The sequence below is a fragment of the Colius striatus genome, chromosome 4 (assembly GCF_028858725.1).
Source record: "Colius striatus isolate bColStr4 chromosome 4, bColStr4.1.hap1, whole genome shotgun sequence".
Taxonomy (NCBI): Eukaryota; Metazoa; Chordata; class Aves; order Coliiformes; family Coliidae; genus Colius; species Colius striatus.
Genome location: NC_084762.1, coordinates 64,834,073 through 64,906,161, shown reverse-complemented (window position 1 = coordinate 64,906,161; position 72,089 = coordinate 64,834,073). Strand labels below are relative to the sequence as shown.

At 37.6% G+C, this 72,089-nt stretch overlaps 1 protein-coding gene across 1 annotated transcript; it reads right to left on the bottom strand.

Moving 5' to 3' along the window:
* Positions 1-33,589: 33,589 nt before the first annotated feature.
* PI15 (peptidase inhibitor 15) lies at positions 33,590-54,914 on the bottom strand. Its single transcript, XM_010210287.2, has 5 exons — positions 54,642-54,914; positions 37,409-37,527; positions 36,979-37,111; positions 36,704-36,819; positions 33,590-33,725 (listed from the first exon to the last, which is right to left on the bottom strand). Exons 1-5 carry the CDS (start codon positions 54,912-54,914, stop codon positions 33,590-33,592), a joined length of 777 nt encoding a protein of 258 aa, XP_010208589.1.
* Positions 54,915-72,089: the final 17,175 nt, after the last annotated feature.

Genomic DNA, 72,089 nt, shown 5'->3' with positions numbered 1-72,089 from the left:
GCAATCCTGACTTGTGTTCTTGACTTATTAACATCCTAGTTTCAGGTCTAAGGTTTTTACTTGCATTTCCTACAAGATGTGAGGCTTTTTCCCTTGCTTTGTAGACAGTTCATCTTCTCTCATTACTTAAGTTAGTACAGAAACATCAAGTTGAAGCTGCTTTGCTCATTAAATTATTAAAAAATACACTTTATGCCCAATAGATGGCAGTGAAACATTGAAAATCCAGTAATTTTGTTTATGTTTTATTTTTAAATGTCTTCTGCAGTGAAGTAACTATCTACTGTCCAATGTTTCCTCTTAACAGCAGGTGACTTTACATTTGACTCTGAGTTGCTGTTTCATAGGAATTTGATATTTTCACATAATATAATATAATCTCTGTTTTCTGGTATTTTTAGATTACTATTTTCTCTGCTTTTGCTTCCCCTTTCTTAACTCTTGACACACATAAAAGTATGTGCCTTTCTTTTCATTAGATGTCAACCACTGTTGATAAAGTAATAAGTAATTCCTTTCAATGCTTTTCACTTTGTCAGACATAACCTTTTCAGTGTCTTCAGGATGGTGATCTACTGACCTGTTGAGTATATACAGAGTAGAAGTTTTTCCTGCATTACTTGATGTGGTTTTTGGTATCAACTGCATAGAAAGGCTAGATTTTGCAGCAAGCAAGCGAAGGATTTGAGTTTGGAATTTAGAGGAGTGTCATGCTTTAGGCTTAGCTGACGATTAAGTACCATGCAACTACTTGCTCTCTCCTTGCACCTCAGTGGGACAGGGAGAAGGAGAGAAAGAAAAAGGTAAAAAATCATGGATTGAGATAAGGACAGTTTAATACAACACCACAAGCAGAGAAGAGGTAATATTAACAATAAAACTAATATCATACAAAGCAAGTGATTCACAATGCAATTCTCACCACTCAATCCTTAATGCCCAACCTATTCCACAGTCAGAATCCCTCCTCCCGTCAGCCAGCTCTCCCAGTTTATGTACAGATCATGACATCATATGGCATGGAATATCCCCTAGTTTGGGTCAACTTTTCTGGTTATCTACTCTCCCAATCTCTTGTGAAAATTAACTGAAAATTTCAACCAAACTCAGGATGAGGAGGAAAGTGGTTTTCCACTCTATGCAATATTCCAAGTTTCCTTTGATAGCAGTAGGATTTTTCAGAAAATCTTAGAGAAAATCTTAGCAAATGTTTGCATATTGCTGACTGGTTGTCCCCAAGGACATTGTTGTTGTCTTTTTACCATGAAGCTTTATGCTGAAACTGGTAATTTACTTGCACTTCAGAAAAGTATGAACTACAAAAACTGGTGGTGTCTTATTTATATGATTGTGCTTTCAGTCTAGTAAGATATTAAAAGATATTAAAATATCAGCAAACCAATTTTTGTTGTTTGAAAACAACCTGAAAGGGCAGAAGATGTGAAATATTTCCAAAAGGATGCACAAGTCTAATAGACAACAAAATTACACATCCACTTTATAACCATACTTATGATTTCTATTGAGCAACACAAATCTTTTTCCCACCCTGTGGCATCTTTAATAAAGAATTTGTGTTTATAGTTTTTACTAAGTTGTTTTATTGCTGCTTGCAGGAATATGTAACTTTTTCCCTGAAGATGTCAAGGTCATCCTCACTTTCTTCATATGATTGATCAACTTTATAAAATGGTATTCACACACAGAACAGCCCTTGTCAAGCCCAGTATGAGAGAGAAGGAAAAGCAATGAGAAGATAGCCTGAAAAACTAAGTAGGGAAGGTTCCTAAGTTAGTGAATTTACCTGTCACGTGTTGAAATACTCTGCAAGAGAAGATTTCTGCTTATTATTTTCACTGGTTATCCTCCGCTGTTTCCATAAGGACTAAATTTAACATCTATCTTTTGATATAGAACACTTAAAGAACAAACTGTCAGAAAAGGTGTTGAAGACTTGCCACTGGTGGTATGTTCCATTGCTACCTTTCAATCAGCAAAAGTCCAAAATACAGGTCTGCCATTTTGTGGTCCCTGCAGTTCAGCATTTCTTCCACGCGTTCCATAAAGACTTCAGTTCACAACAGAGATGCAGATCTTTTTGCATTGGTAGCAAAAAAATTAATGAATTTGACCTTTTTTTCCTGTTTTAAACATCAGTTACGATGAAGTAATTTTTTCCTAACTTCAATATTCATATCTTTTTGGCCTACAGCTTTTTCCTGTAACAACATAATAACAGCGCGGTGGTTTGGATGGAGATGATACATCTATGAATATCATGTCAAAGATCAGCATAAGTAGTTCAAATAACTGTTTTGGCATTGGATCAAAATTTATTTGAAAGAAAAATCTAAGCTTATATTTTTACAATGAACTTCACTAAACAATGTAATTATGGTTCATCATGTCAACTTGCATAAACTTGAAAATTTTCACTACTTTTAATGCCATTACAAAAATGTCAAAACCTGAATACTGTGTTTTTTCTGTTGAACCACAAAAGAAATCCAAGTCCAGATAATACTAAGGGTCTCATTTAAAAACCACAAACTCCTGAGAATTTAGAGTTAAGGCTAAAAATACAGTCTTAACTTATTTTGTTGTATTTAGGTATTGAAGAAGTGGAACTGCAATATCTACACAGAACGGGGTTAGTTAAGGATCCTAAACAGAATTTGAAAATATCCACAGACACAGCATTATATGTCGCCAGTCCCATTTATGGATACTGCTATATTAATGACACAATATTTGTTTTAGAGGCCACCAAATATCTTTGCCAGATTAAACATTTGTAATCTGGATCAAACTTTAATATACTCTTTCAAATGGGAAAGCCACAAACAGCTATAGGCAACATCAACAGTCTCCCTCAATCTGTTAATTTGTCAGAATTACAGACAAGGTACAGCCAATAATAATAAGCACCTTCCATGAGGACATTAATTAGAATGTTAACATAATGAGACTTCTTGCCATGAACAAATCTTAGTGTGCTGCAAGAAAAACTTACATGATTTCAACAAAAAGACTAGCAGCAAACTGAGACCAGTCCAGTGAAATGAGAGTAGAGTATTAACTTCCTTCCCTCTTTTGATCCAAAGATGCCCATGATCCATAACTTCAGAATACACTTGACCATTTTTCATCATTCTGTCCTTGCTTACCATTTTAGACATGTGTACACAGTGGATCTGTTCAGTATAAATTATAACTCTCTCAGAGATGTTCACTTCATTTCCTTAGATGGAACTAAAGGGATTAACTATCTTTTATTTTCTCTATAACCCCTGGATTTATCTTTGGAGTTCCATGGGCTTCCAATAGCAATAGGCAAATGGAAAAGGAAGAGGAACAGTAATATCAAATACAGTATTAATCTGAAGCAACTTGACCAGTGAAGCTATTTTTTTTAACCTGGACTTCTGGCAGTGACTAGTGGAACTAGATTAGTGATAAAAACATGGGCCAACCAGCCATGACACTAATTTGTATGGTAACACAGCTCATTTTTCTGTTAAACTCTTCTTTCTTTTTTTCCCTTCAGTTTTGACATTTCTAACCTCTCACAGAAAGAGTCTTCTGCAAAGACAAAACATATTCCATGAAAAAAAGATTTTGTAACAAAAGGTTAGTGGTTGCAAGGTTGTGATTGATTTTTGAGGTTGCAAAATGAATATGCATTTGGTCTTTATGCATGTGGTGGCTTAAGCGGCTATTTGGCAATAGAGTAATTATATATATGCCTCCATGACCACTTTTTAAGAAGAAAAAGAAGCCAGAAGAGAAGGGTTCCTCCTGTTCTTCTTCTTGTTCTTTCTTTTTATCCAGCTGCTGGTGGTGGAAGGAGTTGGAGGAGAGAGAAGCAACCATGCAGATCCCAAGGTCAGTGAGTGAAGAGAGGAGGAAGTGTGCTGGAGCATTTCATGGTGAGATGGCAGCTGTCCCTCTACCATCTGTTGAGAAGACTGATGAAGCTGAGATTTGTTGGCAGTTCATAGAGGACCTCACAGCAGGGGTAGTGACTATGTCCAGAAGAGGCAGTGAATTTGTGGAAGGGCAGCATTGCAGCAGAAGATGCCCAGAATGCTGCTGGCTGCAGAGGAGTCCCAGGCTGGAGGAGTCTGTGAGCAGAAGCTGTAGCTGTTGGGAAGAACTCACAGTGGAGAGGTTCATTAAGGACTGTGTCCCATGGGAGGGATCCTGCAGAAGAACAAGGGAAGAATGTGAACAATTCTTCTCCTCTGAGAAGAGAGAAGTAGCAGAGGCCATCTGTGATAGACTAACCACATCCCCCATTCCCCCAAGCCATTGAGAGGAGAGGAGGTAGAGATATCAGGAGCAGTGAGCTGAGACTGGGAAGAAAGAAGGGATGGGGAAGGGAGATCTTAAAGTGTTGACTGCATTTATCTCATCAACCTACTCTCTTTTTACTTTTGTTCTGTTCTGCTTCTCGTAGGTAGTAGAATAAATTTTCCTATTTTCCTCTCTAAGTTGGGAAGTGGAGTCTGCTTTGCTGGAAACCATAATTAACAGCAAGTCCTCCCTGCCCTTGTCTTGATCCACAACACCCTTGGTTATCTTTTTTCCTGCCATCCCACTGAGGCCTCCACCATCCTGAGGAAGGTGAGGGTGGATGATAGGGCCAGTGACATGATACTTTCTTGCTGGCTGGACCTAAATCACAACATAAGGACACCTGTATCCTGTCATTTCTTCAGATGGTATTGAACATGCTGCAACACTAAACGTGCTCCAACCAGGAAAACTGAGTCCAATGACTCGGAACCGGCATACTCAGATGTAGGGACACTCTGTAAGTGATGTTAGGTAATATTGAAAAGCAATTTATTTCCTTCTGGGACTTGTCATGGAATTGTGTATAGGGATTAGGAAATGATCAGTGCAACGGGCAACACTGAAATGACTGGGCTAATAACCTGTGTTCAAATATAAAAAGATGAAAATTCTAACAAGGATCTTTTCAGCATGACAGTGCTGTTAACCTGATGGTTCCTGTCTTAAAGTCTAGCTTGTAAATAGAGGAGCTACAAATACAACTTCCCAATTTTAAAATGAATAAACTTACTGAAAAAATGGAATTTCTTCTATTCCAGACAAGGTTAGAATTCTAATCTATTTGCTTTGTTTAAAAGAAAGCATTTAAGTTTGAAAAAAACCTCACATGTGGAAGCAAGTAACTTAATAGTGAAGTAATTAAAACTATTCAGATTTGGTATTTTTTTTATTGAGACATGATTTTACAGTGTATAACAGTTTACAAACACACAGTCCAAAATATGCTGCCAGTAAAGTTCTTGGGTTTTTTTGGTTGGTTGCTTGGTTGTTTTACTGTGGCTACTTTATTAATAGATCCACCCTGTATACAACATATGACCCTTGAAAGCTCATAGCTGGAGGGAGTGGCATTGATTTATAAAATTAGTTTTGAGTGCTGCTATTGATTTCTCTTTCAGAAAAGATGTCTTAAAGACTGACACTCTTGAGATTCCTGATAGATTGGGAAATAAAATGACTAGTTTATAACTTTATAGCACATTTTTTCTACTTTTTTAGGAAATCGGATAAACAAAATATTAGCAAAATCAAACTCTGATTAAGTGTTTTGAACTCCAACACATATTGTTGCATCGAGTAGTTAAAATTATATATTTAAAAGGTCATCTGTATTTTTAAAAGCAACCTTGTATTAAAAAAAACCCAAAAAACAAAAAACAAAAAAAACCCACAAAAATTAAAACCCTGTCCCACTATTCTGTCTTTTTTCCTCATCCATGAAAGAAGTTGGTTAGTGTACTCACATATGCCAGGTCATTTTAACCAACATTTGTGCATGTATAGCCAGCAATTACAAAAAGTTGCAGAAAATTCAGAGGCTCATAAGAAAGCCTCTTCTGGTAAAGCAGAAATCAACTCCAACAAACAAATATTTACTCAAATCTGTGAGTCCCAGGTGCTGTAACCTCAGCTTACAGCTTCGTCTTCAAGCCTGCAAAGCACATCCAACTCTTGTTTATAGCTGTCTGCTGTATGTGCTTTTTTGCTTTACTCCAAAAGTAATCCATTCTGTGATTCTATGTTTCTGTGAAAAGTAGAAGCTCTATGACTTGTTTCTGTATTTTTTTTAGATAGGGATGCAGGAATCACTTATGTGGATAATTTGATGATGTATACCTGAGAATGTATCTAACTCTTCTAATATTTAGTACAAAGAAAAAGAGCAAGATTTGACTTGTTTGCTGGTTTTGTGCCTGAACTGAATTTGACATTTTCTTGTATTCAGGGACTGATCCAACACCTAGGGAAGTAAGTGGAAGTATTGTGTTCTTTGTCCATAATAGATACTCTCAAATTACTTTATTTATCATCTGTTAATATAAAATATTTTCTTTTCTGTTCATCAATAAACTCAAGAAAATTATGATAGGTAGAAACAAAATTCTAAACAGGTGACAAAAATGTAAAATTCGTTAAAAGTGGCTTTTCCAAGCCAATTAGCCTGCGTAATCTTCAAAAGATTAGGAGTTTAAAATATTCAGATGGTTCCGAAGACATGACTGTGTTCAAAGGGTATAATTTTGGTGATGTGGTATGAGAGTTACTGTCTACAGGGTATAATGATCTGTGACCACAGACAAACTGACCCCAGGATCATCAGCCAACCACAAACACAGCACTGGGATTTAAATGTGGCTTCCAAAACCACAAATCTCCACCCACTGAGCTAAAACAGTAACTCTACTAGATCAACTAACAGAGAGGACTGATGGACAAACACATGAGGAGGTGCACCATGTTTTCATTGCAGCATACATGTACTTCAGTGATCACATCATTAGCAGGTACTGGAAGGTTAAGAAAAATAAAAGCTTTCATACACAGACAAAGGATGTACAGAGGGAGATCTAAATGTGACAGCAGCCTTGGGACATGCTTGGTCCCTTTTTAAATAGACAAGCATACTTCTTGGCCAGTGTCTCCTTTGGAGCCTCTCTGCTCAGCCCTACCTAGTTCATAATGATTCAATGTTTTCTGTCTTCATAACTAGAGTGCTATGATAGAGCCAAATAAACAGGAAAGTAATGACTATGGGAGAGAAAATTAAAGATTTAAAAGACAAAGCAGTAAATTTTTTAAACCCATGACGCTTATCTGAGGGGATAAAGAAAAAAGAGCAAAACCTAAAGAGGGAGAAAGGATATCATTTTCATAAACCAAGAGATGTCATTTGGCATTATCATCTCCAGCAAAGAATTCCTTCCTTGCCAGGTTTCCATAAGAGCGTATTAAAATGTGAGAAAACGAAATGCTTCATCTGGCTAGCCTTCATCAGGAGCCTTTGTCACACTGCTCCATTCACCTATCTGGTGATTATAATAAACTTACACAGGAATAGTATTTACAAATCTTCAACATCAAAGTTAAAAATGAAGTGAGAAGGAAGGTAAAAAATGAGTCATCTTTAGTGGAAACTGAAAGACTGAAAGACTCACAACAGCTAAACAGCTTTTCAAGTATTTAAGACACTTCATCTGATGACTCTCATATACAATTTACCATTTTCTCTGCTATGATTCCTTGCATTTACAGACAACATATTTAAAAAAAAAAAAAAAAAAAAAGCAAATTATACCATTATGTTGCAGAACTGTGACCATCTGGAAATAATTGGGTTAAAAAAATGCAGAAATAAAAATCATCTGAAAATATTCTCACATTCTCCTGGATGTTTGCATTAAAATTTCTAATTTCAAAGGATTTGAAATGAGTCTGTTCATCTTGTTCAATTTGTTCTGTGCTAAGTTTTATTGAGAGGTCTGTGTTCCTCAGAGATGTTTTTCAGGAAGCTTTCAAGTATTTTCAATGAAAACCTTGCAAAATTAACAAGTAAAAACCATATCTTCAATGGCTATAAAATATCAGAACTCTTGAAACTGTTATTCTGCACCAGGAGGAAATAGCAGCGTTAGCTCGGGGAAAAAATACAAAAGCTACTTTAATGTTTGCTTTCTTCTCCTGTTCCAGTCTTTTGACTACCTGTTAAATTGTTGTCTGATCATTAGATGTTCAATGGCTACTTTTAACACCTAAATTCTGGAAAAAAACTTTGTGCCAAATCAACACTGGCAGTCTCAAAACTGCCATCTAGGACTGTCAAAACTCAGCTCTTTTGGAGCCCATATTTCCATTACTAATGTTGCTATGGTACCAAAATCTTTTTACTAGATATGTGCATATCTGTAATCTGACAGCAGGAAACTGCAGAGTTCCTTTCTCATAGCTCAACTCCTTCAGGGCTCATAAAATGTGCATTCCTCCACTTCTCTAAAAAGACAGTTTGATTTGGTAGATGATCATGCTTATCAACACCTCCCCATGTTCTCGCTTCCCACACATTCCCAAGCTAGCTGAAAGAGCCATTCCTGATTTACTCAATTAAAGCTCTGAGTACTTTGAACATTTCCCTCCTTCACCAGGCTTTCCCCACTCCCAGAAAACAACATGAACTACTAGGCTGTGGTATATTCCAGGATGGTCTCTGTGTCATGTTCTCTTGCAGTTCATATTGAATATTTAATTTAATATTGATGGAGTTAAAAAAAAAGAAAAGTGAGAATGATTGTTCAATACGTTATGGGACTTCCTGGAAAAAGCAATCTGAGATTCTTTATTTATTCAAAGAAATTATTTCTCTAAAGTGGAATACCTTCATCAAGGCTATGGCAGAGCGTTACCCTATGTCAGTGCATTAATGCAGCATCCTAGAGCTGTGTTTTTAAGATCCATTCAGGCAAGGAAGGGGACTAGACTTCGAAGCCAGTTGCCACACACATGACACTGAAAAGTGACATAGATATCTATTACTAAAACCATACCCTGATCTGATGTTCTGGAAAGCATTTACAGGACTGATGTGTTCATATTACCCACTCAGAGTGAATATCAACCAGAAAAGTCATGACTGTTCATAATTTTGCCTCCAGTTTATTTTTAGCAGTCAAGTTATTTATTCCAGTTATAATATTTTTTTTTCTGGGTTATGGAATTAAAAAAAGGCTATTTGTGCTTATTTGTACCTTTATAAAAATAGTCAATGTATTAATTTATTTTGGATTTTGTTTTTTAATAAAAGTCTCTAAATCATTGACTGAAAAAATGTACTAATATTTTGTATACATAGGGTAATATACTTGAAGTGTTTACAGTGTAACAAAATAATCCTCTAAAACATTGGACAAAGGAGCAAAGGCAGAATTATTTTTATGAAGAAACATAAGGTTTCTTAGTGAAATAGTTGGGTCATGCTTTGTTTCTGGGTTAGCAGAGAAAATAACAAGAACATTCCTTTGGAAGTTTTGCATGATACCTGAGAAGTTCCAGGAATTTGCTATCAAACATATTCAGTATCTTGTGGAAGAAATTAGTAATTTAAATCTGAGATCAAAAGTGTCTGTCACTCAGCAGCAGTCACTATTACCATGAGGCAATTAATTGTACTAAATTCAGCTTTTCTACCTGTTAGGCTATAAAAATGTGATTATACAGCTCTTCACTAATGCCTCTCTAATGAGACGTAGTTCGCATAGCTCTACAGGAGGTTTGATTCCACTGATGGTTTCCTGTCCCTACATGAAGGATAGAGTTTTTACAGTTGATGGAGAGATTTTTTTTTTTTTTCCCTTTAATGAAGAGTGTGTTTATGATGTCCATTTGCCAGCTCCTGGGAATATTAACAGCTACAGATTAATGGCATTATCTCAAACAGAGATATTGGGGTATTATTAAAAGAGATTGTCTTCTACCCAGCACTACAAATGGAGTCATACAGTGGAACTACTGGGCCTTTTCCATTTCTTGACTGCCTGGAATTCCCTCCAGTCTTGCGGTGAGGGGACAAGACAACAGCCAAGGAACTAATGATCTTGGAGAAAAGGGAGGGGGCCAGAAAAAAAAAGAAAGGAAATGTTCAATTAACACTTATTTGGATTTAATAATAATGCTCAGACATAATTATACTGTCTGGTGTCAGAGTCATATGTCTCATTAACAGCAATATATATATTTATGTATGTTTTGGCAAGAGAGACTGAATCCTAGAATTTTTCATAATGATAATCTTGCTGTTGTTAACTTCACCCCACATTCTTGTGATTGCACTTCATTCCAATATTTTCATGCATTTTCTCCCTACACATACCTCTGTTGGAAATACAAGATTGTTTTGAAACTAACTGTTATTTTCCTTTGAAAATAAACATATCTTTTCATTTCTCAGTGGGAGACTTGCTTTGAGCTTGCTCACAATTTTCAGACTATTCCTTCAGAGTGCTTCAGGTCCAAGCTTTCTCTGTGCCCGCAACTGATCCACAAAAAATTGAGCCTTTTAAGAGCTACAGTGAAAACATGGAGCTTCAGATACATAGTGTAACTGCTGCGGTACAGTATATTTCACTACGAATCCAAATATGCTCAGATACAGTCATCGCTTGATTAAGTTGAGCAGATGCTTAAGTGTCTCTATGATGCTCTTGTTTCGATTTCCTACTCCATCTTTTTGGAAGGCCTTAATGAAGTCACCGAGCTAATAAGCAACTAAGCATGAGAGTGAATCTCCAGGATAAGGTTTAGCACAAAGCACTGATGTCAATGATAGAGGTATCCTTGTTTTCATTTTGTCCCAAAGGTCCCATAAAAAGTCAACTGGAATGTAACAGGTAAGGGTTTTGTTTATCCTGTTTCTAAAGAGAATTTGTGCACCAAGTAAGCACTTCTGTTCCCGAATGTTCTAGGGTGACCTTCTTCCATTTTACATCAGAATTTCCCAACAGATACTTAGGAGAGTTTCTCACCCAGTACTAGCCGTTTCATACTCCCTGGGCACTCCTTCAACTAATGTAAAAATAAATAAATATATGCTGATTTTGAGTAAATTTAAGATTGGAAGTGGTGAGGAGGTGATGAGAAGTTTCAGTTATTAAAAGAGGAAGTTTCTGTAATGGGAATTATCTGATAAAATTTCTGGAAGTTAGTTCTTTTGCATAACCTGTCTGCAAAGGGGATTTAATAAGAAGCTGTGGGCAACAGTGTCATTTTGTATGTATTTCTAACACAGAAAGTGTAACAAGCAACCAAAACTCTTGCCCTGGTCATAAGAAACTCTGTAGTTATGTAATACTATCAAAAACCTGTGATAAATCAGAATTCAGGAAAGTAATGGTTAATGTGTAGGAAAGAAACATCAGTTTATGTGAAAGTAGTTCACTTAATCTTTCACTATGAGGTTGGTTGGTCATTCTTTGGCTTGTCTGGTGTTGACTGATAGGTCACAGGTCTGCTCCTGTATTGGTCTGTGTTTTAAGATAAATATGGGTGTGTATACTCTTGAATTGAGTTGAAAAGTTGTAACACTTTAAAAGTTACCTAATGTAAAAATGTAGATTCTGTTGTTTGAGAGGTTGGGTTTTTTGCACACTTTTGTTGATGTCAGTTAAATTTAGGACAGTCCAAAATTTTTGTTAGTCCTTGTTGAAATGGCCTCAATTTGCACCAGGGGAGGTTCAGGCTGGATATGAGGAGAAATTTCTTTACTGAAAGGGTTGTCAGGCATTGGAATGGGCTGCCCAGGGAAGTGGCGGAGTCACTGTCCCTGTAGTTGTTTAAGAGACAGTTGGATGTTGCACTTAGGGAAATGGTCTAGTGGTTGACAGGACTAGGACAAAGTCTGAACTCGATGATCTTAAAGGTCTCTTCCCGACAAAACTATTCTATGATTCTATGAAACTAAGGCCATAAATTCCTCTAGGCAGGAAGTTAAAACTACTGCAGTGCCCATATTCAGTATACCTAAGCCCTTTTGCTCAACTGTTTTGGTGGATCCTGAGCAAGTGAAAACATCGGGTCCACAGTGCAAGGGGCTGATGTATTCCAGCAGAAATTCCTAAATTCTGTGAGATACGAGAAACAACTAGAAAGTCTCTTTCCATACTGGCATGTAGGTAGGTCTAGTAGTAGACAGCAGCAATCACTACACTGTTACACTCCTTATGTCTGCTCCCTGCTGACTTCAGTTTTTATCTGTGCTGCAAAAGACAACTGTAGCCAAGGTCTGTCTCCTTCAAGAAGGCCACACTGTCCTCTTTCAGAAGACCACAGTTTTATGCCTTTCATAGCACAGGGATCTTGGCAGGTGAAAGCCAACATGCCACCTAGCAGTGTTACAATTGTAGGGCAGATAGGGGAAATGACAGTTACCACATGCTAACAGGTTGCATCTGTTTTATTTTCTGCATGATAAATACAGATCAGTTGATCAATACAGAAAAAGTTATACTGTCTACAGCATCTCCCATCTCCAACTGAAACAATTCTGTGATTCTGTATCTCTATTATGTTCCATGCATTTATCAGAAATAATCTTTGATCGTCTGAGCTTTCAGAGAGGGCCATCAGACAAATTATTATAAGGCATTAGCAGGGAAGCTCAAGCTGGACTGCTAAAACTATTATCACAGCTCTTTGTTCTTTGTCCATATTAACAGAAGTTCTAGATTTATTTTGTGAAGATTGACATTCTACTTACAGAATAAATATTAGGTTTTGCATAGTCTGTATTTTTATCGGATTTTGTAATATCTAATTATAAGATATTTTAATAAATAATGAGAGGAAATGTAAATTGGTGAAATTTGAAGATTGCACAACTAGAACGACATACATTAAGATGATTCAATCATTAAGATTTCAGGAGTAGCATAAAGTAAGATGCATTGCACAATCTCAACACTTTGTACTGTTAGTCCAACACAAATATCACACAATTAAGCAGCAATAAAAACCATATAACATATATTTTGGCTAATACAACTTCTGAAAATATGATTCTTATATTGTCTGACTTGATATGATGATAGCTGTAATACCGTATCCCATAGACTTACACATAGTTGTCTAGAACATTTTGTTTTAGGGAAAAAGAGTGGGTGGTGAAATTACCTTTGTTCAATCATGTTGATTCTCACATGATCTTCAAGATACTCATACCTCATTAAGTAGATAGAGAATAAGAAGACTCATTATGTGGTGAAATCTTAGTTTAAATATTTTGGGATTATTCCTTCACATTTTCAATTCATACAAATGTGACATGCTCTCTCCATTAAAGGTGCAACATTAAAGCCCCCACAGATGGACTAATGTTAATAATAGAGCATGAGAGCAAAGCCAGAACACACAAAATCAGCTTGAATAACCTTTCAAATTTAATCCATTTAATAAATACCTCTTCTCTAAGCATCAGATATATAAAGAAATAAGATATTATCATAAATCACACAGACTTTAACAACACTTTTTTAAAATATGCCAATATTCATTTATCCAACATTATGACTCTCTCTTTTTCATCCCTATTTTTCATCCTAAAATATTTTAATGCGGTGTTTTTTTATTAACTGGCTCAATTCAGATTACAGTGATCTACAGGGACTAACTCTCCACTTTCTAAATATAACTCTTCCTGTCTATATAAAATGCATCAAATCCCTTTCCCTTTTCTATATATAAATGCAGCTAGTGGAGGGAAGGTTATACATGGCAGACCATGTCTGGATGTGGCTATAGTATTTATAAAAAAATTATCAGTTTTTTCCTTCTGCTTAAAACAAAGCACAAGAATAGCATATGGTAGAACTTGAGGATTATGACCTTTCCTTCTTTCCTGAAAATATTTGGTAGGTTATCCATCTGAAAGCTCAAGTTTTAACCATATGCTGTTTCCCAAAATAATTGATTGATTGAATTAGCACTTGGGAGAATGAATGAATCATTTCTTCAATAAAACTCCACAATGCTGAATACAAGCTCAAACTTGTTACTGTTTGCTATTCTATTTATGAAGGTTGGTGTCATGATTTGACACAAAGCCATCTCTGGTGATGGGGAAGGGGCTGTAAAGATGCTTTCTGTAAGAAGATACTCAAAACTCTCCCCAGCTCTGAGACAGATCCACTTCTGGGGCTGAGACAATTAGGCACCTCCAACATCACTTTTTAAGAAGTCAGAAGGGGAGGCTTCTTCCTGTTCCTTCTTCCTCTGTCCTTCCTTCTTTTCCAGCTGGTGGTGGTGCAAGGAGTTGGAAGAGAGAGAAGAGACCATGCAGACCTGTCAGAACCCAAGGTCAGTGAGGGAAGAGAGGAGGAGGTGTGCTGGAGCAGAGGACTGGTGAATCAGAGATTTGTTTGCACCTCGTAAAAGACTCCATGCCAGAGGCAGTGACTATGCCCAGAGGAGGCCATGTCCCACTTGAGGGACTCCATATTCACAGAAGCTGCAGCTGCTGGGAAGAACCCACACCAGAGATGCTCATTAAGGACTGTGTCTCATGGGACAGATTCTGTATTGGAGCAATCGTCCTCATCTGAGGAAAGACAAGAGGCAGAGACCATTTGTGAGAGAATGACCACATCCCCCATTCCCTACCCCATGACATTGAGGGGCGAGGAGGTAAAGATATCTGGAGTAGTGAGCTGGGCCTGGGAAGAAAGGAGGGATGGGGGAGGGAGATCTTAAAGTGCTGGTTGTATTTTTCTCATAATCCTGCTCTCTCTTTCTGCTTTGTGTTCTGTTCTGTTTCTTGTAGGTAGTAGAATAAACTTTCCTTACTTTCTTCTTTAAGTTAAGTAGTGGAGTCTCTTTTGCCTGGAACCATAATTAGCAGCAAGTCCTCTCTGCCCTCTCGATCCACAACATCCTTGGTTATCTTTTTTCCTTCTGTCTCACTGGGGCCTTCACCATCCTAAGGATGAGGGGCAGCGAGCACAAGACTGTCATGGTGCTTCATTGCTGGCTGGCCAAAACCACAATAGTTGGCCATACAGAGTCTTTTTGTCCTACCCAAGGCCAGTGACAAACCCCACTCCATTACTGATAGAAACGTAAAATATAACAAGATAATGATGAGTGGCTTTAAGATGGACCTGCTGCTGACCAAGTTTGAGCCAGTTAGCAATGGAGGTAACACCTATGTGATTAATATATTGGAGAAAGGTCAAACTGCAGCAGCAGCAGCAGAGAGTGAAAATGTGAGAATAACATCTCCACAGACACCAAGGTCAGTTGAGAAGGAGAAGGAGAAGGAGAAGGAGAAGGAGAAGGTACTAGAAGAGAGATTCCCCTGGGAACTGTGGTGAAGACCACAATGAAGCAGGTTGTCCCCCTGCAGCCTATGGAGACCCACAGTGAAGCAGAGATCCACAATGCAATAGAGATCCACATGCAGCCTGCAAAGGACCCCACACCACAGCAGATGGATGCTCAAGGAAGGCTGTGAAAGCCCATGCTACAGCAAGTTCCTAGCAGGACCTGGGAATCCATGGAAAGAGAAGCCTATGCTGGACCAGGTTTACTGGCAGGACTTGTGATCCTATGGGGGACCCACACTGGATCTATCTCTTCCTGAAGGACTGTTTTCTGTGTGGATGGGACCCAGTTTGAGGCAGTTTGTGAAGAACTGGCAGAACACATGCTGGAGAAGTTTGTGGAGGACTGTTCCCTATGGGAGGGACCACACACTGTAGCAGTGGATAATGTAAGGCCTTCCTCTGAGAGGAAAGAGCAGCAGAGACCATCTGTAATGAACTGACCATAACCCTCATTCCCTGTCCCTCTGCACCTTTGGGGAAGAGAAGGTAGAAACTTGGGACGAAGGAGGGCTGGGTGGAGATGTTTTAAGATATGGGTTTTATTTCTCATTTTCCCTACTCTGTTTTGATTGATTGTTAATAAATAAAATCAGTTCTCCCTAAACTGAATATGTTTTGTCTTTGATAGTAATGGCTGAGTGATCTCCCTGTCCTTGACTTGTGAGCCCTTTACTGCGTTTCTGTCTCCCTTGTCCAGTTTAGGGGAGGAGAGATAAAACAACTTGGTGAGTATCTGGCACCCAGCCAGGGTTGAACCACCACATTTTTCAATAATAAGGGATGACAGGCATTCTCTGTGCCTGTGATTGGGGAAGAACGAAATCAATCAGGACCAGTAACAGGATGAATGCACACTCAAGATAGTATTCTAACTGTGGGAATGAATGATAACTGCTTCCTATGGAGGGGAAAATGGATGTATGAGGCTTGACCAAGATGCTGAATATCTTCACCCACCAAAAATAGGTGCTTTGTCTGAATTTTGCAGCAGGGCAAAAAAAAGACCAGGAAGCAGAAAGGCAGACAAAATATCTAGATCCTCTAGTTTTCTTTTACAGGTGTGGAAACTCAAAGTCAGTACACTGAAAAGAATGAAGTAAAGCTCAGTGGTATAAAATCGGTTCAAGACGGTGGAAATCTGAAATGATGATGCTAAAATTCTCCTATATTTCTTTTAACAAGAGCTGGTTTTAGGGAAAGGCAGCAAGCCAGTTTCCCAGGAAAGTAGTGAGATGTCTTAAAGATGAAGTGAAACATCAATGTATGTCTTCCAGCAAAGATGAGACATAATTTACCCTTTGCCACTCTGAGGGGATGCATGTCAGTCTAACATTGGCTTCATTTTTACCCTTACTTTTTTTTTCTTTGCTTGTTCACAATCAGAATAGCTATCATACAGTAGAAGCTAGAATTGGAAGAGACTCATGAGATCATTAAACTCTCTCAGCCAAGGCAGGACCGGTCTCAACAATATAACACTTTTTTTCTTTTGTTCAGAACAATTTCATGATTCATGTGACTAATTTATCTCGTACCTCCATTGCATTTGGAAAAAAGTGGTGTGTATTGGAACTACTCTGCTGCACTTTTCTTCTGTAAACTTTGGCTTCTAAGACCATTTTCAGCTAAAAAAAGGGATAAAATAAATCTTCTGTCCTTGACTGGCTATTAGAGGGCTGAATGTTTTTTGAAACGAAAAGTTGTAATAACAATCCTAATGATAGAGTGATACAGAATGTGGGAGAAAGTTTATTTTGGTATGTAAAAGTAGACCATAGAATTACAAATTACAGGGAAAAAAATTATTTTACCAAAAATGGTTTATCTTTGCCAGCAGATAATCTAAACTAGAGATTTCTTTTAACTGTCACTTCACTTAAATCTAATGAGCATGTTTCTATCATCTTTGTTTAGTTTGTCTGCTACATTTTATTTAATTCCTCTTTCACTTTCTCTGATCTCTGCCTTCTCTTGGCTTTCAGGCTATATGTCTGCTTCATTCTCATCCTGCTTTGATGGTCAAATCCTGCAGTTGTATCCTTAGTTCTTACTTCTCCTTACTCTTATTGTTCTACCATATATATTTTTTTAATGTAAATTCTAACAGGAAGTTTATTTATGTGCAAACAGTTTCTAAATTGTTTTTTTTTTTTTTATTCCTCAAGTTTTAATCCCTACATGCAGTCAGGTTTATACAGTTTTCTTTGTTTCTAAAGTCACACTCTTGTTCAGGGAGCAAGTGAGAGAAATCATAGGAAAAAAAACAGTGGGATCTTACTTTTTCCCTTTTAGAATATATGGAGTCTAGATGAACAGTTTAGATGTACACAAATATTAAACATTTGAAATATAGGGGGAAGATACTTGCTGAAGGAAGTAAAAGGTGGGATTTTTTTAAGTAGACCTGAGCCTGTGCATGTGGAGTCCCAGAAATTATCCAAAAAATGTGAACAATAAGATTCCTTCTAATAACTAAGTTAGTTTCTTGTCTCATAAAATGTATGTCTCAAAAAGACTTTTCTGTCTTGATGAAGAAGCATGAAAATATTCAGGAAGTAAAAAAGAGTATCTGAAGGTTATTTTGTATAGATTTGCCTATTTAATTTTCAGTGGACCATGTGAAGAATGAGACTAGCCAGATGTTAGGATCTGCAATCTCTTTACTCTTTTTTTTTACATAGCTATTTATCCAGCTGTATTTAAGCAAGTTTTTTTCTCACACTTTCTTTATCTACAGGCATCCTTGCTAAGTATTTTAGCCACCAATATTGCCATTATGTCACCATCTACACTCAGACTGAGCTTACTCCTATTACTCAGTGAAATGACTGCTATGGCCCTGATTCTTAGTCAGAATAAATTTACCATCCCATGGTTATGTCTAGAGGAATAGAGAGAGTATAAGACAGAAAACTTAGTTTTCATCCCATCTCTTCAAGCACATCTGTGCCTCCCACAGTTCAGACTAAGAGCAACTGTTTCTTCCTTACACCCTTCACAGAATTGTTTCCTCAGGGTTTAGACTCTCTGACTTACGTACAATATAATTGAAAAAAACTTTGATGTTGCCTAGTGATGCATTTTGGTGGCCAACAGTTAGTTTTGTTGTTGGAAATAAATAAACTGGCAGATTTTTAATTTTCTTTACAATGTCGGGAAAAAATAGATTGTTGGAGGATTTTACCTGAATGCTGGTCATTTCTCTAAGTGCATTTTGAGTTGCTCCAAGTGGCAGTTTGTACAGAAAAATAAAAGACCTAGACACTAAGAGCAAAGGAGTACTAAGATCTTAATCTTTACTTTAAACCTAAAGAAAGACGTGTCCTGAGGTGTTGCTTTGTGAGGTGTCTATGCTACTGTTTTTTTGATAGACAAGAAGGGGAGGAGAGTCAGGGTGTTAAAGGCTGTGGAAAAGTTACTTTGTGTACCAGCATTGTAGCCTTGCCCTGAACCTCCTCAGATATCATTGTTTTGTAAATGAAACTGTGGCCTTCACCTGTGTTCCTCTTGATCAGCTCTCACTGACCCTAACCATAGAGGTATGTCATCACAGGAGAGGGAGAAAGCTGCAGTGATGCTCCCATGACATACACAGCTAGGCAGAGCTCAATCAGCTTACACTGGAGTCACTGGCAACCTTTACTGTCTGGGAAAGTGCCAGATCAGATCAATGGACTTGTGCCTAATTGAAAGCCTTTTAATTTAAGGGATGGGATAAATCAAGAACGAACATCTCTGGTTATTAAAACATCTGCATGAACAGAAGAAAGCTCAGCTGGTATTATAAATCAAGTGACAAACAGTGAGAATTAGTATTTAAACTATAAGAAAAGTAAAAGCTTCCTGTTGCAATACTTGCTTTAACAACAGCAACACTGATAGCAATTACACTGCAGATTTTCTGTTGACAGGTTCTTTTCATTGTAAATTCTCTTCATGGACCTGCAGCTTTCATAAACCTAGGTGCCTTGGCTTGGTAGCAAGGGAACGAGTATCAGCACTTTCATTATACAGCTCATGGATAGGTAGAGACAGAGAGATCCATTTTCTTTGTTTTTGTCAGACCATGCCTCCATCTGTTATCATTTACAGAAACTTCTCAAAGTGTATTTTGGAGGGCACTCACTGGTGGTCCATGAAGAATTAGCTCATCACATAAAGCATACTTCACTGTTTTACTTCTCTAAAAGGACAGTTAAAGGTGCTTTCCTAACTCTCCTTCCTGGGGCAAGCAAACGCTGTACTACCTGCAGGAATGTTACAGATTTCTAAGTGCATCTCCTGAAAGCTAAAAGCTAACAGATCCTTAATGATCTGGCAACCACCTGGTGCACAGCAATAAAAAATTATAATACTTGTATTATTTAAAAAAAAAAAAATATGACAAGGAAGCAATACAAAAACAAATCACAGCAATACATGATTATTCCAGCTTTGGTTTGTGCACAGTCAGCATGCTGAGATATTCCAAGCCAAAAGGATTTTTTCCCTGCTTTTAAAGAAAGATTTATTCATAAGGGTGAAGAGGGCAAATTCCCAACATTTCAGCCCTCAGCTGGCTTTTGTCAAAGGTTTCTAATGCACACACATGGTGAGGCTTGGCTAAGGCAGAGGGGAAAAAAGTTACGAAGTAAGTTCTATGGATTGATATATACTTTTTGTAGTACTGTTAAGATTAGTCAAACTTCTCAGGGATGAGGAATGTGAAAGTGTAGGAATATATACAGATCTGCATATACTTTTACATGCACAGATAAATAGCACAGTCTTTGTTTTACTACCATGACTTTATCATTGTATTATCTTACTTTGCCACTAATTCCATTAAATTAACCAGTAACCTTTTCAACTACACAACTGGAATAAAACTAGCAAAATCTGGCCTTCTGTGATGTTAGCACCAGAGTGCTCTTTCTTTCCCACCTTATATGTAGGGTAAGACCCACGCTTGTCTAAGGAGGCATTCCTTAATTATAAAAGTATAAAACACTCAAGAGATTAAACATTATAATGTTTAATAAGTATTTGGGTCTATTTTTTACTTTCTTCTTTTAAGTTTTCTGAATGAACGGAAGACTCTTTTGGGGGCTTGCCCAGTGTAGGTAAAGGTTAGAGAGGAAATGATATCCCTCATCCCAGCTGAGACACATACTGTTCCATAGCAGGTAATGAGTTCTAGTCTGTGTTCCTGGGAAAGTCCAGTCCTGGGAGCAGGGGCTGAGATATGTAACTCTTCTAGTTAGATGTCCAAACCACCACTTTCATTTCCCCTTGGAACTCTTGCATGATGCTTGCATATTTGACTGTGCAGTATTGACTTCTTATTGCTTGCCTACCTGCCTTTTAGCAAAGTTCTTCTGAATATGTAAATTGCTTTATTTGGGAGTCTACTGAAAGCATGTGAAAAGGATTCAATCCCCTCAGTTTGAGGAAGAAACTAACTCTGAGGCTCCTGCTTTGCACATGGATTATCAAATAATCAGAGAGTATGAAAAAAAAAATCAAAAGCATAGAAATAGCAATTGCTGCCACTGTTTTAGCCTCCTTTTGTCTTTTTGGCCAACAGGAACAAACTCCATGCTCTGTAGCTCTTCTGAGCCCTTCATTTCTTTGTGGGAAGAAGGCTCCAGACCTTCATGCTTGGGTTTTTAGAATTTAGTTTTACCATTGAAAATTGATGAACAGTCTCTGCTTCCACACTAGAATATGCAGACATTGTTGGTAAGAAGAAAGGATAATTTATCACTTTCTTGGATTGAGGAACTTCAGTAATTTTAAGAGCTACTTAGAATATAACACGTGACTTTTGGAAATCTTGCCTTTTTTACCTAGATGGTCTACCACATGGTGCATGGGCAATTATTTTAATACCTCTCACTCTTTGTGAGGAGGAGTAAGATTTTCATCAATACAATGGTGAGTAATTTTGAAAATGCATATTGTATAAATAATATCATGAAGTACCAGTTAAAATTAATTTAAATCACATTATTGTAAAAACACATAATTTATATGACAATAAATAGTAATGTGTATGTTGCAGTTTTAAGGACCAGTATTTTCCGACTGACAAAGACTCCAAAGGTCTGTTGGATACTATTGACAAGGATATACTATAGTTATATGTTTGTGTAGAAGTATATACACCTAAATAGCAGTAGTTAAGAGTAGAGTTTCCCAGAAGGTACCCCTATGTGGGCCTCTGTGAAGCAATTATTATCTAGAGACACTAAGATACCAACTCAGCAGAAGAAAAAAAATCAAAAGAGATCTCTTTCAAGCAGCATGGACTAATTTGTCAATTATGAAGACGATCCAATGACATCAGCATCTATAGGACATGAATGACAGACTGTAAAAATGACACAAAAGGAGATGATGTCTGCAGGAAAGTGGTCTGGTAGAGAGAGAGGGGAATTATCTGCATCTAGAGCTGTACTGACCACCATAAACCTCTGGGACACACATGAAGAGAATAGTGGCATAAAGCTAAAAAGAAGTTAAAATTCCTTGTATAGAGGAATAGAAATAACAAAAATTAAAATCTGAAAAGAGACAGCATAGGAATATGTATACATGAAAGACTTTAGACTGTAGTTAGAATTTTTTTGACATGCAAATATAATAAACAGATACAAATGACAAAAAAAAGATAGTAAAAAAAGCTAGCTTTTATTTTTCCTGAAACATTCCTCAGTTTTGTTAGAGAAGCTGCAAGTAATAGAAGTAGAAACAATTCAGAGTGAAGTTGTTCCCACAAAAGAGTAGGTTAATTACATGCCTGGATGAATACATAATGGTAATTATAGAAACTTTAATAGAGTGTAGGCAAAGAGTATCTATTTTTATTCTTTTTTTTATGAAAGCATGTCACTCCATTAGTCTTATGAAGAAAGTTCATTCTCTGGAAAGAAGATAAGAAAAACAAGCGAGGATTTTGATCCTGTTTTTGAGGAATGGAGGACATTCCACTACTGTGCATCATCCATCCAGGTTATGCCACAATCTGGATATCTGTCACAGGTGCTTTTACCATAAATTGACTGTCCAAAGGTACTAAATAGAGTCCCAGCAATGAAACAAATGTTTCCCACCTATGGCTCTTGAATTTTAATAGTTTCAAAAGTATTGCATTCAGATCAGTTACTGGATAGTTGGCATACAACCATCAAGGTTATTTTGGTGTGAAGATTTCATGATATGACTGTGGAAGGAAGTGAAACACTGGAGATGTAAATGTCACAACATCGTCATAAAGTCCACCTGCAGGGCCCACATGGCCTTGTTCAGAAAGGAAATAAAAGTTCTCTTATTCTGGGACTGCCAAAGATGTCGTTTTCTGAGATACTCTTAGAGCAATCCCCAGCTTACCAAGCTCACTGTTCCCAGGCATTACGCTTTTGTATAGCTCCAGGTGGCTACATTGCTGTTAGAAGAATAGATAAAATAGACAGACTTACTAAAAACCACTGTGCTTATCTTTCTTTATTTACATACCCAAAATAATCCAACAGATATGTAAAAGAGGAATATTTTCCACTACCTGACAGAGGAAAAATCCTTCAAGAGATAGCTAATGCCAAATATTTTCCCATAGCTAAGACATCAGCAGGGTTCCTGGCATTGCCTGTAGCAAAAAAGATCACATGTCTGTGCACATTCAACACACCCATAGGAAGACACTGTTTGTTTGCAGACTGTCATCTCAGATATGTTTGGCGCATATGTTTTTCACTGGAGAATAGAAAACATTGATGTTACACAGCTTACCAAACAGAAAGCACACTTTCTAGTGTGGAGGAGTGAATAAGAGAAAGACTAGCAGCTCACGCAACCAGACCAAGAGCTGGAGAGTTTGAGAAAAGCTAAAAAAGTAAAGACATCAATTCTGCATAATGAAAATAGCAAACATGGGGTAAAGTTTGTATGGCAAGATCTGCAGGCCGATCACATTGTGTATGAAGAATTTATCAGCACATCTGACTCAGCAAACAAGATAGAAATACAAAGACTCTTTGAAGAAAATGCAGAAAAAAAAGGTGCCAAAGTTAAACTAATGCATAGCATCAAGCCACGTATCTTACTGGGCCCAAACAGACACAGGGATATTAAAGGGGTAGAGAAGATAAAATAGTATACAAATAAGACAAACTATTTGTTCACTTCCTACATGGATATTAACATATCGCTCTATGTGCTGTGTTCTACATTCTAGTACAACAGTATGGTCAAGTGTAGCCTCATCCTTCATGGCTGCTAATGAAAGTGAATTTCAATACATTCAGTTACAGGTGAGACATTGGATGTGATCTGGGTGGAAAAATATCCCATCATTATGCAAAGTACTTTTTGGTTGAGACTACCATCACCTCACTGTTGCCAATGTCTACAAGAGACTACAAAACAGCACTCTTAAGGCGGTAGCTGCAGATATATTGACTGGAAATTGACTAAGATCTCTGAAAGTTTTGGTTTTACAGACATACTTTTAAAGTTTTTTGATGAAAAATGCAGTGGAGCAAGTCCAGTGCTAGATTTCACAGACAAAATCAAATAAACCTGTCTTGCCTCAGATGAAAAGGGGATTCAAAATGATGGAACTAGAGCTCATGATGAAATCCCACAGAAGGTAAACAAAAAAACTGTAAGCAGTGCCAAGGTGAGAAAATATATTCTCAATCTGTATTCTCTGTTAAGGAGAACACTTTAAGTTATATTCCATTACAATTTTTTGTGATATTGCTAGTAAAGGCCTGTTGAATGTGTGATCCTCTGCTCAAACTTAAGCGACTGTGTCAAAGACACAGGAAAAATTTTCCTGGATAATTAAGTGAGTTTCAGGTTATTGTGTTACTTACATGAAAGAAAACAAATAGAAAAAAAAGTTTTAAAAAAGTAAAAGAGTTACAAATTAATGTCTCTGAGAGGGCTTGGAGAATTAGAGATTAAGACAAACCCAAAACCTTGATATAACTGAGAGAACTTCATTTCATGAGAAATGTAAATGGCTGGGATGCTGTATTGACTATCTGTAGATAATCAGGGTTTATATCCTGTGACCATATACTTTGTTGGCATGGTAGACATTTTCTCAAAAAAAGAAGAAAATTAAATCTTCAAGTTTACATGAAAGGTTCTCATACTCACAGTAACCACTGTGCAATAATATAAAGGTACTCTAAATTGTAGTACTACTGTAATATGTGGACTTGTTGACTGCCAATAACAGTAATGTCATTCCTCCTGTTAAGTCACAGTTTAGAACACCCCATACTATATCTGAACTGTGGACTCTGTGACTGATTTCAGGTTCCCACACCTGAGATCACATATTCCAACCACACTCACTCTCCATATCGGAGTGAGAGTTAAATACACATCAGCTTCTCCATGTCTCAGTTTCTGTAGATGAAAAATTAAGGTGTGAAGGCCCGAGGAAAACCATGATTAGAAAACTAGGAACCAATGAGAATCTTCAGTTGTCAGTTCTGTTTCAGTCTCAGATCCAAATAAAAGGGCAACAGAGAAAAAATGAAAAATAATGTAGTGCATTAGCGTGCTTTAGCGTTGTTTTCCCAAAAACTGCAGACAAATTAATAGGTCAAGAGAAAGATACAAAAGAAGTAAGGTAAGAAGAGAGAAAAAGAAATAAAACTAGATCTATATGGAAGTAAAAAATTAGGCAAAACCCCCCCTTAATTTTGTTGTACAGGGGTACATACTGTACAAACCAACTAGGCTCAGATCAGAGAGAGATGAGCAACAACACTTGATATTGTTGGTGAGCTAATGTCATTTGCAATATCTCTTACAATTGCCCAGAGAGTGCCAACAGCTTGGGCTGTATTTATTCATAATTACTCATATTATTAATCTCAAATTTCAGAGAATGTCTACATCAAAACAGATGTAATGAAAGTAGTGACAGTGTCAAAAAAAAAAACACTACAGAAAATGCATTGTGGCATTCTAAAAGAATCTACTCTTCTATTCTTTCTCATTTTCTGTGTGATTGTGCTCTCCTGGCTGAATCTCTAAGTTAAAGATGTGTAAAACAAATTCTATCTGTGGTGGCTTGACCCTGGCTGAGTGTCAGGTGGTCATAGAATCCTTCTATCACTCCCTCTTCTAAACAGGACAGGGGAGAGAGAAACGTAATGAAAGGCTTGAGAGTCAAGATAAGGACAGGGAGATCACTCAGCAATTACCATCATGGTCAAAACAGACACAACTTGGTGAGAAACAGTTTTGTGTGGACAGGTTTTGGTAGCAGGGTGGGCTACAGGGGTGACTTCTTTAAACAAAGAGCTGCCAGAAGCTTCCTCCCTGACAGGGCCAATTCTAGTCAATTCTAAGATGGACTTCCTGCTGGGCAAGGCAAAGCCAAATAGTGATGGAGATAATGTCTCTGTGATTAATATATTGGAGAAGGGGAAGAAGTTTCTGTGCAGTTGTTAAATGGTAGCAGCAGTAGTAAAGAATGAGAATGTGAGAACAACACCTCTGCAGACACCAAGATCAGTAGAGAAGGAAAAGGAAAGAGGAGGTGTCCAAGCACTGGAAGAGACATTCCCCTGTGAGCTGTGGTGAAGACCATGAGGTGAGGCAGCTGTCCCCCTGCAGCCTCTGGAGATTCACAGTAGTGCAGAGATCTACCCGCAGCCCATGAAGGACCCCACATCAGAGCAGGTAGATGCCTGAGGGAGACTTGATCTCACAGGAAGCCCACACTGGAGCAAGTTCCTGGAAGGACTGGGGAACCCATGGAGAGAGGAGCCCACGTCAGACCTAATTTCTGTCAGGACTTATGAACCCTGTAGGGGAGGACCCATGTTGGAGTAGTTTGTGAAGAACTGTAGCCTGTGGGAAGGACCCACACTAGAGAAATTCATGGAGGACTGTATCCCGTGGCAAGTACCCCAAACAGTTGTGGAAAGTGTGAGGACCCCTTCCACTGAGAGGAAGCAACAATAAAGTCCATCTGTAATGAACTGACTGTAATTCCCGTTCCTCATGCCCCTGAACTGCTGCTGGAGAAGGAAGGAGAGTCTTGGGAAGAAAAAGGGGTGAGGGGAGGTTTTTTAAGATTCAGGTTTTATTTCTCATTTTCCCTGCTCTGTTTTGCTTGTTCATTAATAAATCAAACCACTTATCCCCAAGTTGAGTCTGTTTTGTCTGTGCCAGTAATTGCTGAGTGATGTCCCTGTTCTTATCTTGACTCGTGACTCTATCATTATATTTCTCTCTCCCCTGTCCAGTTTAAGAGGGGTAGTAATGGAATTATTTGGAAGATACCTGGCACTCAGACAGGGCTAAACCACCACAGCCTTTTTGATGCACAATGTGAGGCTTGAGGATTATGAGGAGTTTGAGATAAGGATTGTAATTGAGAGGGAACAGGCAAAACGTGGACTGAACAACGTCAGTAAACAGAATGATTGTGGAGAATTTTGGTTATTTTAATTGTGATGTAGGGACAAAGGGTAGATTGTATCTAAATTGCCCACTTTCATTCGGTGCTGTGATGATGTTATTTTCATTTTAGTGTTGTGAATTCTTTTTTTGTTCAAGTGAGTGAAGAGTATGAAGATTGTGTGATTAACGTAGATTTTTATTATAGTTCTTAAATATGTGATTCACGGAGACGAGAGGTGCAATATGGTGGTTTCGTGTGGTCAGGTTTTGCTAATGGGACACTACAGGTGTACTTCTTTAAACAAAGATCTGCCAGAAGCTTCCACTGTAGCTGATAGGGCTAATGCCTGTCAACTCGAAGATGGACCAGCAGCTGACCAAAGCCAAGCCGATTAATGATAGAGGTAACATCTATGTGAGTAATATATTGGAGAGGGGGGAAGGAAGTTGCTGCGCAGTTGCAAAGCTGTAGCAGCAACAGCAAAGCTTGAGAATGTGAGAACACGTCTGCAGACACCAAGGTCACTGGAGAAGGAGAGGGAAGAGGTGGCCAGGCAGTGGAAGAGAGATTCTCCTTTGAATTGTGAAGACTATGGTGTGCAGTCCATGGAGGTCGACAGGGGAGCAGAGATCTACTCAAAGGCCTTGAAGGACTCCACACTGGAGCAAGTCAATGCCTGAAGGAGGCTGTAACTGCATGGGAAGCCCACACTGGAGTAAGTTCCTGGCAGGACCTGGGAACCTGTGGAGAGAGGTGCACAAGCCAGATTGTAAGAAAAATGGGGTTTGTTGTGTCCAGCTTGTCAAAGATGAAGCAAAGAGATTATGGATTTTCACTGTGAGTTTTAATAGCTTTTGTGATACCAGCTCTTAATATTTTTAAAATGCTTTCTCTTACCCCCTCTGTTCTTCCTTGTCCTCATGATATAGCTTCCTTTGTCCTTTAAGTTATATGGGGTTTTTTTGGTTTGTTTTGTTTTCAAATACTTTTACAGATTTGGTACCACCTTGAGAGGAAAAATAATTACTCAGATATTGAAGAATTACTCTTCTTTTGACTGCCATATGGTTTCTTCCATGGAACAGGACTTGGCCAAATGGATAATGGCTAAAAAAAAAAATCTCCCGATTTTCTGTGGATATCTACTTTGGCCACAGCTCTGATTTGTTTTTTCTTGGCTAGAGTTACATAAGGAAATATCCCCTGGCCACTAGTTCTAATGAAGAGTTTAGGCTCTCAATACCAAATTATAGGCTCCTGTCCATATAAGTGGAGACATAAAGAGAGATTTCAGGTATTTGATGGAGATCAGGTGTAAAGCATATACATTTATAAATAAACATTAAAACTGGATTGAAGTTCAGTTCAGATATGTTCTTCAGTATCTTCCTGAAAACTTGTCTTCCTCAGGGAACAAATCAATGAAGAAAACAGAAGAACTTCAAGTGTAAATACTGATAACTTCTTTATTTAAGTGCAAAGATGTTACAACGTAGATCAAAACAATGTACATTTCTTTATAATTTTGTAGCAGTAGATGTTGAAACAGAGATATATTTATATCTCAGGTATAACACATATATAGCATCATATGACAATATGAAGGAAATGTAATATTGATAAGTTCACTGCAAGACATGTGTTACACAACAAGCTTCCTTCTCTGGAAAACCAGATAAAAGCCTACCCACACAATTATTAAAAAAACAAAAAAATCTGAACAAGAAATGATGAAAATATAAAAAGAGAGAGGGGAAAAGACATTTCACTCTATAAACACTGAACATTTTTTTTGGCATGGGTTCAGATAGAAAGTGTAGAAATGACATAATTTTCCAATCCTCAAGATTTTCAGTCCTCAGGAAAATCTTTCCACATTGCACATGGAAAAAAAGCAACTGTAGATAGTTTACTTCCTAAATGAACCCTGCCTTTAAGCACCATTTCAATTACATAAAAGCACCCTACATGAAATAAAGATGTTTAACTCCTTAGAGCTGTTAGATTCCAATATCACCATTCACTCTTAAAGAGTTGTTACCTTAAATATTGCATCTAAGATACTTCCTGACTTACATGATGATCTACTGAAGCTGTAGTGAGTTTGCAGCATGATAAACAGCTCAGTGACTTGAACAAGAACTACTGTTGTGAGCTGAAGGTATAACCTGAGAGATATTCCTTCTCCTACTGGCCAAAAATACCCCAAGAATAATTTACATGGATTTCAATAAAAAAGATTTTTAAAGAATGTACAACCTGATCATGAAATGATAGGGTGCCAAAGTCTTTTTCCACTTTGAGCTTTGTCTTTTGGCAGAAGAAAGTAATACTGAATTACAACCCCTTCAGTCTGATTTTTTCACATTTCACACTTAGGAGAGCTCAGAAGAGCAAGGATAACTCTGAAAAGTTCCACTGACTTATTCAGTTTTAAAAACTGTGATTGACATCTGTACTTACAAATAATGCAAAACTAAGAAATGGAGGAGCTATGCAATGGACCTCATTTCTCAAAGAAAAGAGACAAAGTCATATGTCTTTACAATCAAGGCCAAAATTTTAAGGAAACACTGAAAATAAATTTGCATGTGTTTTTTTTTTTTTTTTTTTTTTTTTTAATCCTAAAACCTTTTCGATTGTTATGAAATGGAATCAAGAAATTGGCATTTTCCACAAGAGGGCATGCATGCTTGCCACCTGAAACTCAGAGATAATACATGTCTACCTATCTATCCATCTATGTATAGATGCAGATATGAGTATAGATGCAGACATATTTCTTTCTGTTAGATCCTGGCTGTGGTATAGAGCACTTTTCTGAGCCACATGACATTTCTCATGGTTGACAGGTGAAGTGTACTTTTGCTGTCCCTGAAGCTCTCATGGGATCTAACTTTCTAACTTTTGCAAGTTATATCAAACCTGCCATGGTTTTCACTGATGTCTGATCCATCTCATCTTGAATTCAGAGGGAAACAAATTGATCTCATAGAAGAGCAACACATAGCTTCCCAGGGATAAGTGTAAAAGGTCAAGTACAGATTTTTGAGGTCATTTATTACCCCCAAGAGGGGGTTTGAGATCACTAAAATCTTCTCAGCATAAATCAGATGTCATGACTGTTAGGGATCTTATTCTCCCCAAAATTTGTTCCATATCTTTCATTATTGTGATGAGGGGAGGGTGGTGTTTGTTTTGGTTTTGAACTGGAATACACTTTCCTCTCTAATGCATATAAAACTCTTTAGAGCCTAAAATAACCATAAAATTAACTTTGAAAGCAAGTCTGGCCTAGTCTTAAATTATATGCTTAGCTGAAAAAGATCTCACTAACACTAGAGTGTATATGGTAATATTGGAAGTAAATCTTATTTCCTCAGAAAAGAATGTATACTATCAGCACCAGAACAGAGGTTAGCACCAAAATGTATCAATTACTACCCATCATCTCTGATGTTGAAATGAGGCAAAAAAAATCACAAATATTCTAAACAATTACACTCAATAATTAAGGACATCTATTACTTAATTTTTATTCTTATGTTTCTCATAGTACTTTGACAAAAAATATTTTTAGTTTTATTTTAGTTTGTGCATATTTTCATAATTTTATATTTAGAATAGAACTCTGAGATAATTTCTTTAGTTTTAAAGGCATACCACTCTGCTTGGAAGGCACTAGTACAAATCTTCTAGGCTATCAGAATAGCAACTGGGGTTACTTTGACTGAGTATAGCCTTGAACTCATCAAGAATTTTCCTCAGCATGTATCAGGGCAGATATAATATCAAAGACATCCAAAGTCTTCTGCATATTTCAGTACTTTTGTTCTAGCAGCACTCAATGGCAGGTAATCAATGAGGCAGCACTGACATTGGCAATCAAAGTAGAGCTTTACTGGCATTGTCATTACGTGCCCTCCCCCCAAAAAATGTAGAAATTCGGGAGAATTTAAACAGGTAACAAAAAAAGGCCTTCAGAAAACTACTTACTAAATAAAGTGGAAGGGCAAATTTTGTGTGGTAATCAAATATCTGATGAGCTGTAATCCCCTATCCCTTCTGTTCAACAAAAAGTATTCAACTAATGCTTGAGTGCTTGTGGCTGCTTTTATGAGGAGCTGCTGATACAAAATAGCTTATACCTAGACTATTTTTGTTGTTGTTGATTACAGTGTGATTACAATAGTTAATCCCTAGCACCATTATGGCATACTGTGTAAACACCTGCATATCTGTTTATTAAAAGCAAAGTTTTCTATATTCACAGAAAACAAAATATTCCACAAAATCATGGTATTTGTAGCAACTTATGAAGTAACAGATATGATAGCAGATATATATGTTATTATAATTTCAGCTGAATTACAGAATTATAAATTAATTTGCAGTGCCTAGTCCTGTTTGGAAAATGTACCATGCAACATATAAGTTGCAAGTTCCAAAGTGCATAGTCAATTATTGTTAGACTTAACTGTGGTAGTACTCCATGACTTAAACCAGACTTTTGCTTGTGCTCTGCTTCCTATGTGTGGTTTGGTTTGTTTTTTTTTTTTTAATAATAAATTAAATACTGAAAGTGACTAGATTCACTGTTTTAACTGTGTCATCTTTACCTCTAAAGAGGATTTCTTATGCAGAACAAGAATGGATTTGTCCCATGCATTTTTCTCAAAAATTGGACTGGCTGAAGGCTAGTAACCCACTTAGTTTTATCTCACTGAATTCTTTCAGTGTGTGCATAGATGATGCAAAGAGGTTGTGTTTCATTCCCAAAACAGGACTGAGTTTTGCTCAGCCAAAGTGTTTAACTCATTGAGCTCTGTCCAAGTCCCAGTCCCTTCCAAACCAAAAGGAAAATCATTTACATTGTAACTGTTAGGATAAAAGTTAGTACAATATTACAAGTGGTGTTCTTTTAAAACAAGGACACATTTTAAGACAATATACTTGTCTAGTTATTGTCCTGTAAAATACAGAAATGTCACTAACCATAAATGTCTGAAGAGCCATATATCAACTGCTGACATTCTACAAGAGATCAGATTATAGATAGATGGGAGACGGGCTGCTATGCTTCGTATACTGCAGAGCTCATTCCTCCCCCATTGCTATCTTCCTGGAGAAAAAGAACAGTTCACTTCAAGAATTCAGACTCTGATTTTTCTTCTCTATATTACCAATATGATACTTAATATTCTGGTGACAGACTGTCTCAAACACCGCCTAAAGGACTGAATTAGTGACTTAACATGGCATGTATTTATAGTATTAGTGAAACTATCTTCTGTTCTGTCTGCTCTACTCAGTATTGCTTTTCAAAGTCCATAAATTTCAGAGGTCTAAATCCCAGAATCACAGAATCTTAAGAGTTAGAGGGACCTCAAAATACCATCTAGTCCAACTCCACTGCCAGTGCAGGCCACCTAGAGTTGGTCACACAGGAACTCGCCCAGCTGGATTTTGAATGTTTCCAAGGAAGGAGACTCCACAACCCATCTGGGCAGCCTGTTCCAGTGCTTTGTCAGTCTCACAGTGAAGAAGTTTATCCTTGTGTTTCTTTGGAACCTCTTATTGTCTGGCTTGTAAAAGTAGCAGTGTAAGCAGACTAAACATATATATTTAAAGTGGACTACATTCTGCCCTGCAATACAAAGGTGTAACTCAAGGCTCTTCAATGACAAAGTAGTTGTGGCAGACATTTTCTTTCCTCTTTTTTATAATAATTTTCTCACAAAAGCCACCTGTATAATATTCTAGCTTAAAGTGTAGTCCTTTTTATAAATGTTCTAGTAAGCACCCAAAAGATGTTCAGCTTTTGTCAGGAAAGGTATGAATACGTAGACTTGTTTTTTTGTAAATTAATACAGATCTTTCCAGGAAACAGCACAATGTATTTTAAACAACACTGCCAAATGCTTTAGAAATATGGAATTTTTCTAACAAATCCATATGATGTTTTAAAGTTGCCTGATATGTTTTACTTGGAAAAACTCTTATCTACTTTTAGGATTGATCTCTCCTTGAAAACATCATATCATTGAGTTAATCAGGGTGATATCACATATACAGGTGAACTTATAGTGTAAAAGACAGTATGGATGTCATGTATTAATGTAGTTGTTTTCTAGCAATACATTTCTTTGCCTTCAAGAATAAATACACTGTTGCAAAGCACCATTATATATTTATGACTGTGTTTAGAAATACAGGAAGGTAGAGTTAGGCTGTGATATTGCCCTAGTACATTTAAAACAATGTAGCATTCTCTCTAGATAAACTTTAGACATATGAGTTAGCAATCACTGCATCTTGGCCATTGTGATTCCTCATTTACTCTTAATTTTCCTGTCTGCACAGAGGCACTGTTGATGGGAGCAGCCATGTGCTGTACTGTTGAAACACTGTAAATGAATTGATGTTGTGCATGAGGTAGGTAATATCTTGTAGTTCCTCTGCCCAGCATCTCATTGACATTGCAGGTGAAAGCATAGATATAAACGGGAAAAGCCATTGCGAGGGTCAGGACAATTTATTGCTTTTCACTTTACGTATCATTTTTAAAGCACAGTGTTAAATTCTGACCCTTCTCTTTCTGGAGTTATTATTTTTAAAAGGAAGCCATCTTCTGGTTTTGAATGTGCTTTTAACAGAATCTAATCTTATGGAAACTATACTTGTTAAGGTGAAAATTAGTTTACTATCCTTTAACAAAACATTAATCTAAAAGGGCTAACGTGAGTCTTAAATCCTAAAGTGTCAAAACCAAATTATACTATACTTTTAAAGCTAATTATACAAAAGCATACAAAAAGAAAAAGTCAGAGTATTATTACAATATCTCTATATATATAACATGTGCAAAATTCAATATACAAGCTTCTTGTTATTAATCATTTTTTTCTGGGTTGATTTTTTTTTTCCTTTTGAAAATAATGTAAACCTTTCCTTATTTAAACCAATACAAGTAGTTTGATGTTACTCCTGGGAAACAAAGATTGTCAGTGCAAGAACCTCCGTAGCTTGGAGGACAAGCTGAACAGGGGACTCCCACTTTATATGGTGCTTCTCCAATCCAGTTCCCTCTGAAAATAAACAAAGGAAAAAGAATGCTTAATAATTTCACAGAGGAAGATAAATAATTAATTATCCATACTTGTTTGGGGTTATTAATGTCTTCAGTGATATCCTATAAACGTCCTGTTACTGAAAACATACATGAGCATATTTATGAAAGTTACTAGCAAACACTGCTCTGCTAATTCCCCAAAATCAGTAGGATTATGACCATGTCACCTCGGGCCACTGCTCTATTCTATTTCCTTTTATATTCTATAGATATATTCTATTTTATGTCTCTAGATATATATTCTCTATGTCAAAGTCCTAGTCTTCTTGCTTGTGCTACAGTCAAGTGATTTTTGATTCTCTGAGCCTAGGACAGAATATTTTTTACTGGAGGGCTATATTTATGAGAAATCAGCTGCTTAAACATTGGTGCATGGTTTTCCTTGAGCACTTTTTTTAATTGGTTTTGGAAGGTGGAAAAACAAACTGAGCAATTCTTATTCTTAGGTTGTACTATCCTAGGTCCACATTGTGAAATTCTGATGAGGTTGAATCTGTGCTTAGAGAAAAGGGAAGACGAAAAGTATTCACAAAAGTAATGTATTAACAAGAGTTGCATTTGAACATTTGTAGATGTCTCATAGATGCTAATGGGAGGAGAAGAACTGTTGGTATATCCAGCTTTATAATAGAGCCTGGGAGTGAAGGAGAACAAGTCTGGAGAATGATTCTGTGAAAAAAGGTAACCAAAAGAGCTAGAAATATCTGAAAAACTCATCCAGACTTTTCGGTGCTTATATAAAACTTAAACTTTCAGAAATTCATGTAACACTTGTGATGTAGGCAGAAAGAAAGTTAAAATTAGAGTTTTATTTAAATGTTATGTCTCACTGAGCAGAGAACTTTCCTCTAGTTTACATGTGACATGGTATAGCAGTGAGTAATGCCATTATTTATGAAACATTCTCTCATCCTTCATCTCCCAGCCAAACGCATTGGATCAAAAGCCTTGGTTTGGGTTGTGTCTTGGAAGAAGGTAGGAATCTCTCAAATAATTTGCTCATTTCTACTTCTCTTTCAAATGGGTACAGCAGACTGAGTGCTCAGGAAACATATTTAGTCTGATAATAGATGTGGAAATCCATAAAAAATTTGCTGAAAGCTGATTTCTTCATTTTTTATGCAATACATGGCTCATTTGTGTAAATCTATTAAATAACCAGAGGCGGGAGTTTCTAACACTTTGTAATCATCTTGTTTGACTTTTGTTTTCCAATTTCAGAAGCATAGATATTTTTCAGCATTGCAACATGGCATCAGTGAAAATTATTAGAGCTCTAAATCCTAAATCTTAGCCAAATTCCAATCTTAATACCTTGTCATTGTATTCTTTAGAGGAGTTTCTGATGTGTTGGTTACTGAGAAAGACACAGCTTTTATTGACAGGCAAAGAGACTTGTGCACACGTGCCCAAGGACTCTAAGCAAATGTCCTTAACTTAGTTAATTCTAAGAAATATAAACTTGCCAAGCAAGACTATTCAATATCCTTTTTGTGACTGTGCAAGACATATATGTGAAAATCCCCTAATCCACTACCTATGACTCAAAGATCTACTCAAAATCTCATGCAGAGAAGCAGATTTGGTTTACTGTTTGAGAAACAGTGGCATTTTTAGACTGAGAAAATAAAAAATACCATTAATTCATTGTTAACTGATATACAAACAATGCATTGGTTTTCAATAATGCCTAAAGTATAAAAACTTTTTTTTATACATATGAACATCAGAGATGTATTATAGTAAGTTTATAATTTATTTTTTTTTTCAAATGGAGATATATAAAAACCAATATTTGGATTACTCTTAAAAACTTTGATTTCACCTTGTCCATGTTGTGGAGCTGAAAGTCAGTTACAGTTTTTGCTGCCTCATCATTTCTCACCAACTTTTTTGTAGCACATATTAAAGACAAAGGGATAGAGAAATCTTGATTTCCAAAGCTGTTTTTTTTTTTTTTTTCCAAAAAAAAAATCAGCCTTTTACAAAATCCTATCTTTTTTCAAGTTGCAAAACCTTTTAAAATCCCTGTATTCATGTAGCAGCTAGAATAATGACATATTCTTTACCACAAATGGACCTGTGCCACTGAGAGTTTATGGAAAACATACTCAACTAATTATACTTAGATTCTTATGCAGAACTATGGCTTTTCCTAATATACATTCAGAGAAACCTGCTATTTACACTGTCTGTGCTACTTTTGAAGCACTGGTCCAAAACAGACCTCAAACTGAAGCTGTTCCAGAGACACACTTTATTGATTCATTCTGCACCTAGATGTAAGGTTGGGATTGTGTCTAGGAACACAGAGAAAATTTGTTTCTTCATTTCAACCAAACACAGATTTCTGCATTGCTCCCTGATACAGGGCCACCTATGGATGTCTACAACCTATACTTTGGAGGACCCTGGTGTGGAAGGCAAGATGAGATTTATAAACATTGAGCTTAGGTAGATGGGTTTTGTAGGAAACCTATGCTATAGATGTCCTCATGCATCATGACCATGAGCAAAGGCATCTTGAGGGCAACAGCATGTGTTCACAGTAAATCAAGGGCTACAGTGGGACTGCTTAGCTGAGGAAGTCTAGCTCACCACAAGTATATACAAAAGAGTGAAGAAATAGGGAATCAAAAGTAGAGTCAACACAAATAAGGAAGACAAAAAGAATCATAATAATAACAGTAACAGAAAACAAGTTTCTGGTTTTGTTCCATATGCATCAAGTCATTTCCTTTTCTTCCCTGTATACCAAAGTCATGCATTTTCTGTATGTTCAGATGTATTGTTAGAATGAAGGATCAGAATGCAGAAAAAGCACGAATAGTGTGGTCAAGCTGCAGAAAAAGGAGTAAGCAGTCCTATTAGAGGACCAAAAACATGCATGAAATATTAAAATAAATAATATTTTAAAAAAACAAAACAACTCACTTTGGGGCATAGTTGCATACCAAGTAAACAGCTCGTCGCCAAACTGATCCCCAGACGTTCATATTGTGGCATGTGTGGATTGCGCAGCCTATACGATTGGAAGTGGCCCAAACCATCTGAATAAATATGTATTATAGGTGAAGTCCAAATTTAAAAGAAATATATATATATATACACACACACACACAATTATTTGAGAGAGAGCTATAAATACATCACAGAGAAGTCCAGCTTTGGACAGTAGATTTTGAAAAGAAGAATGTAATATATATAACCTGTGTGTAATGGGTGCACATAGGTCCATAACATCGCATGGGGCATCTTGGGTTGCAATCCTGAGGATAAGGGAAAGCATAGTCCTTCACCTCATCGTACCATGGCTTTACCAGCTGGAGAATAGATCGATACCTGTGTTTGTTTAAAATACAGAAAAATTCCCATGCCATTTTAGATTTAGTTAGTTTTGAACTTTCTGCTGCTAATTCCCCTGATGCAAGCCACCTAAATACACGTTTCTCCATGCATCACTAGGGGCACAGTATTAAGCAATAATGAACAGAGACAAATGAACTAATGAACCAAGTCAAATGAACAGAGATGGGTATCAGTTACTGCTACAGTACTGGATGACACATCAATCTGAAATCTGGATCTCAAGCTTTTTGAAGGCTCACAAAATAACTGTCTTGTAGGGCATCTGCTTACCTTCCAGTTCTTACAGATAAGTTCTGTCCCAAGAATCTCAGTAAGTATGAAGGCCCGTGGTCCCAAATGCATGTAGCAGCCCAAGCCTCTGCTGATTTGGCAAGAGTTTCATCCCAAACCTGACAAAATAAAATATCCTCAAAAGCTGAACAGAAAAAAATAAATCGTGATCACAATGCAAGAACAGAAGTGAGTATCTTAAGTCACAAATATACTGTCATCAGATCAGATCTGTAACTAGGCAGAGAGCTCTTGAGTTCAGAAAACTGTGGGGCAGCATGTACAGGATTCAGTAGGAGTTGCCCTGTTGCTGGCCATACTTCCTACCCACATAATCAGAGGAAGCCAGATATTCAGATCTATGTCTCTTTTCTGGAAAGGCTCTTTACTGAACAGGCATTTTCCTACTATTTTCCATCCTGTGCTGATGAGACCCATGTGTAGAAAGGAGTGAAATGTTGGCTGGAACTCAGAGACCAGGTTAAAGGGAAGGAGAGACACATGAGGAAGAACAATTCAGCACAGGTATTACATATCCTACAACACCCCAACACATTTGAAATAGGATCTCGGGAATACCTATAGCCAGAAAGAGTGTCTGTGGCAGCTTTTCATATTTGAGGCTGCAAGGTCAGGAAAAACAGTCCTACAAAGGTAAAGACTATGTATAGTTTCCAGGTGTAGTATGAGTTTTGTTGCCTTATTCTGCATGGGAGCTGACACTGCTTCCTGCTTGGAATAAAAGATGACACCTCTGTAAGATGAGACAATTTAACTTCTAAAGTCTTCAATGATAGGAACATGACAAAAGAACTTAAAGAGTCTCCTTATGTGCTTTTCCTGCTCATGCTTGATTTGTAATTCTGTTGTTTTCTCCACAGCAAATAGGCTTATCTCAGCAATAACAGAGATCTTAGCAACAGAAACTACTACACTGCCGGAGCTCCAGATAAAGAATATCTCACGGTCATATTACAAGTATGCACAAATCCTAGTGCATTTCAGTGTTTAAGTGATACCTGAGTAGGTTGTAGATCCTGGAATTAGACATACATTTTGAATATCCTAAGTGGAGTGTTTTGGTTTAGGACAGTTTTAGTGAATTGCAGGTAGAAAAGCAGGAATAGAATGGGGTAAAATTGCTTATCTAGTCCATCACATTGTTTTAAACACAAACCCAAAGTCATAAATCTTGAGAGGCTTTGAAATAAAGACTATACTCTCTGGGGTATGAAGTAAGAGGAAAGTCAGAAAAAAACTTATGAAAGGATAAGGTGGCCCACATCACAAACTTCTTCTGTATTATTAACTAATAATGACTTTTAACACTGAATTCACAGCTTTAATTTCTGAAACCCTCAGAGTGAAAAGACTGACCACAGATGACATACTAAGACATTAATGACTATACCTGACAGTGAATTCTGTCTAAATGAAAAGGAAAGAATTATTAAATTTTATTAAATTGTTATATAATTGAACCAAACTTTGGCTGATACAGGGTGGGTGAGGTACCTCCTAGATTGAAGCTGAAGAAATGTAACAGAGATGATCTTGCATTCAAGTGGAACCACTTGAAAGGATGGTGCTTAAAGCAGAGCAGATTTACTTTACACCTGTTTGTAAAAATTCCCATAACAAAGTCAAAGCAAATTGCCAGTAAAACAATAAAACAGAGAAGTTTTAGGAAAAAACATATTGAAAAGAAATGGTCTTCCAGGAACATTTTGATTTTAAGTCTATAACTTGGAAAGAGAAGGCTAAGCCGGTGCAATAAGGTGCAAAAACCCCTTTATTGTTTCTGTGGTACACCAGTGGACTCAAAAAGAGGGCGGAAAGAGGGGGCAACAGCAGGTACAAGCATAAAAGTATGCCTGGGGAGTGTGCCTGAGAGGCTGCGGCCACAGTCAGAGTTTGGAGCCTGCCCAGGCCCAGGGAAACTGAGTAGCACGTGGATCCAGCGCGTGGGTCCAAACAGCTGCCTGGTGTGCATCCATAAGGGGTAGCTCTGCCAGGACTGTGACACCCCATAAACACCCTCATTTGCTGGGATTAATCATGCTTCTGGCACGAGTGTTGCCTGCCAGGAGGCTGAACATGAGGTTTGCGTGCTTGCTCCCAAGTGACCTGGCTGTAGTCCCATAATAATCTAAATGTGTACTGTATTTGCACAAATAGCACTGAGCTCCTGATTTCCACCCAGCATATTTTTGCACACTAAATTGCCTTGCAAAATAGTATGTTAGGTGTTTGAAAGAAATGTGAAGACTGGATTAGGTTTTCACTATTAATGCCCTCTTTAAACTAGGCACAGCCCCCTGCCTTGGACAGTGATGGCATTTCTAGCCTCATTCTGTTTCTCATCAACCTTATTTTCTAGTTCTCAGGAATCATCTGCAGGATTTGACTGTGGACTTGTTGCAAACTCAGTTAAAAAGCTGTGAGTTTGCCAGGTAAGCATCACTGTGATACATAGTGCATTCTGCTTTCCACTATTTATTAATTTTTGACCACTATCTGGGCATATGAAATTTCTGACAGGCATTAAAAAGGGGAGAGAAAGAAGAAGCAAATAACCACTTAAGAAGAAAAAAGAGATAGGAGAGCATATGCAGTATCTTTTAATTGTCTCAATTTCTTCATTAGCACGCTGATGAAAAGCCTTTGTACAGAGTCCCCTCCTGCTATTTGTATTTCATATGAGAGGATGGAGTACTTCACCTTCTTTTTTTATTTTTTCTAAAAGAAAATGTGATCTCAGTCCCTTAAGGACTAGCTCTAGATCATCTCCTAGAGTAAAGGTAAATAATATAGACCGAAGAAGAAAAAGTATTATCTCATAATTATTATCTCTAAAATATTCTAAACGGTAAGAGATTGCAATGTTAGTTTACTCCTTTCAAAAGAAGTTTGATCCTGAGTCCACCTTGCATTAATTTGTATTCAAGTTCAGTCTCCTGTTTTGTAAATGTAAGAAAACAAAGACACAGAAATTTTTGATCCCATGAGGCTTGATTGCTGTACACAGATAAACAGCATATAAAAAAAATAGAAAAGTATCCTTAAAATAGAAACTGAAGTAACTTGAAAGTCAGACAGACAGTTTCTGTATAAAGAGAAATTAGAAAGCTCAGGTAATTAGCAAAGAATTTAAAAAAGCAGTGTGATTATATAATGGTCAATCCACTGTTTCTATTAAACATGTTAGAGAAGGTTACCTGACATGAACAGGAAATTGCAAAATGGAAAAAGAGAAAGATTTGCATATTCAGTGGGTCAAGATCTTAGAAGGTGATGAATACTCACATACTAAATAATAACTCCCAGTACCAAACTGCTCATTCTCTGCCTGGGAATAGCAAATCTTCATTTGCTGGGTTGTTAATAGTTGAGGAAGCACTCACCTTCCTTCCACTCAGTAAAAAGATCCCTCTCAAAATTCTCCACATCACTGATTTGGTCCACACATCCTCCCCACTCCTCAATTGAGTCTGAGTTGTGATGGAGTTAAAGCATCTTACCACACTTCCATTGGCAACTCAAAGTGAATATCCTTTGGTCAATTTATTTTTCTTTCCTCAGCCAAAGATTATTTTCCTAGAAAGCTGTCCGACTGTGCTCTCTGCACTGCTCCCTGCAAAAATGCATTTCGAAACTACAATTCACTTGAAAATTGTCAAGCAGACTGAATACGAGGAACAGACCAGTGATTCTACACAGGGAGTTAAAACACCAGAGACCACTTTATGAGGAAGCTCTGGGATGTTCTCTGTACTCACACAGCACATGCTGGTTCAGAGGACTAAAATCTTAGCATTAATTAGGTCAGCAGGAATTTTGCCAGTGAGGCCAGAATTTCACCCAAGCTGGGATATTTTTGTTTGTTTCACTCTGTAAACAAATAGTAAAAGAAATAATTTTGTTCCCATAATATATAATAAGCAATGGAGTGGAAAATTATTTTTTTTCTAATATTGAATGAAATTTCTTGAAGCCCAAAGAACGAGCTTCATTCCTCAAGAGTAGCGTTTTAATGCTGCAGGTCTCTTTCCTCATACTCTCCTTTTTTCTATAGCTACTTCCATAGCTATCTCTCAGTTGTTCTTAGATAATTTATATGTAAAAAGGATGAAGTTGCCCTTTTGTGTTTTTTTAACAACTTTGTTGGAACAAGAGGCCCTGGTCAGCACTATTCTCAGATTTTAAAATGACGGTGACGCTTAATAAACATTATGATAAAATAGAAGAAGAGAAGCCATTACAGTTTTACAAATATCTGTCCACAATGTTTGATGTAAAATAGCTATCTGTTCCTTTTCTACATTGATAGCTATGGTGTACATAACTAATTTTAGCAATTTTTTGAACTTAGAAACACAGTTGTCCTGCTCATTCTCATTGCAGTCAGAACTGTATTCCTATTATCAATCATTTAAATGGAGTGGTTCTCTTTTGACACCATGCTCAACACACATCTTAGGGGGAAGATGCTGTTGCAGAATACAATGTAAAGCTGAAAGCAACAAGGTACTTCAATCAGTAACCTCGCTATATCTGTTAGCAGAAAGCATTAAATAAGTTTACCAAAACAAATAAAATGAGATGTTTTTAATCCATATCCATTGTTCTTAGTGCAAACTTTCTAAAGGATTGTTGTATGCCTGCAAACATACTGTTACTCTGGATACATTTACTCTGTGGTAATGCTACTTAAAAAGTAAAAATTTTCATAAATCTATTTTCAAATGCACTATTGTAACATCTACCAGCACAACCTGAACATGAAAACTTTGCTGAGAACATCTGTGAATGACAGATATGTGAAGTGATGGTTAGATTACACTGATGGAAACAGAACAGGAACTCAAAGCAGCATTCCTGGGATCTGGAGCTCATCATTGGTGTTAATGAAGCATCAGACTTCAAGATTTTGATGGTATCAAGGACCATGTCATTGGGGATCTCTACCTATAGTAAAGCACGCAGCATACATTTACTGTACACTTTCTGTATGACTAGATTAAGTAGTTAATGTCAGACCTTCCTTAAGGGCCTTCTGTTTTCATGGCCAGCTCTCAATTCCACTGTACAAGAAGTTGGAATCCTTTAGATCTGGCTTCATAATATTTGTACTAAGTAATATACATAAAGATTAGAAAACTAAATATTTTTCTTGTGTAAGGTCTGATTCAGGACCTCTGAATATCAGTGAAGCTTGTGACATGACTGTTTTTTGTTTAATCTGTCTCAGTAGGATGGTCCAAACTCGGGTGCCACAGTGTTTCTGCCTGGAAACAGTATTAAAACAGTGTTTCAGAATTACTTTTGTTTGTCAGTTTGTCATCCACAGGGGTCTAGGAAGCTGTCCGTGTCTCTTGGAGCTCAGCTTGGCCATCCAAAGGATGCCAACACCTGGGGAAAACAAGTCATTTTCTGAAATTCTTCCACAGCCAGAAGAGCTGGAAACATAATACACAAGTGTATTTGAAGAATGTTAACTTCATAATTTGCTGAAATAGGAGGAAAAGCTCAGTCATATAAGTAGCCACATATCTCTATTGCTTTAGCTTCTTGATCACATGATCATATGTTTGAAGGTTTCTCATTGCTTTACAGAGAACTCTTACAACATTTACCAAAAAGAGAGGAGAAAGGTTTCCTTACTCTGTCAAGGCTTTCTCTCATATTTGCAGTGATGTAATGGAGGTCTGGGATGTTATAGTTCATCCAAAGTATCACTAGCTAAATCAAGAAAGGAAAGTAGAAGTATCTTGGAACTTCACATAGCCCCTTGATGGATGCTTTTCTTAAAGCAGACAATTCCTGACTCTGCAGGTGTAAAAATGTTTTATTCCTAACTTTTCTTCCTGTTCCTATTCATATTTTATGCATTCCAGAATATCCTCAGTTTCATGATCATATTGGTAAATTCTACGAAACGTGCTGTGATTTATTTCCCTGTCCCCCCCTCAAAAAAAAAAGCAATTACTAACTTCTTCCAAAGTCATCAGTAAGACCTGTCAACACTACCTCATTTACCTTCCTTAAGAATGATGTTACATTGTCTTTCTCTGACGGCTCACTACTTCAAAAGTGAAAGTAAAGAACATGCAAATAAAATGTTTATTTCAGATGCCTTAAAAGTAGAAAAAAAGACTTCTTGAAATAGTAGAATAACTCCCAAGCAAAACAGATACTTACACCAGTAATATCTTTAGAGTTGAAAAGGTAAACTAAAAACCAATGTTTTAGTTTGTCCACTAGAGATGCCAGTCCTAAGAAAAAGCAACTGATATTGTCACCTGGAATTGTACCCCTTTTGCAAGTTGTTCTTAAAGTTCATAATTTTGGAAGAACAGGAAGTTAAGATCAATTATTCATGGCAAATATGAGAAATAAGAAAAAAAAAATCAACTCATCCTTTAGTAGCCTGGTTCTTCATTATGCAATGTGTTGAGAAAGAAGTATTATTCAGAAAGGGATGACCATTTAGCCAAGCATGACTACTCATGAGAAAACTGAAACTTTTTTTCCTTCCTGATTTCCTAATTTTAAGAGACAAACATTAATCTATTTTCAAACAACTCAGATATGTTCCCTGAAGTTCAGAATGCAGACTTCCGGTGACAAAACAAAATACCCGATCTAGTATTATTATATATTTATGTATGCTTTGTATGAGAGAGATATTACTGAAAGAAAAAAAAAGGGCAATGAACTCTCCTCTCCAAGTACTCTGAAATGGTTGTTAATGGCATGGGGTAGCAAGAATTTGTGACCTAAATACAGAGGGAGCAGAACACACAGTATCATAGAATCACAGAATGGTAGGGGTTGGAAGGCATCTTTAGAGATCATGTCCAACCCCTCTGCTAAACCCGGTCCACCTAGATCAGGTCACACAGGAACACATCCAGGTGGGTTCTGAAGACCTCCAAGGGAGGAGACTCCACATCCTCCCTGGGCAGCCTGTGACAGTGCTCCCTCACCCTCACAGTAAAATAGTTTTTCTTATGTTTAAATGGAACTTTTTTGTGTTCCAGCTTTGTCCCATTACCCCTTGTCCTGTCACTAGATACAACAGAAAAAAAGTTATTCCTCAGCCTCCTGACATCCACCATTTAGATATTTGTAACTATTAATGAGATTCTCACACGATCTCCTCTTATTCAGACTAAACAGCCCCAGTTTCTGCAACCTTTCCTCATAAGGAAGATATTCCAATCCCCTGATCATCTTGGTTGCCTTGTGCTGGATTCTCTCTTGAAGTTCCCTGTACCTCTTGAGCTGGGGAGCCCAAAACTGGACACAGGACTTCAGATGAGGCCTCACTAGGGCAAAGTAGAGGGGGAGGAGAGCCTCCCTTGACCTGCTGGCCACACTCAATGCATCCCAGGATGCCATTGGCCTTCCATTGCTGGATCATGCTTAGTTTGTTGTCTGCAAATACTCCCCCAGGTCTTTCTCTGCAAAGCTGCCCTCCAGCAGGTCAATTTCCAGCCTGTACTGATGGGTTTGTCCTTCCCAGATGCAGGACTCTGCACTTGTCCTTGTGGAACCTTATGAGGTTCCTCTCTGCCTAACCCTCAAGCTGGTTGAGAACCTGCTGAATGGCAGCACAGCCTTCTGGTGACTCAGCCAGTCCTCCCAGTTTGGTGTCAATAGTAATATACTATATTAATTATTAATACTTTTCTCATTCTGAGTGGATATCTGTGTGTAAACTGGATGTTAGAAGCATTTAATGTCACTGCTCTCATTGTCACAAAATAAAATGAGAAAAAAATGTAAGAAGTAGGAGCATACCTTCCCTGAGATTGCCAGCAGACGTACTGCTATATAGAAGATACAGGCTAACCAGGGAATCCATAAGGATATGTTTTCAACCTGGTAGCCTAGGAGGTCTAGCAATCATGATTTTAAAGCATTCAAGCAATACAGAACCATGCTTCTGTTCATTTTTTGACATCACAATCCTTAACCTTTCCTGTCTCAGGCTTATTGTCAGTAACAAGGAAGCTCCCTTCACTTGCACAATAGTTCAAGACAACCTCAGTAGAGCATTGTTCTGAATAATAAATAGTAGTATTTATACATTATTGCTTGGTTTTGATGTGCTTGGTTTTGGGGTTTTTTTGGGTTTGTTTTTTTTTCATATATCAGTTAGGATAGTACTCTGCATATTTCTCAGTGGTAAAACTAGTGCTTTAAGCAAAACATACAGATCCCAGTCTCTCACTACCCTCCTAGGAACTCCTGAGTGCCCACTGGGCAAAGGACTGCTGCCCACAATGCCACAAGAGTTGCAGTATGACTAGCCCTTCAGCTGGCTGCCACAGACTGTACAGCTGGAGTGACAAGCACCAGGTACAGGTCTGAACACAAAATCAGATCTAAGAGGTGAAGTATGCTGTTTTAATAACTCTCTTCCTCAACAGCTTCTTTACACGACTGCAGTTACATGATGAGATTGCAAACGAAGTGTTGGGATTTGCAATTTGAATACAGATGCATTGCAACACTTTTGCGTTTTGCAGTAATAGAAAGTGGTAATTTTTTTTTTGCCATTTTTGGCATCTTATTTGTCCTTATGTTTACTGTGGACTCACATCAGTGTCTTCACATTAGTATTTGGCTTAAACAAACCCAGAAAGGTTCCTATGCACTTCAGAAAGGTGGCCGGTAGGAACTTCTTTTAGAAGTGATCAGTTAAAACCCTAACCTTTCTACCCCAGACTTCTGATTTTATTCTCAATTAGCCCTGTGTTTCTGCTTGTTTGCCCAGTTGAAGATCAGAAGCCCTTATTTCCAGAATGGGAGCAGGTGGGAAAGGAGAAAACCTCAACTCAAGTGATTTCTTTCTGTGAGAAAACTCAATGGGAAGCTGAGGGATGAAATCTGACATGTCCAGCCCATCTGTGCAGCTGCACTCCACAGCTGCTAATGCAAGTCCCAGAGTGGATTAGCAGATGTGGGCTGCTACCCTCCAACACACAGGTCCTGTCCTCATGGGTCATTCAGCCATGCAGCTTTGCTCTGGTTGTGCCGTTTGCATGTGTGGTGACCATTTCTCAGAAATGCCTCAGCAACGTGCAGGGCATACAGGGGTCCTTTGCAAAATATCTCCTCTTTCATAGAATCAAACCTGTAGTATTTTTGGTTCAGAGGTGTTATGTAGGACCCACCAGGCATTTCCAACCCACTTCCACAAATCTGGCACAAAGTTTAATGAAACAGCTGAGCAGCCCTCCTGCCTGCATGTTTTTTCAGCAGAGTGACTGAAAGAGGCTTGTCTCTTTGTTGTCACTTTTTTCAATACATACTGTGTGATGAAATCGTATGAGGTCATTGGAATTTATAGACAGATTTGGCAAACTATATATTTATTTGGACTGTGAGATCATTTGGACTCTAGTTTCTCTCTCTCTAAGGCTATAAATACTTTTTGCTCTGAACTGCCACCTGTTAGAAATTTTACTGTCTACCACATGTACAAGCCCTTTCCCAAATACGTTAAATACTAATTAGGTAGTTTACACAGATAATTGCCAAAGTCCACCCTCTAGAGGAAAAAAAAAAATCTGAATGGGAACCACTATTCTGTACTTCATTCTTTTACAAATATATAGTAGGTTAATGTATCAAGCTCCTTGTCCAATTCAGAGTAACATTGTGCAATGTTTTATAGTCAATTTACTCTCATGTAACCAAAATTTCAAACATCTGATTCACAGTTCTGAGGGGTTCAGTATCAGAAAGCTTGTCTTATAGCAATCAGGGCATCACCAGACAGATGTCCAAGAAACATCATTGCCAGAAATTCTTTTCTTATGAAGATTCAAGTCTGTATTTTACAGAGAAGTTTATATTTCTGGATATCTATTTGGTCCAAATTCAAACTCCTATCATTTGAAGCTTGACCACTGCTAATAGTCAATTTATTTCTTCTAAAAGTTGTCCACATTTCTTTTTATGTTTGGCACCAGGAATTTAAACAATAAGAAACAAAGAAAATTGGTACACTGTCAGGTTTAATAACAATAAGCTTCCCTAATATGCTGTTATTTGTTTAGCTTTTGGAAAAGTTAAATATCAGAACTACAGATTTTAAAATATTCAGTGCTTTCCTAACCTACTGCAAAGCATATTTTAGTTGGCAAGAGCTTATCTCAGAAGTGGTAAGAAAAAGGACCAAACTTTGTCTAGCTCTGTGTCACCCTGACAATTGGTCGTAAGTCTGATGAAAAAGGTGTCTGACCTCTATCATTTTGAATACAGTCAGAACAAATTACTTTTTCTCAAAAATACAAAATGTGATGTGTTTTGTTTCTTCTCTATATTAAAAAAATTCCACACTTTTTACCTTTCTAATTACTAACCACCGAAGCTTTCCATTAAAGGGAAAAATGTTCTTAATATATTTTAAAGTTTTCCAAGAAAATACTTATTATTTTCTAAGTAGCTTTAACGGAAATATATAGCAGCATGACATAAAAGAAAACACATTGCAGCTTCTTTCTGCAGAATAAAGAATGAGAACAATAATTCTTTATTCTTAGAAGAAGAAAGCACAATTTAAGGTTCTTTCTCCTGTAACAGTTAGAGATGGAAAACCAGATCATTCTCAGCTGAATTAAAATACACTTACAAACCCCATCATAGTGCATCACACTTGCAAATGCTTTCACTTGTGGAGATGCCTGTATTGAAGAGTACAAAAGAAAACAAGTGGTTATCCTGGGGTTTCCATCTTTTTCTGTCTTTAGGATATACATTTCCGCAGACCTGGAGAGACTATTCTTCTTTTCAGATATTTACAGATATGGAAACAGGATAAACAGGTTGAGAAGTTTAAGGTTGCTATCATCTCCATTCATGTATGAAACAAAGAAACAAAGTACTGTGTACTTTGGATGAAGATTCTTGTGAAAAAATGCCTTGTCTCTGTTTTTAGCCAAGAAGTTCAAGAGGTGCTATATTTAATAATAAAGGAATGTCTAATTCTGAGGGCCCTGGGCAGGCTGCTTTTCTATCTGAGACTTTAATAGGTTGGTTTTTGTTTGCTTAAACTCCTAGAAGGCTTTCTGCTAATACTAAATTTAAATAATGTAAATATTCTCTTCTAAAACATCATCAAGATTAATATTTTAAAATTCTTATGCATAAAACATTGGAAAGAAGCTGTAATACCAAAATGAGTTTAACATAGTCATTCTTTAACACAGTATTTATTAACAATAGCATTTTGGGGGAAGTTCTTCAGAGTTTTCAAGAAGTGCTTTCTAGGAAAGGTCCTTTCTGTTCAACTCTCAAACAGGTCTTCTGTAATTCATTCTTTTGTACTTCTGATAGCTAGCATGCACTTTGATTTGACCCTAGATGAACACCGGTTACTAAGACTGAATGGGCTTTCCTAGCCTGTTGTAGATGAAACTAATAGAAAAGTGGGCAGCATCCTGCTTCTCACTGATAGCCAATAAGTCAGTACAGTGTTGCATTACTGCCCATGGTGCAGAAGGAAATAGATAAGTGGATAATTTCACTTGTGAGGCAAAAGAGATAGATTACTCTATTGTGCTAAAATTAGCAGAAAGTAAGCTTCATCAAATCTTTCTTTCAGCTTCCTGTCAGTTGTTATGTTTTACTTCCACTGCAAAAAAAGGCTGAGTATGCTGTAAAATGACAACTTCCTTTCAAATTGTCATGTAGATAGACATCCTAAATGTAACCATGTAAATCACATCAATTCTTTCTGTTTGGGTTTGGTTTTTTTTTAAATTTTCTTAGAGGATTCATATTCCAGAATTCATCAGCCCATGACCTTCAGACATTTCTGGTGCTGGGTTATGGCACCAGGCAGAAGGGACATATGCAGTTGGCTTAAATAGATACAGAAGTGGCACGAATCAGAAAGTGGAGCTAGTGAACATGCTTCACCATTACACTCCTTCTCATTTGTTCTGACTTCACTTGTGAATTCACAGCATAGAGCAAGATAAAAGCCAAGGCAAACGCGGACAGGTGAATTACACTAGGGGAGCTCCAAGCTCCTTGATGTCTTTTCTCCCAGATGCCTGGGGTGGACTATACTTAGATTTACTTTGTACTCTAGAATGATGAAAAGCAGATTAAGATCTTTGTACCCTGATTCATCATCTGATGAATCATCTTATTTCAACATTCACTGTGTATACAGGATTTACAGGAAAAAGTAAGATGCAAATAACTTCTAAAGTAAATTCTCCACTGCATTATGGCTTTTGTGTCCTTAAACACGCATAGCTAAAATGAGCCTAATCTGCTTTGACATTTAAGAGTGCTATTTACTGATTTGACAAAAAAGCTGTAAATGGAGTGCAAATGTACTTTGCTCCAATATGCAGAAGTATTCTAAGACCTGTATGTGGAAACTACAGAAAGATTACCTATCTGCAGTCAGTAAAAATGTAAAGGGCAATACTTGAAATGAAAAATGATAAATGCTACTGAGAAGCTAAAAAGTGCATATAAAGATTAATTATCTGAATTTTAGAGGAAAATATTTAGGTTAGACATTTGGAAATAATTTCTATTCATAAGGTAAAACATTTGCCAAGAGATGTGACTGAAACAGCATCACTATATGTGTTCAGGAATAGACAAGATGAAAACCATATGTATTTAATGCAGAAGGAAGCCCTACAACAGGGCAGGAATAAGCTATATGAATTAAGAGATCCTATCCAACTCATTAGACATAAATCTTGAAGGAACTAGCCCTGCAATCCTTACTCACAGACGTGAATGATTTCAGTGGGATCATGTCAATAAGTCAGGGCAAACAACTCAAGAACAAAATGTCCTCTAAGATTTAGAATAGTTTGTAAGAAACCACACTGACAACAGAAAAAAAAAAAAAAAAACAAAAAAACACCCACAAAAAAACCCAGATACACAGGTTGAGAAGCTTATTTATAAAAAATGTTTTAGAATTGGAGAGAAACTCAAACTAACTTACTTCTTTCATGAGCATATGAAAAGCTTTAGGTATTGAATAGGACTTTGGAAAATGACGTAGTTCTGTTCTTTTTTCAATTTGTCTTACCTACTGCATATTCACAGAGCATTTTGAAGAAAACCTTGAGAGAAAGAAATTTTTGACAATACTTTTAAATTTAGGAGTGAAATAGTAAAGTGGTTATTTACATTTGTGACCACTATATAAGCTATTTTCTTGTTTCTCACACCTGACTTTGTAAGTTTTCTGCAGACCTTCGTGGACAGGAAACAAAATTGCCTTATTCATTGACTTATCACTCCTAGGCCATACAGAGTGAATAGATTTCCCTCGACTCGAACTCCTTCACAGGACTACAGGAGCTTCTTTTCAAACACAGTTACTTTTATTTTAGAACAATGGTTCATTTCCTTTGTCCATTTTATCAGTCTTTCATGTGCATTTAGTAGAAAGGAACAAGCTTGGATCCTCCATTCTCTTCCATCTCCTCTGACATTAGCTCATGAGAAACTATGTTGCCATGAAGTAACTCTTGGGTATCCAAACTAACTTCTTTGAGGCCCCTCTGAACAAATGTTTTGGAAGCCTGAAGATGCTACCAATGCCTACCAAATGATACGCTTGATGAGATGCAAATTGCAGCTGGCAACATAATGCAAATCTTTACTGGCCTACCAAGCAGCTGAGATGTTCCAGAAAGGCAACAGTACAGAATTAGCATTCAAAGAAAGCAATTTCTTCATTCATATACTTTGTCTGGATTTGCATATTCACATGTCTTTCACACTAGAGAACTGCAGGTACTTCTATACCTCGTTTCCTGTGAATCATGAATTTTATGTAACCTTTCTGTTTCTCCAGAAAAAGTATGCAAAGCCAAGTTGGTACCATGTTTCTTTCTGCAGGAATGGCATCACCTTTTAGAGCACAAGCAAAGATTGGAGAATGGCAGTCTTAGGGTGGAGAAGAATGAAAGATATCATGAGAAGACTTAATTTTTTAAAAGGGGTTATTACTTCTAAATTATAGGCCTGAAAGTTGTTTCCTTTCTCGTTCACTTTCCTTCACCAATGTACTGACTCTAGGTTTGTACTTGCAAAGAAACTTCCAAGTGAAGGCATCAGCAATAGCAGAACCAGAATCAAAAGGAGGACTGCTTTAAAGTCCGACTCATAGGGTGCTAATATCCCAAGACAAAGATTACCCAAAGTCGCACTGGCATAAGACACGCCTGTTTAATTTGTTAGATATTGATAACAAAACAATGCTTCCCATCAATGCTTTGACTCACCAGCTTTCTGCTTCCACAGGGGACTGCATAAAACAGCAGGTGGTGCAGCACTGGGACACATCACTCCCAAAGAGACTGAAAATTCTCCTGTAACTCTGCTACTGCAGCTTTCATCTGAACCTATCACATCTGTGTTCAAAGCCATTCTTCAAGACCTCTCATCCAAAGTCCTACAGCACAGAGATTTTCAAGAGAGTAGGGGCACACCGAATAATGCCCAAGGAGTTCAAAGTAACTAAGAATGCACTGAACACATGAGAAGCAGACTGTAGCAGGAGGAACAGAATGTGTATAGGAGAAAAGCACAAAAAAAAATTGAGTGTAGAGAACTGAAATCACAATAAATAATTTATACTGTGAAACTCTAGGCTCCTATCAGTGGAACAGAAAGAGGAAATGGAACTATACAGAAATAAGAGTGTCATACAGTCATTGCTAAGAACAGAGTTCCTAACACAATTAGGAAAAAAAACCCCACCATTTAATATGACTACGAACAGATAAAAAAATCAGAAAATATCTTTTTCTTGTGCTTCTAAACTGCTTAGTCCTTCTCTACTTCAACACACCCATAAGAGGTTTCCACGGTCTACTGCATTTGTAAGTAATTTCAGCTCTCTTACACATAACATCATTTTTAGCCATTGTTAGGGGCTACTTTCATCACCACCACTGCACTTTATATCCATAGAGTCAGGACAAGAACACACACTCCATAAAATTCTTTCAGTACAGTGTATATTGTTTGCTGATAATGACAATGTGTTTGCTATCTTGTTTATGAAAATGAGTACTGTGTGACACCAACCTTTATATATAACAGCAGCGTTCTTGTGTCTCTACAAGAGGCAACAGGTGTTCTCCCATATACTGAAATTATGCAGAGACCAAAGAAAGAACTAAGAAAGTTCAAATGGACATTACTGATACAGGGGTCCCCAGTCTTGGTATGGCTTATGTCACCAAGTCATCTTCAAGATATTCTTAACAAAACCTTTCTGTAGCCACAGAGATAAAAAGTTCATAATGACATTTTTTTTGAAGTTGATAAATAGATGATGTCATGGCTACAAACCAGACAGTAGAGCAAGGTATGTGTGATGCTGCTTATTGGGTTCTGTAAGGTTACATGAGACACAAGCATATTGACTAAATTCTGAAAGACAATTAGTGTCAAAGGGCTTGGCAGCCACTTGAGAATCCAAGTTTGAGTTGAGCTCTGGATCATTACCTACGTAACTTATGCTGCTCTGAATTCTGCAACATGATGTAACAAAGTACTTTCAGACTGGGAAACCAAATATGAAAGAAAGCTTTAGACCTTGTCCTTGAGGCTATTGATGAGGCTAACACTGAGAGAAACACAGGTACATCCTATGGCTAGTTGATACTGGTAAAACCAATAGTAAGAGAGGCATGGAAAAAAATAGATTTAGTCTAGGAAGATTGCTTTCTCTTTTGAAGGTTGTTTTGGGTTTTTGTGGTTTTTTTTACTGAACAGGCTAAGAACATTGTGCTTAGGAGACTCTTGAGAATAATACAGGGTGCTGGCTTCACTTAAGCAAACTGCAGGAGCACATTTCTAGAACACACATGCCAAGGAAAGGCATGGTAGGCTGCTATTCCTCCAGACATTACAACAAAGTTTATTTATGCAGAATCAAAGGAAATGTCAGTCGAGAGCACAGAAATGAAAATGATGACTGAGCTTGACTTCTGACCTCTCTGTTTTTTCTCTCTCTGACCTTTCCACTTAACCAAACTTCAAACTCAGCCTATAGTATGGTAACAAGTCTTCATCCTGCAATATTTTGAGCGCACTCAGCATTTTGAGATGCTGCTAGGATGCGTTAAATGGATTATGTGATCAAATCCAGATTTAGGTAACATCTGTGATAGAAAGATGGCCAAATTGTTAGTCACTAGTTGCTAAAAAGGAGGAGTTGTCATTACTGTTATCCCCTTTTTATGTCAAGCTGATGGTGTCCTGTTTCTCAAATCTGTTAACTGTTGTCATATGAGAAACTCAGTGACTTTAAGCAGATCTTCTGGTGCTGACACAACTTGACTATTTTCAAAACAGTATGAATATCTTACTTCGAAGGAAAAAGAAAAATTGTTTGCCTAAAATGTTTACTATTAGAAGTTCACAATGTGCTGCATTCAAAGCTGGAACACAAAATACCGAACATGCTGCCTTAGCTAGTAGTGTCAGATATGAAATAACAGTGAATTAACAACTTCTACAACATCTGCAGGAACAGATAATTCATACAATGAGTATTTGCCAATAAAGGGAAAATGTGTCTGCCACAAACACAAGATTTTGAGCACACTAATATTCTACATTCCAAGGAAACTTTTAAAAGCATCATTGTATTTGATGGAAAAAGTATTAGGTATACACAAACAATATGCATTAAGTAAAATACATGAGTATGAGACAGTGCATCAGATGAATTACTTTGCAAATACACTTTTATCATATGGTATCTGGAAGTATTATGTGTGAAAAAAGTTAGAAATGGTCATTGTCCACCCTTTTGCATACATCAGGTCAATGACTTTTAATGTATTCCACAAAAGCAATAGGGCTACTAATGATTAGCACTTTAAACACACGTGATCACGTGTTGTGATCACATACTATTCCTTAGGCCAGTAAACAGTTAACTCACAACTTCATTTACTTAAGTCTCAGAAAATTCATTGGGACTACTCATGGAAATGAAAATGCAATAGGGCAAGTAGAAGGCTGAGAGTTCAGTATTCAGCCTCTGGTTGCTGAAGTTAATGCAAATTAAAAAATGTATGGAGAATAGTTTATTAAGCAATAACAGTTAGAAATCATTCATCTACTTAACTAACCCCTCAGAATTTGTTTAAGGAAGTGAAATCACTGACTTACAGTCTGTTTTACTCTGAAATAAACAAAGTTAACTTACCATATATTCCATGTTGGAAGCAGGTGGGAAGACTTTGCCTCTGACTTGATTATGATAATCAAGAATGGCAATCATGTCATTCTGTGAAATGTAGCGTTTCCGCCTGGCTTTGGGAATTTTTGCAGAATCCAGATGAGCTGCCAAAGCCGTCTCAATGTCAGTGAAATTATTGTCTGCCAGGAGTAGGTCAGTAGAGTTGGGTAACACTAATGCACTTGTTTCATAGAGAATGGAAAATAAGAAAGCACAACTGATTGCAGCAATTGCTGTCATTTTAGGGCCAAAGGAGAAAGACAGGCCACAGAGGTACTCTGCTTTAAGTCAGGGCAGTAGAAAACTGATCTGTAGAAGAAAAGATGTCAAAGATGTGATTCTGTGCATCTAGGACAAGACAAAGTAAACTGGCAGACTGTGATCACAAAAATGATTGTCAGCTCAATCATAAAAATAACTCAGTCAGAATATGTGTTACTAAGCAGTTTTTACTAAACATGTTAAGTGATAACATGTTCTTACTGCAAACACAGCAAATGAAGGATCATTATACTATGATTTACATGATCAGAGCTAGTAGTATTCCTGAAATAAGGACAGTGCTATAATGTCATATCAGCCCATAAATCACACTACAAATCTAAAGTGGGGAGACTGCAAGAAACCTCACAGCATGTTTTCCACTAAAAATTAAAAATACACCCTAGGCTATGCCTATCCCAAATGTATGGATTGTTTTGACCAATGTGGCACAGACAAGCTGGTAGGCAAAAGACAACATATAAAGCATAAAAGCAGGACATCTTAGAAATAGCATTCACATCTTCAGCAAAGTATGATGAGCATTGATAAAACCACATGCAAAGCAAACTTATTGAACTTAATGGCTTACCTCTGGATAATATCAAGGAAAAAAAAAATAAAAGAATACAGTGTATTGTTCTCCCAGTATAGACAGGACTCTCCTATGTGATGATATGAACGTCTGTGAAGGAGTGTCTCTTATTACAAACCCCTAAAGCACAAAACTCTGCTAGTTTTGAAGCTTCTGGCCACAGGAGCTGCTAACAGCTTTTATATGTTACGGTCTGTATGAGCCAGAACAGGCAGTTTCTCTAAAGGTCTCTGCTTAGCCAAAATGAGAGGGGAGGAGTTCGTCAAAGCACACAGGCAGCAATTGGGTGGCATCCCTGGAGTGTAGGTGGTTTGGATATTCAGTCACACCCCCGGAGTCTATAGTACAAAGAGGCAACATGCAAGACTCACTTTTCTAGTACTTCCCACCTTTTATTTTTCCTTTTTCTTTCTCCGTGTTTGGTCTTTCCCTCATTTCACGAGCATCACGCTGGCCTGGCAAACGTTATTTTAGGCAGCTCTTGGAGCACCCAGGGAGCAGCACGAGGCGCCGGCAGTTTGCAAAATCCCGTTGCCCCAGCCACAGGAAATGGAAACGGTGAAATGCCATCCCCTCCGTAGCGCTCCCCCCCCGCCCCCCCGCTCCCCCTGCGAGACATTACAATATCAAAAGTATCTGGAAACCAGTATCTGGTTCCCCTAGATCACCAAGTACTGCAGCCGCCAGGGCTGCTGCTCGCCATCCTCACCAGCTCGCCCTCCTCACAGGCTGCTCCTCCCCCGTCCTTGCCTCTGCTGCCCTCGTCTGCTTGCCCTCAGCGGCACAGACACACGGGAGAGAACTCCAGGAAGGTTGTGGCTAGCCAGTATCAATTACCTGAACTGATGAGAGGCTGTTGGAGGGGCAGGACCAAAAGCTCTCACCAGTGCCTGGGAGACATCTGTTTCACATTAGTTAGCATATAGCCGGAATTACTTAAGCACAGAGTGGTCCAGCCAGTCACACAGCAGATCTAAGGACATAACACTGAGACCATGACAAAAGCTATCAGGGAGAAGCATCAGCAGCCAGCAATTGTGTACTGGGGACAGAAGATGGGTCAACACAAAGCCAGGCCAATCCCCCATCATGGCTAGGTGACCTGAAACAACCCATAAAATGGGACTCTGTAATATTAAATTGAAATATTTTGTGATATCATAAAGGAGCTAGGAGGGAGAAACACAACCCATTTGATGTTACATCAAAACTTATTGAGAGCTCAAAAGTTTCAGTAGCTCTATTAGAGAAGCAATATGGGAATTAAGCACTAAGGAAGTGAAGTCCGGTAGTTAGAACACAGGGCTGGAAGCCAACACTCATGCTCTCCTTTTGGCTCTGCTTCTCACTCTCTGTGTGGCCTAACCCAAGCCATTTAATCTCTGTATGCAATCTCTAAAATGGTATAATAGTCTTCTACAGACAAGTTGTAAAGCTCAATTAACTAGTATTCAATAATGCAGTTTGTGATGAAAGGTGTTATAGCTATATTATTATAGGTGTACCCAATCTGCTCAAAACTACTGCTTACAATGCAGCTGCAGGTATTCCTTTACCTGATCATACAAGAACCTTTGACACATCATTTCTCTTAGCAGGACTAAATGTTGGATGATTTATTTCACCCAATTTTCTGCATATTTCTTCAATTTTCTTTCATATTTCCAAAAATGCATATTTCTTTATGTTAATTTCAAGAAATGTCTTTCCATTGTTTGAACACTTTGGGAAGAATTCTCAGCTCCTTTGAATTGCTCCAGGTCCTTTGATTTCATCTGGGCTGCAATAGGTTATCAAAGGAAAGACACCAGCTTAATGTCTCAGGAAGTTCAGAGGGTAGATTTTACTAGTTAGTCACATTTTAGATTGCTGTAATTATTTCCTTAATACTTGCCCTGTGGCAGTAATTGGAGGCTATTATGACATAGGGCTCTGCACAGAACAGGTCGACTATACAAGTAAAAGTTGTAAAACAGCCATAACATTCACAGCTGTAAAATTGAGCTGTATTTCCCTAAGAATAGACCAGCTTACGAGATTTATTTCGGTTGCTTGAGGTTATTGCCTAATTATTTGTTTCCACGTCTAACAGACAGGCAGTGTAATTACTCATCTAAATTTAGGGAAAAAAGGACTATGAGCAATACTAACAAGCACAGTAGCAAAAAGGATACTGTGAATATGAAAGGCCTGGGGACACACGAGAGTGCCTTGATGCAAGTCTGTTGTATTGATAACTTCTCACATAACAAGCAATGGCAAATAGCGAAACGGTAATATTAACTCTCAAGCTTGACAAGATGTGTTACACAATCACATGCACGTCTGCATTCAGTTTTCTTCTGAAAGAAATGAGTCAATGACCTGACATGCAGTGAAAATTAGCAAGACCAATGAAGCCATACTAAAGTCCTCATAAAGGTCCACGCCAAGGAAAGGAATGGATAAAAGGAGGAAGAATGAAGAAGCATCAAAGATGTCTGCAAACATGCAGAAAAGTAGATGGAACCATTTGCAACACACACAAAAAGAACTATTTCCTGACTCTTCAGCCCACTTAGAAAAGACAAAGAGAGAACAATCGGACCAGTGACAAAAAATGGTCACAGGCCAGAGAGAGACATTAGTGAGACCATGGAATGAGTCAAAATATCTGTAAACCTAATTAAGAACAGAATGTGCCAGCGGAGGAGGCCACAACACGGTTACTGAGCAGTCTGGAAAAAAAAAAAAAAAAAAAAAGGAGGCAATAATTCTTTTACTTAATGTCAGCAAATGTTACCAATGAGGAAAGTTATACAATCAAGAACAACAAAGAATGTAAAAGAAACTGGGAAAGAAAAATAATTCAGTTTATCTTCTTGAAGGACTCTCTCAACTCTAGGAAATGGACTAGATTTTTAGGTTTGAATAGAAAATATCTGCTTTTTCATAGAAAGTGTTCACATATAGGGAAAAAAAGCAGAAATGACAATACAATATATTAGTGTAAGAGCTAGATCTTATCTGGGAGACACTCTGAAAAGGCATGGGTCAAAGAGAAAGGTATAAGTTTATGAAATACACCATCTGTAACTTCATTGCACAACAAAAGGGATGACTCACAACACTTGATTCTTCTGCAATGTACTGCTTGGATTAAAAAAAATCAACTCTGATCTTCTCATCATCCATTATTGAACAATGTAGTATAATTTTGACTGACATTTATTTTAGTAAATGAATTATGACTCTATAGAAGCTGATTTGTCATCATTTAAGAACATTATGTTTATACTAAATTAATTTTATGCTGGTTATTAACATTAGACAGTTAAGCTCAAAACATTTAATACCATTTATTTTACTTCTAATTACCTTAGAAATACTTGCGTAGGATTTCAGACACTTTTTTTAATATAACTTTAATGCCTGACAATTCATTCATAACATTAAAACCCAAAATGCATGTTTTTCCTGTTCTCTCTCTCTAGGCATGGTAAAGATCAAAAAGTCTCACACATTGACATTTCGCTCTTGTATTTTTGATACTTCATCATACTGATAGCCATCATACAGAGACAATGAATCACTGAGTTGTAGTATGCCTGTAGTTACTCAAGAATCATGTAGATATCAGTACCTGAGCTCTGCTGGATCCTAGACTACAGATTCACTTCTACCTCTGGATTATCCTGGGAAAGAAGAAATGTTTCCTACTGTACCTCACAGACAAAAAAAAAAAAAAAAAGGTCTATTTAGCACTGAATGAATTGAGAATTGAGAACAGGAAACAAATTCTTTATTCAAGAATGCTTTGACAACAGCTACCTCTTTCTAGCAGAATGGTGGCAGAATTGGCATCGGCTACAGCAGTGTCTTAGCTGAAGTCTGAAATCACAAGCCAGTCCAGCCTATAGTGATAGTCTTCAGTTTAAGATTATGACAACTTTCTATAAATATCCAAAGAGCTATCTAAACTCATAAAAAAAAAAAAAAAAAAAAGAAGAAAAGAAAAAAAAACCCAAACCAAAACCAAATGATGGCAGCTGAGAAAAGTGGAACCTAGAAACTATTATATCTTACCGAGGTAGATTTTTCATTTCCCGCTTCTAGCTTAATTTCAGATGCTCAGCCATTTGAGATGACTGCTTCACAAACATGACATGGAACTTCAGAAGATCTACACCTTTTTGAAGCACAGCAGGTGACCAGATGAGGACCTGGCTCAAGTTGCATCAGACACTCACCCTGGCAGGTTGCTTGAATTTGCTTTAACTACATCTTTGTTGACTACACGGGGCACTTAAGCATTCAGCTTATATATAGACGCTACTTTTGGTGTCTTCATCTTGAACTGAATCCTATCCAATATGTCAATATGTACTAGATAGAAATTCCATCCAGAAGTCAAAGCTTCAACCAGACAATAATATTGTTAATGTACTGTGTCACAGGACTGAGTGGCAACAGGAACAAAATTTGTATACGGATGGCTCCTGAAAAAAATTGCTTAGGTTTGTCTATTGTTACTGGAAATATATCAACAACCTAGAAAAGAATTAGTAGAAAATGAGGAGCAATTATGTATAATGGGAGGAAATACTAATTACATGTAGCAAGAATTCTACTTTGCCAAGAAATTACTGCTAAAGTGATGTTAAAGAGCTATGCCAGGTATAATATAACATTTCTTAGAAATGAGGTAATTAGAACTCTTTGAGGAACTGATAAAATCAGTATTTTTCTCAGTGGATACATCAGCACAGATGAAGAGAAGCAGAAGGGTTAAGAATTTACTAGGCTAAGTGCACTTTTCAGATTAAACATACATTTTCCAGACTTGCTTTTGGTTATTGTGTCACATTTGACTACTCTGGGCATTGCTACAGTGTTCTTTTAGGAATCTTATCATAACCAGCATGATGAGAACAGATGTATACATCAGTACTTAACTTCTTGGGATAGATGAATTATAAACCAAAATCTCCCTGACTATCAATATAGTGTCTGCAGTATTTGTTTTGTGTGCCCATCATAACCAAACCTAAGCAATTTTTTGTGTTCTCTTATAGCTCCTTGATAATTAGATCCCTTTATATGATGATTTAATAATCTTTGTAATTGAAAATGCAGTTGAAAAATCCAGTGTATACCAATACTAAAAAAAGGCAACATTTCTCATTCCAAGTGCAGAAGTTCATGTTTCTTTCTGCTGGATTGAAACATACTCTTTTAGAACTCTGAAGAGTACTGAACTGAAGAAAGAATAATATCTGGGTGAATGTCAACTACAAATCAGGTTCTGATTCTAGCATTGTGTAATTTTCAACATTTCTAATGTTACTTTCTTAATGGAAAAAAAAAGCAGCTTGGCACCAGTTTTAAAGAATGGGTGTGTATATTCTGCCATATTTTTCCTGACCTTTAGAGGATTCATCTTCCTTCATATGTAACTTCTGTGAGCAAACGAACCTCCTAAACCTTTGACCTGAATATGCCCAAATGAACTTTGCTTAAGGAAATTAAATTTAAGCCTGAAAAATTCCTAAATATTTACTTTGAAGGCAATATGGTTTAGTGACCAGTTCACTGTATTGGAAGCAGAAAATGTGACATCAATTTCTGTATCAGTCACTGAACCTCTTTATGACTGTGGGCAGTGTACTTTACTGCTTACAACTTCAGGCAAGAGTCTAAATCTATGTCTCTAAATGTTTTTCTGTCTTTTTTCTATCTTATCTACTTGCACTAAACAGATAACCTTTTGAGTCCTGAGGTATAGTATTATGTGAATATTTTGTTTTTTAACCTTTTTTTCTTGTGATAGAGATCTGCTTAGATCTTTCTCATTCTAATCTTCAAAATATTTTTATTTTTATGTTAACTTGCTCAGCATTACATTGTCAGACATTCTGACACAAGTTTCCCACAGACCATCATCTAAGGAAATGAAGGAAGAAAAAGTTTCTCAAAACATTAAAGATGAAGTGACAAGTCATTAGATGCTTAATATCTAATGAGTTAAACATTTCAATGCAGTAAAAATCCCTCAGAAAATTCCTCATAAATGCAGCAGAAAAGTTGAGCTTGGATTTATCTGTTCATAAGGATGAATAAATCAATTTAAAAATTAAAAAAAGTAAGAAGAGAGTATTTTTATATATTTCATATTTATACACACACACACACACACATATGCTGTTAGACCAGAAGTATGAAGACTACTTATCATTCCAGAAAATTGAAATGGTATAAGGCAGTTACCAGACTGTTCTACAGATATTCTAGGAAAACAGAACTCCTAAAGAGAAAGAAGTTTTTGAAAGATCAGTTTCCCGTGAAAACTCAAAGAGAGGATGAAATTTTTCAAACATTTGCAACACATTTGAGACTGTTGAGTTAAACACGTAATTTTGAGGTGTTGTGATATGTCTAATTCAAGACTAAATTGTAATAAGAATCAGAAACTCAAAATGGCGAATCAGATTGTTAAGAGAATGTGACTTTACCATAAATGCTAATACTGAAATATGTCAAACTGAAGCTAACAGATGAAAAAATTTGCAGAGTAATTATCAGTCTCTTCTTCTAAATCTTCTGAGATAATTTTCTAATATACTTGGAGACATCCAGGAAGTCTTCTAGGAATATTGGAGTGACTGATGTTGCTGGCAAAGGATAGCTACTCCACTCATTTACTTCTACGAAAAATCTAAATACTTCTAGCAGCAAGTCTTGGCCAAAAGGTACATATATCTCTTATCATCAGCTGCCTCCTGATTTGGGAGTGTCAAGCATTCCACTAGACTTAGGTTGAGACCCATACAACTTTCAGTCCCTGACTTCAGCCCCTAGAACAGCAATTTGTACAGCTCAGAGTGTGGAGGAAAGCTGGTAACTGAAGATGATATGACACTGGTATATGACCATAGGTCCCTTTCCCGAGCCCTATCTGGAGCAGTTAACTCTGGCACAGCACAGGCCTTTACTCAGGCAGAGCTCTGGAGCGGGATGTGGCCATCCACATCCTAGCCTACAGACTGACATGATGGGAGACTGTCCTGTCACTTGCAGGAGCCTTGAGCTGCTTGAGGAGCCAAGTGACCACATTAAGGACATATGAGACAAAGAACAGACCACACAGCATCTGGGAAGATTACAGAGACCCAGCAGACATGAGAGGCTAAACCTCAGCACGGGAGGAGGGGAAGCCCTGTTATGTTTGACTGATTGGAAGTGGAGAAGGTGAAAAAGTTTGGAAAAATGATAGGCTGGAGGAGTGGGCCACCAGGAACAAGGCAAACACTAAATCCTTAAATTGGGAAGAAACCCTTGATACTAGTTGGCTCTTCTGGGATACTGGCAGGGAGCAGCTCTTTGGAAAAGGACCTGAGGCTTTGGTAGACAAACCAAATATGAGCCAGCAGTGTGTCCTCCCATCAAAGGCTGACAGCTTCCTGGGATGCATTAACAGAAGTAACTATCCACTTTTACTTGGCAGTTTTTAGCCAGCATCTAGAACATTGTAACAGTTTTCCTAAACAATACCCCACCCAATACAAAAAGACACCAATAAGATGGATTGACTTTAGCAAAAGGCCACAAAGATCATCAGGGGCTGGAACATTTGCCCTGACAAGAGGCTTGTTAGCTTGTAGGCCTTTTTCAACACAGAGGGAAGATGGCTTTGAGGAAGGGCTCATAGCACTCTGGTAGAAGCTTTGTAGAGGTAACTGAGCAGTTGGAGCCTATATCTTCCCAGTGATGCACAGCAGAAGAAAAAGAGAAAATGGATATGGATTGAAACAAGAGGTTCAGCTAGATTATATTAAGAAGCTTTTCTTTCATGTCGATGTTATAGCAACAGAACAGGTTGCCCAGGGAGTCTGGACAATCTCTGTTTTTGAGGGCTTTTAAGACCCAACTGGAGAAATCCCTAAGCAACCTGGTCTGAGCTCAGAGCTGACCCTGCTTTGAGCTTTCTTCCAACTTGAGTTACTCTATGACTGCAGAACAAAGATAGATCAATTTACTAGAAGAAAAGCAAGGCAATACCACTGTAGACTGAACTTGTAAAGCATAACCCCACAGAAATATCCAGAATCAAGTCAAAAGTGATGCTTCAAAGAGACTGAAGACAAAAGCAAAGTCAATCAGGAAAGAAACAGCAAAGACTACGTACAGTATGGAAGCAAGCATAGCCTTAAACTGCCATGCTTTTGGAAAGTCATTTTACTTTGGAAAAGTCTATTCTCCAGGTATAAAGAAATAAGATTATAAATGCTCTAAACAAGAAGACAGCATTTGCAATACTGGACAGAGCTGAATGCAGTAGCAACCAATGTAATTTCTTCTGCAACTGTCAAGAATTATTAGAGAGATAGTTACCTCCTGAGATTGGAATAAACCTTGATGAAACCTTTATGCATTATAAGTGAGACATACAGGCACAGATAACCACTACATGTGAAATATAAATTAAAAATATTGAAAAAAATGCCAAATCCTGGAAAACACACACAAAATTTTTGTTATTTGTGGAAGATAATTTCTACTTACTAAAGTCTTAGAAGTCATAGGTTAGAATTGTTTCAGAAGATCTACCTAAAAAGTTCCTAATAAAAATCAAGAAGATGGGCAGCAAAAAGTGTAGTTAAAGGCAACTAAAACTGGTTAAAGATAGAAAGTGAAAAGCCAAAAGGACAGATGCTGTAGAAAAAAAAAATCTATGAAAATGTCAGTGTTAAATTTTTAACAAACACAGAAAAACTTTGCAACAAAATAGTATTTGTTAAAGTACATGATAAAGTCAAGGTATATTGGGAATCAGTGTGGAATGATAACTTCTTAGAAGACTTTTCTCATTCAGGATGTACAGTTATAAGTCAAGAACTGGGCTTTTGTATTCAATCACTACAAGACTGATGAGATCCAAATCTTTCCTACTTCGTCTTCTATGTCCATGGAACTGCTCTCACCATGCTAGTGCATTGATATCCTTCAATTTTTCAGATGACTTAAGGCACAATCTTCTAGCAATGGGACAAGCTTACCCTCAGAAAGGGAGGGAGAGCAGAGTCCCTACCTCTATTCTATCCTTTTAAGAAAAACATTCATTACTATTGAACTGTTACTGAAGCTTACCATTAATGTTTGTTTTGTTAAGAGAAGGTCAAAGATATTGACTTTGTCAGACTTTGAACTTATTCTCAACTCTTATGATATACAACACTATAACCCAGGGGAAAGAACCCTCTATCTACAGAAGGTTTTTTTCCCATTTTAGGAAGAGCTTGTTAACTCTCTTCGTACTTAGGTCAAGTTGCTCTGATTTCTAACACAATTTCATGTTTTGGTTCCCAAAACATTTGAAGAGCCTACCATGCTATGCTTTCAGTGACATGCTTTAGACTGAGTAAAATTCTCTGTTCACAATGTGGTTTAGTTTAGCTTCGTCCATAGACAAAGTAGTCAAATGACATTAAAAACCATTAATTTGAACCATTCTAAATTTTAAAACACCACTTCCATTTACTAGTTGTCTGTGAGAAAACATAAACTAATTATCCAGCTACAATTATATTGTGTGAAATTGCCATCTAAAAGACTTTTTTTTAATAGAGGAAAAAGCCACTCTGCAGGTTTTATTTAAATCCTGTGACTACAGTTTGGCCTGATGAGATGGTGAGAAATGGGAACACTTACCTTTTACAGAATACTCTACATTCTGTGATAAAGAGCAGATTCATGTAAATTAGGTAACTTTTCCTTCACTCTGAGAAAACTAGGTAATTCTTCACTCTTCTTCCAAGAAGGGCTTTGACTTTTTGTCCACAGTTCAGGTGATATTATCCCTGCTTCAGTCATTCTCATGTCTGACATTTCAGATCAAGAATCTCTCTTTGTAGATACATGCAAGTATCAACATTTTTGCTGCAAATACTCCAATCACTGTGGATCCTGGATAAATCAACTCTTTTCATTCATTTTGTATTTTCTACATAAACTGAAACATGCAGCCAATAGTCCAAATGTAGTTCACAAAATATTTTCTTAATATAAAAAAGTCCTTACTTTCAACAAAGGTGTAGAAAGTACACTGTATAGAGAGTAAACAATGTGTGGTGCTGCATTTGAGCTAGGAGTCCTTTCATATTAAAGGAACTTTCACATATGTTTCTGTTACTTATTAAAATTGACAAAAGAAATGAAGCTCAGTCCTGTGAACTGCTTAGAAATCGGCAATGAAGTGTCTCCTTTTTATGCAAGGGGTGTGTGACTCCCTGGCTTTTAGCAAGTTTGCAGTATCTTGATGTGAAGGTTCATTAGGAAAGAAGGATGAAGTAATATTTTAGTTGACAGTGAACCACTGACTAGAAGGATTCTGGGGAGACAATGCCTTATGAGGCTGACAGGAAGGGCAGAAGGAATTTTCTACTGCTGAATAAAAATGGTGGCAATGATTTTTATAAAGTTTGTCCCTGAATAAAAATCTTGGAATTGGGCAAAAGTGTAATTTTTTCATTGTTATATCATCTGAATGAAAAGTATTGTCACTGGAAGGGTAACTCTTTTCCTGTTTCATTTTGAGATCGTTCCTGTCATCAGCAGTTTTCCCCTAAATAAATCTGCATTCAATTTGTAAAAAACTGGCAAAGATTAAAGGAGATACCTTTAACTCATGTCAATCTTCCGTGTCCTGTTAGATTATTTACACTTTTATGAATACAGGCAATACAATGGCCTCTTGGACCTCAAGCAAAGATCTCTGACAAAGATCTCTGATAATACAACTAGACAAAATATTTTAAAAAAGAGGAATGGTGGTGTTGAGTTTGTTTTTACAGCGGGTTTGCCAAGTGATGCAAATGTAAATTGGAATTCCACATTCTGTATTAAGAGACAGAGCACAATATTATTCTTTGATACCCTTCTGAATTTTTTTTCCAGTTGTATACAACAATGCTGATCTTTTGGTAAGAAAATAACATTCCTCTCTTGATCAAAGTTCAAGTTTATAAAATATAATAAATTCTGTTGCTAAAATCATTTAATTTGGTAAAACAAAGACAGTGTTTTATCAGACATTTTGATGTAGTGCTAATCAGAGTCATTTCACAAAATTATTTTAAGAAATCTCACAAATGACTAAATTCAATGAAAGTGGAAGTAGAAACAGTTCATTTGAAATCAATTAAGTTCCACCCATTACATTGGGGTGTCATTTGGCTAGTGTATTTGCATGGTTACTCTGCCTGTTCTTTTCATTAATCTGCTAATAACTATTTTATACTTCATATTGATCCTTATCTAGGAAGATTATAAAGTGGTTTGCAAGCTAAATACAGGAACATTTTCTCTCAGCACTGAAAAGCTGTCACGCTTATTTCAGTCCTCCTTCTGTTCTCATTTTTGTCTACTGACATCAGGCATTTCTACTGACTGCAAAAAACCTAGGTTTTTAATAGCTGGCACTGTACAGGTTAAAGAATACATGGAAGAGCACATCTAGGCTACCTAAGCAAGGCTGAAATTTACATTGGTGTATTAAATAACAGTAAGTAAAGTAGTTTAATCCAGCTTCCATTTGTAGCTGGTGTTGCACCTTGAATTTCTTTGATCACAACAGTCATAACCCTTTAATGAGATACTGGTATACACTTGTACACTTTTACTCTTACCCACTATGTGTTCTAAATATTTTCACTCTTAAGAGAAATTATTTCACCTCCATTTAATTTACAATTTCAGTTAACTGACCATCAAAGCTACCTACATCACTTAAGTCACATTGAAAATTAGTGAGATTAAAATTCTTAAATCAGATAACAAGATAAATCAAAGGGACATAATGATATTTACCTCTTTTTCAGATTTTTAATATCCTTTTATTATTTTAAATTTTCCAATTATTATTTTAAACCATCCAATTTAGAAACTCCCTTTCAGGGAATTTTAGAGAGTAATCATATCCCTTCTCAGCCTTCTTTTCTCCAGGCTGAATATCTCCAATTCCCACTGTTGCTCCTGATAAGATTTGTTCTCCAGACCCTTTACCAGCTTCGTTGCTCATCTCTGAACACACTCCTGCACCTCACACTCTAGCACCACTGTGGTGGTTTAGCCCTGGTTGAGTGCCAGGTGCTCACAAAGTCATTAATATCACTCCTCTCAAACTGGACAGGGGCTGGAGAAATATAAGGAGAGGTTTGTGAGTTGAGATAGATAAGGACAGGGAGCTCACTCAGCAATTAGAATCTGTCATGGTTTAGGCCCATGCAGAGACAAAAGACCACAATTCGACTCAAGTACCACAGACTCGAAAGCATTTATAGATTTTTAATACAGTTCTGTAAGGCTACAAAAATAAAAATGCCACAGCACAGATGCAGAATAGGCTGGGCTGGCAGCTGCAAATGTAAACATATAGTAAGAATGCAAGATATAAAAATGTATATTTTTTCACAGAATAGACTTCAATCAACTCAAAGAATAAAAACCAGAGTGAAAACACAGTACTCAATTCATATACAAAGTGTGCATTCCAAGTACAGGCCTCAATCCTGCATCCACCTCCACCTTGTAAAGATTATCAGACAGGGTAAATTGGCATTTCCAAGAGATTTTCTATAAAATATACTACTGCTATCCCCTAGTCTAATTCACAAGACATTATCCCGAACGTGGCTATTATCTTGCACTACTATGTTGGTTACGATATTGTACCAGGGAAGGTTTAGATTGGATAATAGGAAGGAATTTTTTACTGAGAAGATTGTTAGACACTTGGCACAGGCTATCCAGGGAGGTGGTGGAGTCACTATTCCTGGAGTTATCTAAAAGCTGTGTAGATGAGGTGCTGAGGGACATGTTTTAGTAGTGAGCTTGACAGTGTTAGGTTAGTGGTTGGACTTGATGACATCAAAGGTCTTTTCTAACTGAAACAATTCTATGATTTTATCTCAGTGTGACCATAGTAGCAGAATTAAGATCTAAGAACAGAGAAGATCATACATTAATGACATTGTCATGTTATAGAGCAAATAAGATGGAGGCTATTCATTCCGTTGTTCATTCTCAATTGAGCTCAATTTTTCTCTCTCAGACTTTAAAAAAGGAATTATCAGCCATGAAAATACAGAAGTCACAATCACTGCAAGTCTTACATTCTTGCCACAAAAGATTTGTTAGTTAAATCTCTCAGAAAGTCACTCTGTGTTTTCAAGACAGTTTAATGCAATGCAATGAGAGCTGGTACACAGAATAGTGTACTTGTTCATAAAGTAAATGCACGCAACTGTCCAGAAATCCTTGCCAGCTTTATATATTGCCAAGAGAGATGCACTTCAACAGATCATAATTTATATTAGCAGCTGGACAAATGAAAGCAATATGACGCATGAACTGGCTTAAGGAGAAGCACCAACCTTTCACTAAGATTAACTGAAAATACTCCTTGTCATTTCATCCTAAAATGTTTCTAAACAGGTAATTTAAAACAAGAAAAAGGTATTAACAAGCTGAAAAAGTGATAAATATCATTATGTCCCACCAAATTTTGCATTGACAATTATTTCTTCTGTTCTTTCATGTCGTATTGCTCTTTGAAGGGGATGAATCCTGAGTCTTTCACCAAGCACATCATTTTACTTTATTGAATTTCAATGCTGTTACTCTCACACCTGTGTTAGCATCAATAAGAAACAGTTCTTTTTACTCTCATTTCAGCACTTGCAACTTTGCCACTTCAGAAGCTGATAAATACTTGACAAAATAGTTCAAACACAGTCTGTAATGAGTTTAGCACATGCATATATTAAATCTGAGAAAACAGATATCCCAAACTACTACCAGCTTTGAGGCCATATTCAGATGTAAATTACATCAGTATTAAGTAGAGTGAATCATTTAAAAATGATGGTACTACATTAACATTGCCAAATGACAGCAGAAGGTTTGAGATGTTCAAACTCCATCCCCAAGGAGAAACTGAGGGACAAAAGTAGCCTGAAGTGAAGATGAGTATCCTGTGATACAAATGACATTTAATGCTCTGCTGAATGATATTTTCAATGACCATTGAAATTCCTTATTTAAAATTACCTACTAAAATGCAGGGAATTATTATGGAAGAAACATTTTGCATCAACATCTCAGAATTTTTAACTCGTCCATCTTTTTTGATTGTTTGTTTACTGTAGTGAACCACTCACAAAATTTCCAGATCCTACCAAAGTAATGTTAGTTCTGTACAAAATAAATTACTGGATGTCACCGTCATTGTCAAAATCTGAGTCTTGAGTGGATTTTGTTGCAATTCTACATCTTAGAGTATACAGCTAGTGGACAATGGTGAAAGCTGTAAAAAGCCACTAAAGCACAACCATTAACTTGTAGGAAATGCATCCTAAAACTGAGATTGTATTTATCAAATAGTTCATGAAATAAGCAGTTGTCATAGTTTGACATGATAGCCTTTTCTGGTAAGCGGGAAGGGGCTGTAAAGATGGCTCCTGTAAGAAGTTGCTCGCAACTCTCCCCAACTCTGAGCCAGATTCACATCTGGGGCTGAGACAATTAGACGCCTCCACGATCACTTTTTAAGAAGAAGTCGGAAGAGGAGTTTCTCCCTCCATATTCTTCCTTCTTCTGCCCTTTCTTTTTCTTCTGGCTGGTGGTGGTGCAAGGAGTAGGAACAGTGAGAGAAACAATCATGTAGACTCCAAGGTCAGTGATGAAAGAGAGAGAACTGGTGAAGCTGAGATTTATTTTCATTTCTTTAAAGACCCCGCATCAGTGGTAGAGACTCATTTTGCTAAAGCTGACCCCAGACCAGGGGCAGCAATTCACTTCATTAAAGGTCCCAAGCCAGGGATAGTGATTATGGCCGGAGGAGGCCATGTCCTATGGGGGGGACCCAACCACTTCACTGCAGACCCCGAGACAGGGACAGTGATTTTCTTCTTTAAAACTATGGCTAGAAGAGGCCGTGTCCTGAAGGAGGGACCCAATATCCACAGCTGTAACTGTGGGGAGGAACCCACGACAAAGGAGCTCATTAAACTCATGCCCAGAAGAGGCCTTGTCCCTAGAGAGGGACCCTGTAACTGCAGAAACTGCAACCATGGTGAAGAATCCACCCCAGAGATTCACCAAGGACTGTGTCCCATGTGAGGGATCCTGTATCAGCAGAAGCCACAACTGTTGGGAACAATCCACACCAGAGAAGTTCCTTAAGGACTGTGTCCTGGGGGAGGAACCTTGTGTTGGAGTAGGGGAAGAGTGCAAGGAGTTGTCCTCATCTCAGAAGACAGAAGCGGCAGACCCCATCTGTGACAGACTGACCACATCCCTCACTCCCTGCCCCCTTGAGCCATTGAGGGGGGAGGAGGTTGGAGATATCGGGAGCAGTGAGCTGGGCCCGGGAAGAAAGGAGGGATGGGGGAGGGAGATCTTAAAGTGCTGGTTGTAATTTTCTCATCATCCTATTCCCTTTTTTGCTTTTATTGCGTTCTGTTTCTTGTAGAATAAACTTTCCTACTTTCCTCTCTAAGTAGAGTACTAGACTTTGTTTTGCCCAGAACCATAATTGGCAGTGAGCCCTCCCTGCCCTTGTCTCAATCCACAACAACCTTACTTATCTTTTTACTCCCATTTCACTTTTTGTGTACCAGCTTCATCCCATTACCCCTTGTACTGTTGCTAGATACAATAGAAAAAAGTGATGTCCCCATCTCCTGACACCCACCATTTAGATATTTGTAAATGTTAATATCTCCCCTCAGTCTCCTCTTGTGTAGCTATAGATAGTCCCAGTTCCCACAGCTTTTCCTCATATGAAAGATGTTCCATTCCCCTGATCATCTTGATGTCCCTGTGCTGGACTCTCTCCAGAAGTTCCCTGTCCCTCTTGAGCTGAGGAGCCCAGAACTGGACACAGGACTCCAGATAAGGCCTCACCAGGGCAGAGTAGAGAGGGAGAAGAGCCGCTCTTGACCTGCTGGCCACGATCTTCTTGATGCATCCCAGGATGCCATTGGTCTTTTTGGCCACAAGGGCACATTGCCGGCTTGTGGTTAGTTTATTATCAATCAGGACTCCCAAGTCTCTCTGCAGAGCTGCTCTGCAACAGTTCAGCACCCAGCCTGTACTGGTGCATGGGGTTGCTCCTTTGCTGTCATCAGTGAACTTGTTGAGGGTACACTCTGTCCCATCGTCCAGGTTGTTGATGAAAACGTTGAGCAAGACTGGCCCCAGAACCCATCCCTGTGGAACTCCACTGGCCACAGGCCTCCAACTTGATTCTGTGCCATTGATCACCACCCTCTGTGCTCTGTCATTCAGCCAGCTCTCGATCCACCTCACTATACACTCATCCAACCCACACTGCTTGAGCTTTCTGATAAGGATGTTGTGGGAGACAGTGTCAAAAGCCTTGCTGAAGTCAAGGTAGATGACATCTGCTGCTCTCCCCTCATCTAGCCAACCGGTTATGCACTCATGGAAGGATATCAGGTTAGTCAAGCAGGATTTCCCCTTGGTGAAGCCATGTTGACTCCTCCTGATAACCGTCTTAT

Coding starts and splice junctions, on each gene's coding strand:
- PI15 (XM_010210287.2), bottom strand. CDS start 54,914: ATGACAGCAATTGCTGCAATCAGTTGTGCTTTCTTATTTTCCATTCTC. Junction 37,528..54,641: donor CTTCCAACATGGAATATATG/GTAAGTTAACTT, acceptor TTATTTTGTCAG/GTTTGGGATGAAACTCTTGC. Junction 37,112..37,408: donor TTATCTGTAAGAACTGGAAG/GTAAGCAGATGC, acceptor AAACAAACACAG/GTATCGATCTATTCTCCAGC.